Source organism: Chrysemys picta, chromosome 11 (assembly GCF_011386835.1).
Source record: "Chrysemys picta bellii isolate R12L10 chromosome 11, ASM1138683v2, whole genome shotgun sequence".
NCBI lineage: Eukaryota > Metazoa > Chordata > Testudines > Emydidae > Chrysemys > Chrysemys picta.
Window position 1 is genome coordinate 2,402,255 of NC_088801.1, and position 69,590 is coordinate 2,471,844.

The 69,590-nt window shown below is 58.8% G+C and overlaps 1 protein-coding gene across 1 annotated transcript; it reads right to left on the reverse strand.

Moving 5' to 3' along the window:
* Positions 1-8,111: 8,111 nt before the first annotated feature.
* Positions 8,112-54,435, reverse strand: WNT10A (Wnt family member 10A). The gene is made up of 4 exons (XM_008167744.4): positions 54,229-54,435; positions 43,231-43,493; positions 24,923-25,299; positions 8,112-9,307 (listed from the first exon to the last, which is right to left on the reverse strand). Exons 1-4 carry the CDS (start codon positions 54,288-54,290, stop codon positions 8,840-8,842), a joined length of 1,170 nt encoding a protein of 389 aa, XP_008165966.2. The 5' UTR covers positions 54,291-54,435; the 3' UTR covers positions 8,112-8,839.
* Between the last annotated feature and the right edge of the window lie 15,155 nt (positions 54,436-69,590).

Here is a 69,590-nt window from a genome sequence, read left to right on the forward strand (position 1 = left end):
TGCTAGCCCAGCCCTGCCCCTCGCTCCAGCTCTGCCGGTGCCCCTCACTCCCGACCCCCAGCCCCTGCTAGCCCAGCCCTGGGCTCCGCCCCCCCCCCTCCAGCTCTGCCGGTGCCCCTCACTCCCGACCCCCAGCCCCTGCTAGCCCAGCCCTGGGCTCCGCCCCCCCCCCTCCAGCTCTGCCAGTGCCCCTCACTCCCGCCCCGCAGCCGTCTCTCCTATTACCATCTTGGCTTCCTCTTGAGCCGGGCTGGTTGATCGTGCCAAAGCGCGTGGCTGTTCTTGATCAAAGCTCCCGCGGGCTCTGAGCCACCTGACCCTGCTCTCGCTTGTGGGCTCGCAGGGTAATTTAGCCCTGGCCGCCCTCAGCCCAGGCTCTTGCTGGCTTGAAGGCATGGGCCAGGCCCCTCCCTGCCTGCCTGCTGGCCAGTCAGGGGGCCGTGTGGGTGATGAGCCCTCACCCTGGCCCGGCTTCCTTTAACAGCCTCTTGCCACGGCAGGGCCGCACCGTCCCCGAGCAGCCCCTCCGCACGCCCCGATGGCAGGGAGCTGGCCGTGCGCTCAGCCTCGCAGGCTGTCATTATGTCATTCCTGTTCCCCCCGCTGGAAAGTCCCTGCACGTGGAGCCGTGGGGCTGAGGCCCACCGCATGCAGCTGCAGGCAACCACATGAGAGCAGGCAGCTCCCCCTAGATTACAGGGCTCCGGGCACCGCCCCAGCCCACTGATCCACTCCAGGAGAGCTCGCTCCCGGCCCCTTTCATCTGTCTCCTGCCTGGCTCTCCCTTCCATGGCTGCCCCTCCGCCGGCCCCGGCCCCCTCTCCTCTCCTGCCTTCCCGCTCGCTTGGCGGTGGGGGGCTCGGTTTCCTCACTGTCCCTGCCCGACCTGGGCTTCCCTGGGCCGCTGCCTCTGTGCCGCCAGCCCCCGGCCTGTGCTGCTGGGGCGCTTGCCTCTAATGGTGACCTCTAATGGTGCCTGCTGCTTCCTGAGGTTTCCCCCCCCCCCAGCAGCCCCTCTCCACCCCTGCCTGCTCGGGTGGGGGGAGACCCTTCCAGGGGGCCTCTGTCCCTACAGTTGTGCTCTCTCCTGTCACTGTGGGTGTGTGGTTCAGGATGAGCCCAGGCCTGGGAGGTGAGCGGGGAGAGACACAGGGACTGGCCCTCGACCAGCGGAGCCCCCCTGAGCCAGCATCTCCCCCTCGCCATGAGCGGAGTAAAATTCTCCCCTTCCCAACGTCCCGGCCGGCTGCGCGGGGAGCAGAAGCGATGCCCCGGGACGAGGATGAGCAGCATCACCCCGAGGGCCCCGGGCCCTCGCGAAATGCCAGAGCCCCCTCCCACTGGTGAGCCCCCCTAGGCTGAGTGCATGCCCGGGCATGTGGGCAGAAAGGGGGCGGATTCCAGCTGCGTGGTCTGGGTGCTGCTTCCCACCAGATGGTCCCCTAGTGCCCTGGCGCTGTGGCCTGGCTGATTCCCCACCGCCCGCCGAGCCCTGCTGTGGGTGAAGACCAAGCCGTGCCCGAGCAGTGGGGCACATGCTCCTCCCTGGTGCAATTGTGTGGGCCTCAGCAGGGCGATGCCAGCACGTGCTCGGTCCTGGAAGCCACACGGCAAAGGGTGGGGGGTGGATCCCAGGCGCTGCATTTTTGTCTAGGGCTCTGGCATGATTTGTAACACTCCAGTCACCCCAGGGCCTTGGTGTCTCATTCATTATAATCCTCCCCACAGTGCTGACAGCCTGGGCGTCCTCCCGGGCACAGGAATGGCTCTGCTGCGGCCCGATGGGCACCTGGACAGCGGGGCGACGTCTGAGGGATGGGGACAGGACAGTCTCAGCCAGACCCTTGCTCTGTGCCCGACAGATGCTGTGCGTGAGGAGATGGGGCTCTGGGAGAGACGCAGGTGCCCAATTAGCAGGGTAGGGGCGGGGGGACTCCCCAGAGGCGGAACAATGGTGGGGTGGGAGGGGAGGGTCTCTGCTGGGCCTGGCTCGCTCACCGGTGGGAGGGGGCTCTGGCATCTCGGGAGGGCCCAGTCTTGGGAGTAGCTCGGTGGATTTCGTGTTTGGGGGTCTGAGGCGATCCAGGGCCCTGCAGCATGGGCAGCTCCGGGAGTGGGCATGTGGTGAGCCCAGTGAAAGAAAGGCCTAGTGGTGAGAGGCCTTGGATAGCTAGCTACCTTTCCAGCCAGGGTCCCGGGATGGGGTGGGGGCCGGGAGCCGGGCACCAGGGGCTGAAGCCGTGTGCACCAGTTCTCCAACTCTCTAGAGAGGTTTTACCCTTCCCTACACTGCCTCCTTTGCTCAGTGCCCCCTCCTGCTGCCTGCTCCCTGTCCCCCTTCCATGGCCTCCCATAGTCCCTCCCGTCTCCTCTGCCTCGGAGGGGGTCTCCTGCCTTCCCCCATCTCTTAGCCCCAGCCCCACATCCATAAAACTCGGCTCAGCCCCACTTCTGCCTCCGAGGCCTGTGCCCAGTAACTCAGCAGCTGGGTCTCCACCCCGCCCGTCCGGCCAGGAAACCAACAGCTCCGGGCCACGTACTGAGCTGTACGAGGATGGCCTGCCCCATCGCCCTGCTAGGAATGTGGCCCGTCAGCCGGGAGGGCGGTTGGCTGGCGGAGCGGGTGGGAATCTGGGCAAGATGCTGGTTTTAAAAACACCTCCCGCCCTCGTCCTTGCAGACCCGGCCTACACCAGTAAAGGCAGGACATGGAGTCATTGACCAGGCCCCAAGCCTTGGCTGCAGCCTTCTCGCTGGCGTAGAAGACGGCTCCTTTCTCGGGGCTGCTGTTGGGCCTGTGTCCTGGGGTGTCACCATGACAGAGCAGGGGGGGAGGGGGAGGGGGAGTGTGGCACAGGACTCCTGGGTTCTTCTCCCAGCCCCGCTGCTGACGGGCTGTGTGACCTCAGGCAAGTCATTTGCAGGAGAAACTTCGTTAGCCCCCTGTGTGATCAGTGGATGCAAAGCACCAAATGCCATGGGTTGTCTCCCCATTAGGGACCAGGTCTGTACCGCCAGGTAAATCCCTCTCCCGATCCCAGCAGCTGGGAGCCGTTCCCTTGTGGGGACGTCTCGCTCTGCTTCACGCTGCGAGAGAATGGAATTGGGAGGGAGCTGGGTGTTCCCGGTGCGCTGCGAACCCCCAGGCGGAATCGGCCTCAGCCGAGTGTTTGGAGGAAGGAATAAATACCAAAGGAGTTACTCAGTGCTCGCCAGCTCCCCCTTCGCTCCCGGGAGCCGTTCTTCCCTTCTGATCTCCTGGTGGCTAGGGATTGGGGGGAGGTGTGATTGTCAGGCCCTGAAAATTATGGATTGGCTTAAAAATCATGAGATTTTTAAAAAAACCAATAATAAAACGCTGGGTTCTCTGTGTTTCCCTTCTGGTGTCTGAGCCTTCAGGGAGCACAAGGCTCCTGACTTTCAAGCTTTTCTCTGCTACCCGGGGGCGGCTAGACATTTCTTCTTAAAACATGCTAGCTGAGAGTCTCGTGGCATCCCATGACTCTGGGAGCTGGGGCTTTATGGAACGCACTAAATAGCAGCAGATTTGTGATAAAATCTTGAGAATTGGGAGGCACCCCCTCTCTTCCAGGGGAAACGTTACACCCCAATAAAGTAGAGGGGTTCTAGGGCCCCCATTGAAATTGGTGCACTTAAATGGAGGTAAAACCTCATCTCATTTTATCAGTTAAGAACTAGCTCCTGTTCTGGGCAGTTTTTCTTCTGCCATTTTCCTGTCGCTGGTTCACTTCTCTGGATTTGCTGGGGAGCCTCCCGCTTGCTTCTAGCGCACAAACGCTTTGTGCTGTGCTGGTGAGAAGGAGATCAACCGTCTCCGGGCAAAACCAGCTTCATCAACTGGTGTCAGTTGATGGCTCAAACCTTTTGCTTGTCTCTGGGGAAGAGCCTGGGATCTTTTAGTCTCCTGCCCTATGCAAAATCTTTCAGCCCAAGGAGAAAGACGGGGTACGTGCCCACTGGGTGGTGCTGTGTGTGTGTGACATTGTGACACTGGTGAAATGTTGGCCTGGTGGCGAAATGTTGGGCAAACGGGGGTCCTATGACTCATAATTCCCAGCGGGTTGCACCTACACAGGTTGGCTGGGTGTGACGAAGTGGGACTGTTCTTAATGTTTCCTCTGAATATTGTGTGGGTGCCTCAGTTTCCCCTATGCATTTCTTAAGTCTCCAGTGTGCATAAATCACCGACACTCTGTCTCCTGGCAACAAATGGCTGGGGCCCTTCCCCCCCTGCAAGGAGATGGCTAAAGGTGGACAAAGAGATCAGGTGACCTCCTGGCCCGGGAAAGAGACAAAGGCCATTAAGGAGGGGCTGGAGGGGGTTTCAGTTTGGAGCTGACTGGGGACAGGGAGTGAGGGCAGACGGGGGTGTCTGGCTCGCTGGGCCCCAGAATGGACCCGGCTGAGGGGTCCCGTTCTCGGTACCTACAAGCTCTGTTTTAGACGGTGTTCCTGTCATCTAATAAACCTCTGTGTTACTGGATGGCTGAGAGTCACATCTGACTGCAAAGTGGGGGTGCAGGACCCTCTGGCTTCCCCAGGACCCCGCCTGGGCGGACTCGCTGTGAGAAGCGCACGGAGGGGCATATGCTGAATGCTCCAAGGTCAGACCCAGGAGGTGAAGCCGTGTGAGCTTCTTGCCCTGAAGACAGTCTGCTCCGAGGGAGAGGAGGCTCCCCAAAGTCCTGACTGGCTTTGTGGGGAGCAGTCCCAGAGCATCGCCCGGGGACTCCGGGACACTGGGCAGTGTGCACTAAATGCCCCACACTTCCCCTAGCCCCTTTCCTGTCCCATTTCTCCTCCATATGCTCGGGGTATCTCTGCACCTGGGCAGAGCTGCTGCTCCCTTGTAGAAATGGAGCATTAACAAGGGGGCCAGAGATCCAGGCAGTGAAAGTGCTGGGCTCACAAATCAGAGGGGCTCAGGGGGTTAGTGTAGTCAGCAGGGGTTGTGGGTTCAAATCTCACTGGAGCCTGGTAGCAGTTTCGACCTTGGACTCTCCTTGTTGGTGGCTCATTGCTCCTCTCTGTTAACCTAGTGCCCAGGGCTACATTTCATTTAATCTAGCCTGAAACATTGTTCCGACAGGTGTCACCAGGAGGCGCTGTTACATGCCTTACAGGTTGCTATTGGATTCTTAGCGTGGGGGGACAGTGTCCTGTCTTTAATGAACGCCGAGCTGTTGCTCCTTTTGTGATGCACACCCATTCTGTGGGAGCTGTGGCAAATGGCAGGGGAATTTATTCGAACTAGAGTCAATTCTTGCAGCAGTGTTGCTGCTCCCTGGAAACCAGGTGGAGGCATTTGGCCAAGAACCCCGAGAGAGGGGATTGCCTGTGTGCTGTTTGTGACCCCCTCTGCTCCAGGACTGGTGTCTATAAACAAGCTAGGACAGGACCGTTGCTGCGGATGGGTGGCTCTAGTCCAGGATGTCCGGTGGCGGCTGAAGACCGAGGCAGAATGCCCTGGGCCCGTCACAGGACAGGGCTTTGACTGGCGAGTGGGGATTAAATGGCTGCCTTGAGGGGGCGTTTTAACGGTGGATTTGCCGACCTGTTTGACGCCGCCTGTGCACGGCTGCAAAGCAAGCCGTAAAGTGGCTGTGGGGCTTTATCATCCCGGCGGGGGGGGGCTCTGATTTTTAGGGTCACCGATCGACTGAAACGCTTGGGCCTGGGGAAAGCAGCGTGCGCCTCTGATTGCCCGAGGGTGTCGCTAATGCGCTAATGGAGCCGCGTGACGGCTGAACTTTTCAAAGCGGGGGGCGGCTGGGAAATGTCACCTGCGCTCAGAGCTCCCTGGGGCTGCTGTGTTGAACGGGGACAGGGCCTCGGGCCGCGGCGAGGTGCCTGCTCGCTTGGTGTCACCGTCGGAAATGCCCCAGACTCTCTGGCATTGTTTGGGGGGTGGGGGGCTGTGGGGATGCAGCCATGTCCCCGCTGCACCTCCCCTGAGACCACATCAAGCAGAGGCCAGGTGAGCCGCAGGCGGCAGGCGACCCAGCTGTTGTAGCGTGTAAATGCTGCTGGATTAGAAGCTGGGGCGTTAATGAGCCGGTGGAGGGGAGAGTAAATGACTATCTGAGGCAGCCCAGCGAGATCACACGCGCCGGCAAAGCAGCCCCTTGGAGTTTGGAAACAGACGCCGAGTACAAAGGGCCGAGGTGTGATTGATGTGCAGAGCCTGACCTCCCCGCCCGGAGACACAGGGGCTGGGGAGGGAGGAGGGGATCATTTCGGGAGCTGGACAAGGGAGCCGCCCTGCCACTGAAGGGTGGTCCAAGGGTCGAGGGATGGGGGGGGGCTGGGTTTCCATGCAGCGTTACATCGGGAAGAGGGGTTCCCAGTGTTGGGGGTCCCCGTTCAAGCTCTGAGGCTGAGACCCCCGGGGGGATTAGGAGGAGAGCCCCCCAGGGGAGGAAGTGGAGCTGGAGGGCGCAGGTGACTGTGGGCACGAGGGGACTGAGTCACCAGTGAGGGGCGGGGGCCAGTATCTGATGGGGGGAGCGGCACACACCCCTTCGTGCCCCGTGGAGCACTCCGGGGCCGTGCTCCTGGTGGAGGTGGCCCTGTTGGTTCTTTGAGATGTAGAAATTACAGCTCCCAGGGGGAGCAAATCTCTTTGCAGTGAAACAAACTTGGCCTGTGTGAAAACCCCTCCCTGTATGTGTCAGGGCGTGAACCCCGTAGTCCTGGCCAAAGTCCAAGCCAGGTCCTCCAATCCTGCCTCTCTGCTTCCTTCTTTCCTGCGGGACCCATGGCCACCGTTATTCTGAACTGAACCACAGCGGAAGAGCGGCTGCACGCTCCTAGCCAGCTGCTGTGTTACCCCCAGAGGTGGCTGCATTTCAGTGGTGGGGGAGTGGTCACTCTTACACAGCCCAGCGTGCAAGCTGGTACGGTGCTTTGGGAACCCGGGGGCGTTACAGACTATGTTTATGTACAATAACCCGTGATCGTAAGCTAGTCTCCGTAAGCGACCGGTCGCCTTCCTGGTCCTTCTGTCCCCCTCACTCGGTCCTGTTTGTTGTTGCTGGCTCTAAATGCCCCAGAGCAGGGACCACCCCTGGCATGGCAGAGCCCTGATCTCGAGTGAGGCCTCTGGGTGCTACGGCACATGTTAATCCTGGCACGCTCCTTCCGGCCTGGTCTCGTGTCTCCCATGAGGCCCAGAGGAAGGCGCGAGGACCCGCAGGAGCCAGGCAGCCTGTCTGCTCGGAGCCGTCTGTGACAGCTGGCGTTTCGGTAGCTATTCAGTGTTCTAATTCTCAGTAAGCCCGGGGTCGGCCGGGGAGATGCCAGCAGCAGGAATGAGCGTGCAGGGCGCTGGGGGCGAGCGTGCGGCTGCACCCCGGGGAGACAGGCACTCTCCTTGGGCTCTGCCAGCGGCTGAGACCCTGGAAACCGCTGCAGCTCGGTCCCCTGAGCTCTGTGGGATCCTGCCCGCGGGGTCTGGAGTCACTGCTGGTGCTGTGGGCCCAGCATGTGCCAGGCCACTCTTATGCTCTGCGGGGGCATTTGAAGGGGGTTGGGATATTCCAGGGCTCCCGACTCCCTCCTGCCCAGTCCCAGGGGATGCAGAACTGCCCCGTGGGTTGCCTGTCTTTCCCGAGTGACGTTTGTGCTGGTGGAAGATCCCAGCCCCCCCGCAACTCCAGGGCCTCTCCTGGGCTGGATCCGGTGCCCCACTGGACTCGGAGGGCTGAGGCCCTGTATCCCCAGAACACATATGGCGCAGCCGGCGGCAGGGGAGGAGGCTGCCTCCCGGACTGTGTTGGGTCCCTCCAGCCTGGGGCTTAGCTTCCCACCCGCTCCCACTGATCTGCGGGGGCCTGACCCCTCTGCTCCCAGGGGAGGATCATGTCTGGGGCCAGGAGGCTGAGGGGGACTGCAGAGGCAACGGGCGCAGGAGGGTAAAGTGGTCATAGAAGCACCCCAAGTTTCTAGGGGCTCTCTCCTGCCTTCCCGCAGCAGCGGCTAGGTGCATAAGCCCCCTTTAAAGCCACAGGGACTCTGCAGAGGGGCTGCCCCTCCATTAAAACCCTCTCCCGATTCCCTCCCCAGCCCATGCTCAGAACCGCTTCATGGTGCCGTCTCCAATCCACTTTTATTCACAATAATAAAATAACTTACCAGACCCCAGCAGCCGCGGGCGCGCGTGGCACCGCCCCAGGGCGCTGGGGACCCCCCTCCTCTTAGAAACACTGGAGTAGTGCCCTCAACAGTCTTGTTTTCATGTTTTTTTCATATGAAAATCCCTTTTCAGTGCGGTCCGGTGAGTCCCGAGCTGTCCCCTTCCATTGAGGGGTGACTGCCGGGGGATTTAGTCCTCTGCTCCCTGGAGATCTCTGCACGTGTCCACGCCGGGCGGGGACGGAGCTTTCGCCGGAGCTGGTCGCAGCCCGAATCCCATCCATGCTTGGCCGCCCGTGGGCTGCGGCTGATGCTGTCCCTGAACAGAAGGAACGGTACCTCGCTCGGAAACACTCCCCCATCCTTCCCATCCCACCCCCGCCCTGCTACCGAGTTGCCCTGCCGGGTCCCAGCATGGGGGGGTCTCCCCATCCGGGAGCGGGCGTGGGGTTTGCCTGGGCAGTCGTCTGAACGCTCCCCACGGCAGGAGCTGGTGCGGCCGGCGGGGCCAGATGCCAGGGTGCCGATAAAGGATGGAAGGTGTGCGGTGAATTAACCAGTGCTGGGCAGCCCCCCGGGAGCTGCTCCTCCTGCTCCGCCCCGAGGGCCCGGCTGGGGCAAAGGGAAGCTGCGCCCGGGACGCGTCTGGACCGTCCGTCCCGTGGCTGTCGCGCTCCGGCCCGCCTCACTTGCAGACGCTGACCCACTCGGTGCGGCGGCACTCCTCGCACGCCACGAAGCAGCACCAGTGGAACTTGCAGTTGCAGCGCTCGCTGCGCGTCTGGCGCAGGATGTTGTGGCCCCGCCCGCAGCACAGGCTCTCGCAGTTGTCCATGCCCGGGCTGGTCTTGTTGCACAGCCGGCCCTGGGTGCCCATGGAGTCCAGGGCCGGCTCCCGCTCGCAGAAGTCGGGCGATTTCTCGAAGTAGATGAGGTCGCCGATGCTGGCTCGGCGCCGGTGCCGCACGTGGCCTGGCTCCAGCTGCCCCGTGTTCCGGTTGTGGGGCCGGATCAGCGTGGCCCCGGAGAAGCGCTCCTTGAGCACCGAGCCCACCAGGCGGAACTCAGGGGTCACCTGCCAGCACGTCTTCAGCTGGCAGCTCCCGGAGGTGCCGTGGCACTTGCATTTCCTCCGCATGTTATCCAGCACCACCTGGGGGGGGACAAGGGGGTTCGTTAAGCCCAGCCTGACCCCAGCACAGCACCCCTGCTGGAAAAACGGTGCAGAGAGCAAACCAGCCCCTGGGTGCAATTGGCACCGAGCTGGGAGCTCGCTGCCCCAGACCAGCACCCGCCTGTGCTCCGACTCATTAACGAGCCGTGTTCATCGTTGAGGACGAAGGGGACTTCGAACATGGGGGATCGGTAACAGCAGCCACGTACGGCCTGGTCTCTAGGGAAGAGGGTTGATGGTACCTGAACGTGCCGGATAGCGAGAGAGCACAGGCCTGGGCCTAGAGACCAGGGCCGGCTCCAGGCACCAGCTTAACAAGCAGGTGCTTGGGGCGGCCAAGGGAGAGGGGCGGCACCTGCGGCAATTCGGGGGCGGCAGGTCCCTCTGTCACTCCCTCTAGGAGCGAAGGACCTGCCGCCGAACTGCCGCCGCCGATCGCGGCCTTTTTTTTTTTTTTTTTTCTTGGGGTGGCAGAAATGCTGGAGCCGGCCTTGCTAGAGACCCAGGCTGGATTCGTGGCGCAGTGACCGCGGCTGTTTGGGGATGTGCGCGGTGCACTCGGAGGTGTGACTGCTCACACGTAGACACACCAGGCTCGCTTTGATGCAGCACAGCCGGCGACACCCACCCAGACCCCGGCTACGCAGTGCAGCTACCGCGGCGTCGCTGCGACAGTGACTCATGCTGGCTCTGCTCTAGCTGGATCGCCGCTAGCTGCCATCACACCTCCCGCCTGCAGACCCTCCGTTTTCCCAGCAGTAAAATGAGGAAACTCCCTCCCTGCCTCCCAGGAGAGCTGTGAAGATAAAACTCCTCACTGAGTGTGAGGTGCTCGGATGCTCCGGTGAGGAAGGGCAGGTGAGTAGCTGGAGAAAGAAGCACCTGCCACAGACAAACGCTGGAGCCTAAAGGCCGTTTGCTACTCGATTGCACATGGGCTGCACACAGCTCTACCGGACACGCTCGTAAACCCCAGTGTGGACACAACGCGAACGGATGTTGCAGGGCAGCTTGCAGCTAAAGGGGGCTGGAGCAAACCTGCACATCCTGCGTGCGCTAAACGTCCCCTCGTGTTAAAACATCTCTGAAAACGCCAGCGTGACAGAGCCACTCGCTGCTTTTGCTGGGCAGCGGGCCCCAGCGCCCAGGCTTGGAAATCGAGCCGACTAGAACAGGCAGCTGCTGCCACATCGCCGCCCTCCTAGCACGGAAAGCAGCTGTTCGTGAGCACTAAACTCTGCGGCCCTCATCAGCAGGCCCTTCTCCCTTCCCTGCCCCCTTCCGGGATCTATCCACCTTCTCCTTCCATTAACGCAGCCAGCACGCACCACTACAGCCATGCAGCTGAGCCGGCTGGTTTCTGGGCACTGCAATCTCTCTCTCGGTCGATAATGCTTCTCACGAAGGCCGCTCCCTGCAGTCTCTTGATTGTTGCTTAAATCTGTTACTGCGAGTGAAGGCGTTTGCCGTTCCAAGGGAATTTCACACTGGACACCCCCAGTTAGGAGCCAGAAACTCAAGAGTAACTTGGAGCCTCCTACTCCAAAAGCAGAAGTGAACATACGAACATAAGAACGGCCAGACTGGGTCAGACCAAAGGTCCATCCAGCCCAGTGTCCTGTCTACCGACAGTGGCCAATGCCAGGTGCCCCAGAGGGAGTGAATCTAACCGGTAATGATCAAGTGATCTCTCTCCTGCCATCCATCTCCACCCTCTGACAGACAGAGGCTAGGGACACCATTCCTTACCCATCCTGACTAATAGCCATTAATGGACTTAACCTCCATGAATTTATCCAGTTCTCTTTTAAACGCTGTTATAGTTCTAGCCTTCACAACCTCCTCAGGCAAGGAGTTCCACAGGTTGACTGTGCGCTGTGTGAAGAAGAACTTCCTTTTATTTGTTTTAAACCTGCTGCCCATTAATTTCATTTGGTGGCCCCTAGTTCTTATATTATGGGAATAAATAAATAACTTTTCCTTATTCACTTTCTCCACATCATGCATGATTTTATATACGGTACCTCTATCATATCCCCCCTTAGTCTCCCCTTTTCCAAGCTGAAAAGTCCTAGCCTCTTTAATCTCTCCTCCCATGGGACCCGTTCCAAACCCTTAATCATTTTAGTTGCCCTTCTCTGAACTTTTTCTAATGCCAGTATAGCTTTTTTGAGATGAGGAGACCACATCTGTACGCAGTATTCAAGATGTGGATGTACCATGGATTTATATACGAGCAATAAGATATTCGCCGTCTTATTCTCTATCCCCTTTTTGAATGATTCCTAACATCCTGTTTGTTTTTTTGACTGCCGCTGCACACTGCGTAGACATCTTCAGAGAACTATCCACGACGACTCCAAGATCTCTTTCCTGATTAGTTGTAGCTAAATTAGCCCCCATCATATTGTATGTATAGTTGGGGTTATTTTTTCCAATGTGCATTACTTTACATTTATCCACATTACATTTCATTTGCTTTTTGTTGCCCAATCACTTAGTTTTGTGAGATCTTTTTGAAGTTCTTCATGGTCTGCTTTGGTCTTAACTATCTTGAGCAGTTTAGTATCATCTGCAAACTTTGCCACCTCACTGTTTACCCCTTTCTCCAGATCATTTAATAGGTGGCCCCTATTACGCTGAGCTAAAGGAAAATCTCCAGGAGCTGTTAGCAGTATAGGTCCTAGGACACACTATTGAGCAGTTCTGATTCCAGTCAGTAGAGGGCAGCAGTCTCTCTGACACAAACAGGGACGGAGCAAGAGAGATCCAGCCAACCACTACCTTACAATACCACACACACACAGACACAGGGTTGTACTTTTCACACACACACACGGTTGTACTTTGACGGATGTTTGAAACGAGGTTTTTAGGCAAAATAGAGCAAAAAATCAAATCCCCCCAGGTCTACCTCTTTCACCTGGGCTCTGGCAGACCTGGGGGGCTTTGACTGATTTTCTTGTCCTTTCTTATGACAAAACAAAAGTCTGCCCCTGGAGCCAGTCTGACCCCAGAGCTCCTCTCAGTTCTGTTTAAAATCCAGAAATCCTTAAGATTTTATAGAGCCGTATTGCAGTGTGTCCCCACCTCTCTACACCCCTACTCTGCCTGGGTCCCCTCCACCCTTCATCTAACCAGACTTTGGGTCAAAAATACCAGTGTCTGCCTTGCCCATGGCTCTCGGCACAGGGACTGTAGTTTTATTGTCTGTGACGTGGTGGTGTGGGGAGGGGCAATGGAGGGGTCCCTGTGATAGGATGTACATATGGTGTGTGTTTGAGGGTCATATCTGCCCTGTAAAAGACTGTATAACAATAGTGTTGCCAACTCGTGTGATATTTGGTTTATTTCTTAACGCCCCAGCTCCTGGAGTCCTGTGATTATGAGGGGACTCGGGTTTCATTTAAAAAGGAAAAAGGAGTAAGGCCCAATGGGAGTTAGGTTCCGAAACACCTTTGAGGATCTGGACCGAGGTTTCTAGCCCTCCTGGTTGCAGAGGAAAACCTGGCATGAACATGACCTAAAGGCTCAGGAACCAGCCAGCCTAGCCCAGGATAACCGCCCCACCCATGTGCTGCAGCCGTGAAAAAGGGGAACACAATAGGAGGTTGTGTGAGGCGGGGCGTTCCCCCTAGAGATAGGGACGCGTTCATGCCATCGGACAGCGCTGTGCACACGGTGAGTCACCCGCATTCAAGGAAGGAGCCGGTGCTGAGGCTGCCCGGGGGGCTGGAGGGCCGCTCTTACGAGAGCCGATTGCTGTCTCTAAATGCAGGGGGCAGGCAAACCCCAGGAAGGGGGGAGAGTTACGGGAGCCAAAGGGGATAAACTGGCCACGAACAGACACAGGCTGGGAAGGAGAAGCAGGTTTCTAAGCAGCGGAGGAGGAAGGAATGGGGTCTGTCTGCTCTGAAGATGGAACTTGATCCGTTTACGAAGGGGATGAGCTGTGGGGGCAGCCTGAGATGTGCTGACCCAGGACGTCCCTCCCCATCCAATGGGCCGAGTCCTAAGCAGAACCCCGTATTTATTATTCCTGAAGAGTGTGGGATCGTGGGCCGTGACTCGCACTGTGTGAATGCTGGGGGCCGGCAGCGCCGTGGTGCCCAGCTCCCCCCAGCAGCCGTGGGTTTGGCTGGCGTCGTGCTGGCTGCGGGTGGCGTGCTGATGCGGGCAGCTTTGGAGGTGGTTAGCCCAGGTCAGCAGGCAGGCCCCTGGGCTCCGCGTGGGGACGCAGCAGGCCTATGCTTAGGGTGGGGGCAATGCCGCGTGCGGTTGCTGCAGGGTGTGGGCGGACAGAGCAGGTGTTTGTGGTGCTGGCCAGGAGCCGGGAGTCGGTGGTTTGTGTGGACTCGGGGAGGGGGGTTGATTTGTTTGATGTGGGTGGGCACGGCCCGTGTGGGTGGAAGAACATTGGCCAAAGGTTGGCTGGGAAGCCAGCGCGTTCCCCTGGAACGGAGTCTGCTGCTGCTGAGAGCCGGGGTGCAAGGAAAGTGAGGTGCTGGGCGTGAGCAGGAACGGAGGCTGGAACTGAGACGGGAGGGGGCCTGCTCCTGGTCGCTGGCCTCCCCAGGCCACACACACACTCCCAGGGGCAGGGCAGGGTGATCCCACTAGATGCCCCCAGGTGTGCCAGCCTGGAACACGGTCAGAATCCTGCAATGCAGCCTATTGTACCAAGCCCCCCGCACCCAGCAGGGTCCCCGGCCCACCCAGCTGCTGCTCCGGACCCTCCGAACTGCCTTGCTAGCACGTCCCGGCGGGGAGAGCTCCGCACCTCCAGCCCGGGAAATCCCAGCTCTGGGAGGGGTGGGAAGGGGGTTTGCTGGGACTGAACGGGTAACCCCGGCTGGCTGGGCCCAGAGCCAGTGGGGCCAAGTGCAGCATCGGTACCTATCCCAAGATCTCAGGGCTCTGCCCTCCGCCTGTGGAACAGATGTGCCCCCTAGTACCACCAGTGCATCTGAGAGCAACCGGTCCGGCCTAGGCCTGTCTAGGTCTAGCTGGATCGGATGAGGATGTTCCTTGGAGACCCCAGGCACTGCTCTGGTGCCCTGCCCAGGTTGGCCTGTTGGGGGCACCAATCCCGCCTTGGCCCAGCACAGCCCTTGCTTCTAAAACCTCTGGAGCACAGATTAACTAGCCCCCACCACGCGGTAACCGTGTAATAAGGAAAATTAGCACCAAATTACAGAGCACGAAGAGCTGGGAGGCATTCACCACTTTGAAGCTCTTTGCACCGCGTTTCATGGTGGGACGGCAATTTCCTGTGCACAGTTCAGGGCGCCTGCCTCGTGCCAGTGCAGCCTGGCATGGGCACTGGTGGCAGAGCCCCTTCCCGCTGCAGAAGGTCCCACGGGTGCCGCCCTGGGCTGGCCGAGCCCCAAAAGGCTCCGAGGCCTTGGTTCAGCCAAACGCCTGGACGCTTCTCCGGACCCAATGTTCCGAGCATCCTGGTAGCTCCGTGGCACCACACCCGGGCCCCCTCCGGCGCCACCAGATGCCCAAATAGCTGTGGTCGCGAAAGCCCCTCTCCCAGATACAGCTGCCCATCTGTTTCCCATGTGTCTGCGGCAGCTCATGCTTCTGCGGCCACCCCCTGTGATCATTGCACTGTGGAATGAGAACTCCGGTCACGCAATGTCTCCGGAGCGCTGCGCCCCGCCTGCTTGGCCCCGTGGTCTCCGCTCTCCACGGGCCTGGCCCAAGCTACCTGAGACGCCCCCTCACCCTGCAGTCCCTGCCTGGCGGGGCTAAGCAACAGTCAGCCACTAGAGCGAGGCAGGGCCATCGGAGCACAGGGGCTCACCTGGAGGACCTGCTGCTGGGCCTTTGGGCTCGAACCCCCTTTGCCTTAGCTGTCCCTGGAGCGAGAGGAGGGGAAGGGGCGGATGCCCTCAGCCCTATGGCAGAGGGCAAGAACTGCAGCCTCATGGGAGCTGGAGCCGGTGGGGATAGCATACTGCTCAGTCGCAGCATGGGCAGGAGCCGGGCCGGCATGTAGAACGAGCTGGAGGGTTCAGAGCCGCCATCTTCTCCCTGGACGGAAGAATCCCAGGCACTGTTACAGACGAGGGACCGAGTGGCTAGGTAGCAGTTCTGCAGAAAAGGACCTAGGGGTCACAGTGGACGACAAGCTGGATATGAGTCGACAGTGTTGCCAAGAAGGCTAACGGCATTTTGGGCTGTATAAGTAGGGGCATTGCCAGCAGATCGAGGGACGTGATCGTTCCCCTTTATTCGACATTGGTGAGGCCTCATCTGGAGTACTGTGTCCAGTTTTGGGCCCCACACTACAAGAAGGATGTGGAAAAATTGGAAAGAGTCCAGCGGAGGGCAACAAAAATGATTAGGGGTCTGGAGCACATGACTTATGAGGAGAGGCTGAGGGAACTCGGATTGTTTAGTCTGCAGAAGAGAAGAATGAGGGGGGATTTGATAGCAGCCTTCAACTACCTGAAAGGGGGTTCCAAAGAGGATGGATCTAGACTGTTCTCAGTGGTACCAGATGACAGAACATTGAGTAATGGTCTCAAGTTGCAGTGGGGGAGGTCTAGGTTGGATATTAGGAAACACTATTTCACTAGGAGGGTGGTGAAGCACTGGAATGGGTTCCCTAGGGAGGTGGTGGAATCTCCTTCCTTGGAGGTGTTTAAGGCCCGGCTTGACAAAGCCCTGGCTGGGATGATTTAGTTGGGGATTGGTCCTGCTTTGGGCAGGAGGTTGGACTAGATACCTCCTGAGGTCCCTTCCAACCCTGATATTCTATGATTCTGTGATATTTCCATGTGGGCTAGAAATCCTGCGGGAAGGGCGAGCACCACCTCTCCCTGTTCTAGCCCTCCCCAGACGCGCGCACGCTGGCCGTGTTCCCCTTTGCTCCATCAGCATCGATTACTTCCCTGGACACAGAAGGGCTCAGCTGACGCCCGTGCCATGGTCCTAGTGGCTAGAAGGAATGTTACATTGTTGCAACTGAGGGTCTAGCATGCACCTGTCTTTAGGGTCCAGCTCTGCTCTCAGTGACACTGATGTAACCGCGGGGCTAATGTTAGGTGGGACACAGAGCTGTGCCCGAAAGTTTTGGAGTTTGGTGTGGAGGTAGCTGCTGTGATCTCTGGCTTTGTTCCCGGCCCGTGGCTTGCAAATCCCAGTGGGGGCCCTGGGTGTGTTATCATGGCCCAGGGAAACAGCCGATCTGTGTATCTGAGCTGCACCTGGCTGGGGGGACTCCCATCTCAGAGAGCACCTGCCCCGCACGCTGTAGGTCCCGTGCCTGCCCTGCTGAAAGGGTCCCTGCGGCTGCGAGGTCATGGAGGTCTGCTGGCGCTTGCACCAGCCCTGACCTGGGCGGCCACTGGCCTGGAAGGAGGATCTGGGCTTCTCAGCCACACACAGTCCTAGAATGTGAGAGCGAAGTAACTGAAAGGGCTGAGAAAAGGGGGGCGTCTGTGCCCCCCTGCCCCCACCCCCCAAGTTCTCAGCTCCAAAGGTGCCGCACAGATGCCGTGTGCCAGGCAAGAGCTCACAGTCCAAGAAGCCCAGACAGACAAAGGAAGGACTATTATCCCCATTGCACAGATGGGGAAACCGAGGCCCAAAGACACTAGGCTGCATCGCAGCCAATCCAGCGATGTTGAGCTCCGTAGGGCTGCCCGGGGTCTACGCTCAGAGACCGGCGAGGCCCTGCTAGCATGTGTTAGCAATGTGTGAGCTAAACTCAACCCCCCCTCCCGAGTTAAGCCCCACGGTCCCACAGGGCAGCTGGGCCAGGGCCCTCCCAAGTCCCATTAACCACGAGCTCATCCATTCTTCCGTGCCTGGACACACCTCTGCCCTTGTTCACTGACACACATGTCATTGCACATGCATGCTCGGGCTCCCCCTCCTCCCGTGCTTCCCACACACACCCAAAGCATTTTATTGCCATTCTTAACTCCGGGAAGCCTTTGTTGTGAGATTAATAGGCTCCTGCTCCCCTTTCATCTCGGCCCTCTGATCCTGAGCGCTCCATAAAATACAACCCTACAAGGGAGCTGGGCTCTGGGGTCCTGTCCCTAGCCCTCCCTCGGGCCCCATTCTCAGCTGTTCTGTTCCTGGGTTATGGCCCTGGGAGCCCCTCTCCAAGGGGATGGACCACTGCCGCCTAGCCAGGTGCCAGCGGTCACAGCATTCTGAGGCCGAGAAAAAACTCCATTTTGGGTCACGGTCCCAGGCTTCCCGTTTATCATCTGTGACCGTCCCAGGCCAGCTGGGAGCGAAGCCTGCCCAGGCGTGTAGGTGGAGGGATACGGAAAGTAGTACCAATAAAAATGCATCAAACTGTTCTCTAAACCATTGCTAAGAGCGCTGCGAAACTGGTGGCGCAACCCAGCCGCAGGGGGATGGGCAGAGGTTTATAGGCACCCATTTGGGGTGGCTTCCGCACTGCGTCCATCCCAAAGCCATGCCAATAAAACCTGTGCCCCAGCCCAGCCTGTTCGCCCAACAGAGCGAACATGGATTAGCCGGCAGTAACGGCACCTCACGGCCTCTCTCCCCCTTTCCAGCTCAAGCGGTCACCAAGCACTTTGCGGGGTGGGCTGAACCCTGCAGGATTATTGAAACCCCTCCGCACCCGGCGCAAAGATAGGAATAGCTACACCACCACTCAAATGCAGCCACCTCTGGGCTAGGACATGCAGGCAGCTGATTAACTGTTCATAGCAAAACTCCACAGCACTTTGCTATGGGAGTCTCTTCGTGTGTGTGTGTGTGTGTGTGTGTGTGTGTGTGTGTGTGTGTGTGTGTGTGTGTGTGTGTGTGTGTGTTACAAAATATAACTAAAAAATAAAATAAAAACTCAGCCTTGAAACCAGATAGTCATGCCCATCGTGTCACAGGGGTTCCTAGCCCTGATAGTGTCCTTCCCCTTCCCCAGTGGTTTTATACCCATTTGTCCGCTCTCATCTGGAATTAGAATATGAACTCTGTGCGGCAGCGCCCTCTGGGTTTATACACCTTCTAGCACAACGGGATGACAGCCCTGCTTCGGGGCTTCTAGGCCTGCTACACTGCAAGTACTAATCACATAGAAACATAGAATATCAGGGCTGGACGGGACCTCAGAAGGTATCTAGTCCAACCCCCTGCTCAAAGCAGGACCAACCCCAACTAAATCATCCCAGCCAGGTGTGACGAAGTGGGACTGTTCTTAATGTTTCCTCTGAATACTGTATGGGTGCCTCAGTTTCCCCTATGTATTTCTTAAGTCTCCAGTGTGCATAAATGGCCGACACTCTGTATCCTAGCAACAAATGGCCAGGGCCCTTCCCCCCTGTAAGGGGATGGCTAAAGGCGAACAAAGAGATCAGGTGACCTCCTGGCCCGGGAAAGAGACAAAGGCCAGAAAGGAGGGGCTGGAGGGGGTTTCAGTTTGGAGCTGGCTGGGTACGGGAAGTGAGGGCAGACGGGGGTGTTTGGCTCGCTGAGCCCCAGGATGGACCCAGCTGAGGGGTCCTGTTCTCGGTACCTACAAGCTCTGTTTTAGACCATGTTCCTGTCGTCTAATAAACCTCTGTGTTACTGGCTGGCTGAGAGTCACGTCTGACTGCGAAGTGGGGGTGCAGGACCCTCTGGCTTCCCCAGGACCCTGCCTGGGCGGACTCGCTGTGGGAAGCGCACGGAGGGGCATATGCTGAATGCTCCCAGGAGAGACCCAGGAGGTGAAGCCATGTGAGCGTCTTGCCCTAAAGACAGTCTGCTCCGAGGGAGAGGAGGCTCCCCAGAGTCCTGACTGGCTTTGTGGGGAGCAGTTCCAGAGCATCGCCCGGGGACTCCGGGACACCAGGGCTTTGTCAAGCCTGACTTTAAAAACCTCTAAGGAAGGAGATTCCACCACTTCCCTAGGGAACCCATTCCAGTGCTTCACCACCCTCCTAGTGAAACAGTTTTTCCTAATATCCAACCTAGACCTCCCCCCACTGCAACTTGAAACCATTTCTCCTTGTTCTGTCACCTGGCACCACTGAGAACAGTCTAGATCCATCCTCTTTGGAACCCCCCTTTCAGGTAGTTGAAAGCAGCTATCAAATCCCCCCCTCATTCTTCTCTTCTGCAGACTAAACAATCCCAGTTCCCTCAGCCTCTCCTCATAAGTCATGTGCTCCAGACCCCTAATCATTTTTGTTGCCCTCCGCTGGACTCTTTCCAATTTTTCCACATCCTTCTTGTAGTGTGGGGCCCAAAACTGGACACAGTACTCCAGATGAGGCCTCACCAATGTCGCATAGAAGGGAACGATCCCGTCCCTCGATCTGCTGGCAATGCCCCTACTTATACAGCCCAAAATGCCATTAGCCTTCTTGGCATCTCACTGACCCTGCAGGGAGAACTGGGAGAGGTGGATGATAAAGACCCTGCGTTAGTCTGCCCAGGAGTCCCCTTGGTAGATAGCCCCATTCTTGGGGGAAATGCCATGAGACAAGCTGGGACTGGATGACAGAGGATGGATCATGCGATAACTGCCCTGTTCTGTTCATTGCCTCTGAAGCATCCAGCACCGGCTGCGATCAGAGACCGGACACTGGGCTAGATGGACCCTTGGGCTGCCCCAGTGTGGCCGTTCTGGTGAGAGTTTAAGGCGCTGGGTAATTGTGGGCTGTCTCTACTCTCCACGCTGGCTGTGGTTTTCTAGGTCCATCACTCCGCAGCACTCTGGGACACGCGGCACCGTCCTCGTGCTGAGTGATCGCAGACTCAGGAGGCCGGGAAATCGCCTGGCCAGGCGGCAGCGTGCGTGCTGCACAGGGCAATCGCCAGCCGGCGCCACTCCCTCCAGCATCATCCGGGGCCACCGCTCGCTCCCACGGCCCCAGCCCCACGAGAGCTGTGCCCGCCTGAGGACTGGCTCCGGGAGTGGCAGCTGTGCGGGGGTGATGAAATCTGAAGCCGCTGGAAAGCAGTGTGTGAGCAGGGAGGACACATGCCAAAGAGGTCAGACATTGGGGGTGGGGGGGAAGGAGATGAAGAATCAAGGGGCTACTGGATAGAAAACAAGATGTGGCGGCACAGAGCCCGCTTAGCACCTCAGCTGCTTCTAAAACTGTGTCACACCCACCACCACACGCCCTCCCTGGCCAGATCATGCCCTGGGACAACCAGCCACTGGCAGATTTCAGGTGCTTTTCACCCAGGCGGGCAGAGTTGCAGTTTCTACGTAGGCAGCAGGGACCATGGCCTGTTTTTTGCCTCCAGTCTCAACTCTGGGTTCACTCAGGAAAATTCCCATGGGCAGGGGTCAGGAATGAGAGAGGACGTGAGATAATCCAGGCAGGAATCTGTCCCCTACACACTTTTGATGACTGACTTGAACAAAATTGTCGTAATCGCCTGTGTGATTCCTTACGGCGCCCTGCTGGACAGAAATGTTCAACCGTGTGTCCTTGGCTGTGTACCGCAGCTAGCTAGTGGAGATTTCCCTGCAGCGTGTGATCAGGGCTTTGGCCCAGGAGGCCCTGAATTCGATCCTAGCTCTGGCTATGGCATTTCAAGTGACCACCGCATGCCACGGACCATGGTGCCTGTGTTCTGTAATGGCAGCTGGCACGTCCTAGGTGGCCACCGGTTTGTCACAATATCATGTTCTCTTCTTGTCACTGAGACCAGCCCTGTCGCCCCACTAGGCTCGAGTTAGATAAAATGCTTCCACGCCTGCTAGCCCCAGAGAAGCCACGAGCAGGGTCCATGTCTGGCTCAGAGAACTCTGTGTGCCATTTGCCCCTTGTTACTACAGTAACCTCATGGTGCAATGCCCCCAACACCGGTGTTAGACAGGAGGCCACACTAGCTAACCACGGTCGTCCCTTCCGCCCTTAACATCTATGAAACCCATCGTGACCGTTCTGTACAGAAAGGGGCGTTGCATGGACCCGCCCGGTGCGCTCCAGACATCCCCCACCATGTGTGCCGCCTGCCGCCATTTCTGATGAACCTTTCCAGGAAAATTCAGCCTGAGGTGGATGCCCAGCTTTGGAAATGTCAGCTCGGACGGTTGAAGTTTGGCAAAGTTAAAAGCAACTGAAAATAGGGCCTTATAATGGGAAGTGTTAGAGAACCTTAACTTTGGGCAGGACTACCAGCAGGCTAGGAGAGCCCGTGTGAAACAGCAAGCAAGGGCCTGATTCTCCCATGCCCTTCATTATAAATGGTGTGTGTGTGTGTGTGTGTGTGTGTGTGTGTTTTACACACATACTGCCTGTTCATAATGAAGCACATGGGAGAATCAAGCCTTTACTTGCTACTCTACACTGCCCTGTATCGGATGGAATCAGAACTCCTCAGCTGTGTGTCACATTAACAGGTGTGTTGTGAGCAAGACACAAGAAGTCATTCTTCTGCTCTACTCTGCGCTGGTTAGGCCTCAACTGGAGTATTGTGTCCAGTTCTGGGCACCACATTTCACGAAAATGTGGAGAAATTGGAGAGGGTCCAGAGAAGAGCAACAAGAATGATTAAAGGTCTTGAGAACATGACCTATGAAGGAAGGCTGAAAGAATTGGGTTTGTTTAGTTTGGAAAAGAGAAGACTGAGAGGGGACATGATAGCAGTTTTCAGGTATTTAAAAGGGTGTCATAAGGAGGAGGGAGAAAACTTGTTCACCTTAGCCTCTAAGGATAGAACAAGAAGCAATGGGTTTAAACTGCAGCAAGAGAGGTCTAGGTTGGACATTAGGAAAAAGTTCCTAACTGTCAGGGTGGTTAAACACTGGAATAAATTGCCTAGGGAGGTTGTGGAATCTCCATCTCTGGAGATATTTAAGAGTAGGTTAGATAAATGTCTAGACAGTATTTGGTCCTGCCGTGAGTGTAGGGGACTGGACTCGATGACCTCTTGAGGTCCCTTCCAGCCCTAGAATCTATGAATAAGATCTATACTGTTAAGAGTGAATTGGGATTCTCCTTTAGCTTAGGGGCTTGTGGACTTGAAGCAAAAGACTCTGAGGATATGTCTACACAGCAGCTAGACACCTGCAGCTTGTGCCAGCTACTCGGGGTCTAGGACCCTGCAGGGTGGGAGGGCCCCAGAGCTCGGGCTTCAGCCCAAGCGTCTACACAGCAAAGAAACGGCCCCACAGCCTGACCCCGTGAGCCCGCGTCGGCTGGCACTGGGCTTGCGATCCCCTCTAGCCCCGTGGGTCTGTGATTCTGTCTGCGTGATGTAGGAGCGTGTATGTCCCGGCCGTCTCAGACTGCTCTCTCTGGGGCGTGTCCATGGGATACACGGGAGGGGTTTATCATCCATCCCTGCAGACATGTGGTTGTAAAACTGCAGTGTATCACATGTGTGTGATCGCTTGCACGTACGTGGAGTGTGTGTGCAGTATATGTGCTAGTGTGTTTGCTCTCTCAGCACACACGCGCTCTTGCTGCAGATACAAGGGGTACTTAGGGCTCCCTGTTCTCAATGGAGACCAGCCTGATTCGCCCCTTGCCCTGAACCGTGTGGAGCCGTTTCCTCCGGCACAGGGAGGGGTAAAGGGCTAAGATCCTGCCCTGGGAGCTCTTGGCACTGGTGAAATGACGACACGAGGTGCCAGGCAGAGAGCACAGTGCACGGTTCAGACGAGAAGTATCACCCGGCTGTGCGGGGAGGAGAGATCGCGCGAGGGGGGGTATTGAGGGAGCAGGTGAAAGGAGTGTGTGTGTGTTGGGGGCATGAGCCTGTGGTGTGTCTCTGGAGACAGGGCGACCACCCAGGGCTGGCGGGTGTGGGCTGCTAGAGCAGCGCTGAGTGCGGGGAGCCCGGGGCTGGAGCCCCTGGCCAGCCAGGTCGGGGGTGGTCGATGCCGCCCGGAGCTGCCAGCCTGGTGTGGAGGCACGAGCAACAGGGCTTGCCCCTGCAGAGCCAGCAGGCCGGCCCCTGGGTCCCCCCGTCCCGCGGGCAATTTGCCCAGGGTGCTAGTTTCCCTACGGCCGGCCCGCGTGAAGGAGCCCGTGGCTGCACGCTGGGGATCTCTGCCTGCACTGGTACAACGGCTGTGCTGGGGGGTGGGGGGCCTGCACGGCGCGTGCGGGGAGCCGCGCTGGGGCAAGGAAGGGCGGCTCTCTCCCCTCTCCACCTTCTGTGACGTCTCCACTCTCAAGCTGCTTTTGGACGGCTTGTGCCAGGCAACGAGAGCCACTAATTAGCGCCTTTCGCAAGGTGACGTTGTGCGAACTGGAGGTGAGTAGGCAGCCGGTCCGCCTTGCGACCCCCTCCCCCCCACTGCAGCCTCCTCCTTCCCGCCACTCCCTCCTGCACCAGATGGGCCTTTGCCTCCCAGAGGCTCTGACGCGTCCAACCCTCCCGTGTGCGCCAGGCCCATCCTGGCTTTGCTGACCCCTCTGGTGTGCATGGACACACCCACACATGCACACCCGCCCACGTGTGCACACAGCTCCCGGGCCCCCAAGGGCTGCGGCTCCCTTGAAGCCATTCCGACAAAACCTGGCCAAATTCCAGATGGGGCGATTCCATTCTGCCCCCAAAGTCCCCCCCTGCAGCTCCCGTGCTCCACTTCCCATCCTCCCCTGCTGAGCGCTGTGAACCAGCTGCCACGTCGCCCCCCGAGGGGGCTGCCGCTCAGTGGTGGGTGCTGGGACATCCCTTCCCACCAACACCCACACATGGGACAAACGTCCCGTCGGCATTCGTAGAACGGCCACCTTCAGCTCCCTCCTTAAAACCCACCTCGAATGCGGCGCCAGCCAATCCCTCCCACCTCGCCTTGGCCCAGCAAGTGCTGACCTGGGGCTGCCGCTCTCGGCTTATTGTTCCCTCTACTGATCGCGTCCTGTCCAACGTGCGGCCTGGCAGCTGTCTGGGGCGGGGCCCGTCCTGATCCGTCTGCACAACACCCAGCACAATGCGGCCCGGACTGGGGCTAATGCAGTCTGAGTACTAGCAACTGTTTGTTCCTAAGGGGCTTGGAATGGAAGTGCCAAGAGTTACGGATAGCGCGATGCCCTCCGGGGGCTCACCCCGTGCAGACGTGTGACCGTGCAAGGAGAAAGCCCCACGTTACAGACCGGTTCTCTCTAGCACAGATGCCACGACTCCAGGCAAGAGGAAGATGTTTGCAAGGTGGGGGAATCCCAGGGTCTCTTTTCCAGCCTGGTCCGGCTGAGGGGCTCCGAACCAAACCCCAGTTCCTGTCTCTGTCAGACAACCCAGAACCCAACCAAAATATCCCGACTCTGCTTCGTTCTGAAACTTTTCAAACGATTCGAGGTGGGGAAAGAGAGCGGGGGATTTAAACCCAAAGGGGGGATTCTCCCCACCGAAACGAAACGCGGGGAAATGCTTCCAAAAGCCGCCAAGGAAAGCGGGGGTTTTCTGGCAGAAACGCCAGCGTGGTGGAAAGGCCGGTTCCGGTCAAAATTTTCGTTCAACAACAACATTTCAAGCAGCTGTGGGTGTGAGCAGCTTCCCCGGCCCCCCAGACCCCTGGCTGCCCCTCGCGGAGGCGTCGAGAGGGGGGAATATCCTCTTGTGCTGCAGCGCCTGCCTCCGCTCCCCCTGCGCACCACGGCGCCCCCAGGGGGGAGCCGTCTGCCGCGCGCACGGACTCACCTGCCGGCCGACGCGGTTGTTGTGCAGCCTCATGCGGGAGTGGATGTCCCTGTAGGTTTCCCGGGAGTCTAGGAAATCCTTGGAAAACTTCTCCCCATAGTCCACATCGGGGCTGCAGCCCCCCCACTCCCAGGAGTCCTGGAGCCCTGGGGCCTCGGCAGGCATGTGCTCCAGCCGGACCCCGTGCACCATCCCTTTGCCCCGGTTCATGGCCTCCAGCTGGAGCCGGTGCAGCTTCATGCGGAAGGCTTCCTCGTCCCCCCGGCGCTTCTGGTCGCAGCCGCAGGCCTGCAGCTTGCCGAGGGCGCAGGCGTTGGAGACGGCGTGCACCACCCCGGCGGCCGCGATGGCGTAGGCGAAGGCGCTCTCCCGGAAGCCTGCAAGGATGCGAAGGGCAGGGGGTCAGTCAGAGAATGGGAAAGCAGGGGGTCTGGCCGGGTGACAGGATGGGGCTCCCTGCAGACTGACGGGCCAGCCCGGGCGGTGACAAGGCCTGGTTCGGCCTCCAGAACGCCCTCAGCCCTGGGCCTCTGCTGAGGTCTCCAGCAGGGAGGCCGGTTAGCACCAGTGGGGCTGGGAGCTGCTGGGATGTGGTGACGCCTGCCCTGAGGCCCCTCATCCTGGCCCCAGGGAAGTGCTGATGGGGGCGACCTTCAAAGAGCCTCCCCCCCAGGAGCCAGGCAGCCCCCCCCACTAGGAAGCACACCTGGCGCCCCACAATGTGCCCATCACCAGGGCCGCCCAGAGGGGGGGGCAAGTGGGGCAATTTGCCCCGGGCTCCACAGGGGCCCCCACGAGAATATAGTATTCTATAGTATTGCAACTTTTTTTATGGAAGGGCCCCCGAAATTGCTTTGCCCCGGGCCCCCTGAATCCTCTGGGCAGCCCTGCCTGTCACCCACGGGGGAGGGGGCAGGGGTTCGCCTGCCGGGGGCGGATTCTGAGGACAGCACAGGCCCACAGGCACCCGCGGAGGGTCCAATCCGCAGGGGTTGAAGGTGTCTCTGCTTCTTTCTATGCTGTGCCTCCGAGGACCCCTCCAGCGCCCTGCCCAGCACCCACACAGCCTGGGGCTCCTCTCTCACTCCCTTCATTCCTGCCCCTCCCACCCCAGCTCCCAGCGCCTCACCCCTTTCACCCCACCCTGTTCGCCGAGCCTAGGCAGGCCTCTCTCCTGCTGCAACCTTCTGCTGTCTGGCCTGCCCAGCCCATGGCCGTCTGCTGCCCTCCCAGCATCACCACAGCCCTTCCCTCCACAGAGCACAAAGCTTGTTGCAAAGCTCGGTCGGTATCATCACTGCCACTTCGCAGCGGGGGGAAACTGAGGCAGGGCCAGGACAAGAGACTCCCCCCAGCTCTCCCAGTGAGGCAGTGGCAGAGAAGGGAGCAAAACCAAGATCTCCTGATTCCTGGTCTGGTGCCCCTTCCGCAGGCCCCCCTGCAGCCCCTCGCCTGCTGCCTTAGGTCCCACGCTGCTTCTGCACCACAGCTCAAGCCAGCTCTCCTGCCCGTCCAAGCTCTCCATATCTCCGGCCCTGCCTCGATCCACCCCTCCCCTCCCCTGCTTCCTGCCCCCTGCGTCCCCTCACGCGGCTGGAATGTGCCCAGCGCTGCGAGAGCCCTGCCTTGCTCTGGGAGTCCCTCCCTGCTCTGTGTTCGCTCTTGTCTTGTCTCCTTCTGTTGCCTTTCCACTGTAAGCCCTGGGGGGCAGAGAGCTGGTAGAGCCTTGGCACCGCCCTCCCACCACGCTGCGGGCATGATTCAGGGGCCCCTTCCTCCACTGGGTCAGGGGGCCCCTTTCAGAGGGGCAGGGAGGGCAGGCTCCCACAGTACCAATGAGCTGCTCCGGAAGGGACCCCCTTTGCAGGCTGGAGTAGCTCCTCGTCGTGTGTCTGCCAAGGTGGCTCTCCCATTCCGCGCAGGGCCTTTCACCCTGCCCCCGACTGGCTCGCCGGCAGCAGGGGAGATGGCCTGGCATGTTCGAGTGGCGAGAGAAAAGTCCGGCTGTGACGGCACTGGCGCTCCAGCATGGAGGCTGTGTGTGATGTAGAAGCTCCAGCCCAGCCATGGTTCTGGGCCCTGTTGTGCAAGGCGCTGTACAAACCCAGAATCAAAGGACAGTCTGTGTCCCAGGTTAAGGATAAGACATGAGACAAGAGGTGGAGACTGAGAGGAGTACAAGGAGAGCGCACAGCATAGCAGTGTCCGGTGGCAAAGGAGAGAGTTAAGGAGGACGCAGCTTTGCGGATGTTTGCTTTCTGCATCACAACCCCCCATGGCACCGATGGGAAACTGAGGCCAGATTATGTGACTTGCCCAAGAGGTCACACAAGAAATCTGTGGCAGAAGGGGACCTGACCCAGAATCTCCAAGTCCCAGGCTACAGCTCTGACCACTGGGTTACCCTTCCCCTCCCTCTCGCTGCTTTGTGCATCACCCTGTCTGGGAGCCTGGGAGCAGAGTGATGGGTTTGATCTAACCCAGGGCTGGAGTCTCTGCTCCGTGGGGCGCAGGGGGTGTCAAACTGCTGGAGATCCCGGCAGGGAACTCCCTGTGCAGTGGACTCACCTATGGAGCTGGCAGAGGAGGACCTGCTGACCTCCATCCTGGGCTGCTTGAAAAACGCTGATTATTCTGCCTGGGAAATTTGGAGGGGGAAATCTTTTTTTTCCCTTCAAAATTCCCCATTCCGATTTTTTGGTGATTTCCAATGGAAAGCCGAAAATCTGTCGGCTTTGGTGAGCTGAAGATTTTCCGTCAGGCCAAAAGCTTCCTGCCGAAACGATGGTGCGGGTTGAAAGGCCGCGGGCGGCCGACAAAATGTTTAGATTGTTTAGTATCAGAGGGGGAGCCGTGTTAGTCTGGATCTGTAAAAAGCAACAGAGGGTCCTGTGGCACCTTTGAGACTAACAGAAGTACTGGGAGCATAAGCTTTCGTGGGTAAGAACCTCACTTCTTCAGATGCAAGAAGAACCTCACTTCTTCACCCACGAAAGCTTATGCTCCCAATACTTCTGTTAGTCTCAAAGGTGCCACAGGACCCTCTGTTGCTTTTTAGATTGTTTAATTATTCATTCCAATTCAATTAACCATTTAAAATGTGTAAACGCCAGCTGAAGGAGAGGGAGGGGCTGGGGCCGAGCAGAGCTCCCCCGTGATCCCCACGGTGCTAATTCACACCGGGTCAGGCCACCCGGGCTCTAGGAACTGCAACTCCTGAGTCCCACCCACTGTGCCCACCAGGGCTAAGGTGGGGTGAGGAATCCGGCTTATCCACTGGTGTTTCTCTCCAGGGCTGGGCTCTGGCCCCTTCCTTTGGAAAGCTGCTTCCTGGGGGCATGGATCAGTGTTCGCATCACGCACTGCCTGAGCGCGAGCCCTCAGAAGAAGCCTGCAGCGTCCTGTGAGTCTCCTTGGACAGACGGGAAAACTGCAGCCTGGAGCAGGGAGGCGCCTTCCCCCAGGTCACGCAAGGTCAGTGAGCAGCGGAGTAGGCCCCAGAGCCCAGGAGTCCTGCCCAAGCCCTTGTCCCCCGGTCCCCGCTGCTCAGGTACCTCGAGGGGAAGCGAGAGCTGGAAGGGGGCAAAGAGCCCCTCCCCGGCTGAGGTCCGGGTGAGGAAGGTGCGAGGGCGGCGGGGAAGCCCGGGAAGGGGCAACTGCTCTGCTGGGCAGGCTCCCGCTTGGAGCGCAGAGGACGGGATGCGATCAGGGTCCCCGGAACAGCCGCCCGGTGTGGATACTGCGTTCCCTGCCCCTCGGACTGGGCCTCCCTGGCTCAATCCCCATGCCAGCCTTCTGCCCCCTGCAGCTCACCCTGGGGGGGTGGAGGGGGGAAGTGGAAGGCAGCCTTGGTCTTAACCAGCAACTCCCAACTCGATGCCTTGCTCCATGCCCCCCAGGGTGTCATAGAATCATAGAATATCAGGGTTGGAAGGGACCTCAGGAGGTATCTAGTCCAACCCCCGGCTCAAAGCAGGACCAACCCCAACTAAATCATCCCAGCCAGGGCTTTGTCAAGCCGGGCCTTAAACACCTCTAAGGATGGAGATTCCACCACCTCCCTAGGGAACCCATTCCAGTGCTTCACCACCCTCCTAGTGAAATAGTGTTTCCTAATATCCAACCTAAACCTCCCCCACTGCAACTTGAGACCATTGCTCCTTGTTCTGTCATCTGCCACCACTGAGAACAGTCTAGATCCATCCTCTTTGGAACCCCCTTCAGGTAGTTGAAAGCAGCTATCAAATCCCCCCTCATTCTTCTCTTCTGCAGACTAAACAATCCGAGTTCCCTCAGCCTCTCCTCATAAGTCATGTGCTCCAGCCCCCTAATCATTTTCATTGCCCTCCACTGGACTCTCCCCAATTTATCCAGATCCCTTCTGTACTGGGGGGGACCAAAATTGGACACAATACTCCAGATGTGGCCTCACTAGTGCCGAATAGAGGGGAATGATCACGTCCCTCAATCTGCTGGCAATGCTCCTACTAATGCAGCCCAATATGCCGTTAGCCTTCTTGGCAATGAGGGCACACTGCTGACTCATATCCAGCTTCTCCTCCACTGTGACCCTCTAGGTCCTTTTCTGCAGAACTGCTGCCTAGCCACTCAGTCCCCAGCCTGTAGCAGTGCCTGGGATCAGGGCCGGCTCCAGGCACCAGCTCAGCAAGCAGGGGAAGGGGAAGGGGCGGCACTTCGGGCTCTTCAGCGGCAATTCAGCAGCGGGTCCCTCAATCCCTCTCGGAGGGAAGGCCCTGCCGTCAAAGAAGAAAGCGGCGCAGTGGAGCTGCCGCTGAAGTGCCGCCGTCGCGATCACGGCTTTTTTTTTTTTCCGGCCGCTTGGGGTGGCAAAAACCCTGGAGCTGGCCCTGCATGGGATTCTTCCGTCCTAAGTGCAGGACTCTGCACTTGTCCTTGTTGAACCTCATCAGATTTCTTTTGGCCCAATCCTCTAATTTGTCTAAGTCACTCTGTATCCTGTCCCTACCCTCTAGCGTATCTACCACTCCTCCCAGTTTAGTGTCAGCTGCAAACTTGCTGAGAGTGCAGTCCACGCCATCCTCCAGATCATTAATGAAGATATTGAACAAAACCGGCCCCAGGACCGACCCTTGGGGCACTCCGCTTGAAACCGGCTGCCAACTAGACATGGAGCCATTGATCACTACCCGCTGAGCCTGACGATCTAGCCAGCTTTCTATCTACCTTATAGTCCATTCATCCAGCCCATACTTCTTTAACTTGCTGGCAAGAATACTGTGGGAGACTGTATCAAAAGCTTTGCTAAAGTCAAGGAATAACACATCCACTGCTTTCCCCTCATCCACAGAGCCAGTTATCTCCTCATAGAAGGCAATTAGGTTAGTCAGGCATGACTTGCCCTTGGTGAATCCATGCCGACAGTTCCTGATCACTTTCCTCTCCTCCAAGTGCTTCAAAATGTTTTTTTCCAGGGACTGAGGTGAGGCTGACAGGTCTGTGGTTCCCCGGATTCTCCTCCTTCCCTTTTTAAAAGATGGGCACTACATTGCCCTTTTTCCAGTCATCCGGGACCTCCCCCGATCGCCATGAGTTTTCAAAGATAATGGCCAATGGCTCTGCAATCACATCCACCAACTCCTTTACACCTCGGATGCAGCGCATCCGGCCCCATGGACTTGAGCTCGTCCAGCTTTTCTAAATAGTCCTTAACCTGTTCTTTCTCCACAGAGGGCTGGTCACCTCCTCCCCAAGCTCTGTTGCCCAGTGCAGTAGTCTGGGAGCTGACTTTGTTCGTGAAGACAGGGGCAAAAAAATCATTGAGTACATTAGCTTTTTCCACATCCTCGGTCACTAGGTTGCCTCCCTCATTCAGTAAGGGGCCCACACTTTCCTTGACTTTCTTCTTGTTGCTAACATACCTGAAGAAACCCTTCTTGTTACTCTTAACATCTCTTGCTAGCTGCAACTCCAAGTGTGATTTGGCCTTCCTGATTCACTCCTGCATGCTCCAGCAATATTTTTATACTCCTCCCTAGTCATCTGTCCAAGTTTCCACTTCTTGTAAGCTTCATTTTTGAGTTTAAGCTCACCGAAGATTTCTCTGTTAAGCCAAGCTGGTCGCCGGCCATATTTACTATTCTTTCTACACATCGGGATGGTTTGTTCCTGCAACCGCAATAAGGCTTCTTTAAAATACAGCCAGCTCTCCTGGACCCCTTTGCCCCTCATATTATTCTCCCAGGGGATCCTGCCCATCTGTTCCCTGAGGGAGTCAGTCTGCTTTTCTGAAGTCCAGGGTCCGTATTCTGCTGCTCTCCTTTCTTCCTTGTGTCAGGATCCTGAACTCGACCATCTCATGGTCACTGCTGCCCTGGTTGCCACCCACTTCTACTTCCCCTACCAATTCTTCCCTGTCTGCCCAGGGCAGCCCCAGAGCCCCCCTGACCAGTCACCCTGCTCTGCCTGAGAGCTGGGGCAAGAGCTCCCAGCGAGTGTGTGAATCCAGCGGTGCCCCCGGGCTGCTTCCACTGGCAGGGAAAGAACCACCCCGTGGATGTGCCATACACCATGGGCGCACGGCGAGAGCTGGGGCAGGAGGGGCCAGTGCGTGATGTGTCTCCGTCCTTTGGCCTCCAGCAGCATCTTTCCCATTGGCCTGGGGGCCGGGGGCTGTACAGAGCCGGGGGCTGTACGGGGCCGGGGACTGTACGGGGGCTGGGGCTGTATGGAGCCGGGGGCTGTACAGAGCCGGGGGCTGTACGGGGTCGGGGGCTGTACGGGGCCAGGGACTGTATGGGGGACAGGGGCTGTACAGGAGCTGGGGGCTGTACGGGGGCCAGGGGCTGTACGGGGGCCGGGGGCTGTATGGAGCTGGGGGCTGTGCGGGGCCAGGGGCTGTACGGGGTCGGGGGCTGTACGGGGCCGGGGGCTGTACGGGGCTGGGGGCTGTGCGGGGCCAGGGGCTGTACGGGGGCCGGGGGCTGTATGGAGCTGGGGGCTGTGTGGGGCCAGGGGCTGTACGGGGCCGGGGGCTGTACGGGGCCGGGGGCTGTACGGGGCTGGGGGCTGTACGGTGGCCAGGGGCTGTACGGGGGCCGGGGGCTGTGCGGGGCCAGGGGCTGTACGGGGCCGGGGGCTGTACGGGGCCGGGGGCTGTACGGTGGCCAGGGGCTGTATGGAGCTGGGGGCTGTACGGTGGCTGGGGACTGTACGGGGGCCGGGGGCTGTATGGAGCTGGGGGCTGTACGGTGGCCGGGGGCTGTATGGGGCCGGGGGCTGTACGGGGCCGGGGGCTGTACGGTGGCCAGGGGCTGTATGGGGCCGGGGGCTGTACAGGGCCGGGGGCTGTACGGTGGCTGGGGACTGTACCGGGGCTGGGGGCTGTATGGGGCCAGGGGCTGTACGGTGGCCAGGGGCTGTACGGTGGCCAGGGGCTGTATGGGGGACAGGGGCTGTATGGAGCTGGGGGCTGTATGGAGCTGGGGGCTGTACGGCTGGGGACTGTACCGGGGCTGGGGGCTGTATGGGGGCCGGGGGCTGTACGGGGCCGGGGGCTGTATGGAGCTGGGGACTGTACGGGGCTGGGGGCTGTATGGGGCCAGGGGCTGTACGGGGGCCGGGGCTTTGTTGGGGATTCCGACGGGGCCGCAGACGTAATCCGTCTGGAGCCAGAGTCAAAACAGAGCATGGAGCCCAGGATCAGGCCCCTTCGCACTCACTGCCAGGAGAATGTCGACCGAGTGAAGGGAGCTCTGGGGAGGGGGGGCTGGTATCAGAGCAGCGGGCGGGAGCGGGGACAGGGCTGGCTTCTAAACAGAGGCTAAAAGAGAAACAGGGGCAGGACCGTCTAAGGGCTCCGTCTTGCAGCCCCAGGAATCCCGGTTCCCAGAGGGCTGCTGTGCGAGGACAAGGGTCCAGGATCGGCCCCTCGTGCCGGGTCAGCTCCCAAGGAGCCAGCGCTCCCATGCTAACCCCCCCCCCCATCTTCTCCCCTTCCAAGGGGTCTGGCGAGGGCCAAGACGTGGGGAGAACCTGAGAGCAAACAGCATGTTCCTGCAGCCCCCCCAGCTGAGCCAGCTCCCACAAGGCCCCGAAACGGCCTGTCAAAGCGATGCCCAGCTGGAAAGCTCGCCCCGCGCCAGCCCCAGCCTGCAGCGAGCACACGGCTGCTGGCGGAGCCGCTCCAGCTGGATGTCAAAGAGCTCCGTGAACGGAGAACTCCGGCAACAGCGTCATCAGACTGCCCCCCCCCGCCCCCAGCAGCACGGGCTGGGCATCTCTGCAGGCAGCAGATCTGGGGTGCAGAGTGGGGACCGTTAATAAAAGCTGCTTCAGATCGGGGGCTGGAACCATTTGTATAGTGGGGGTGCTGTGAGCCATTGAACCAAATTGTAAACCCTGGGCATGATGGAAATCGCTTCAAGCCGGGGGTGCGGCGGCCCCCCAGCACCCCGAGTGCCAGCACCTCTGCTTCAGAGGCAAAAGCTACTGGGCAGAAGCAGGAGGGTCCTGTTGACTTTTCTCATCGAGTCTCCTCAGCCTGGAGCCGAGCCACCTGGGAAAAGATTTCTTCCCCCCGTGAGAAATGTTGTGACACAAATGGATATTCTTCATTTTTGCTGCAATATTTCAGGTTCTTGTTGAAAAACCTAAAACCTTTTTTGTTGTTGCTTTTTTTGCTTTTTGGGCTTTGGGTTTTTCAACCACCACACTGACCATTGTTGATCCAAACGAGGTTGGGACGGGGGTGTCCAAAACGTCCAGGGTTTTTGTCGGAAAATGTTTTTCGGTGAAAAGTGTTGCAGCAGCTCTGGCCTGAGCCTGGGACCAGGGTAGCTGGCACGAGCGTCTTTCCACCTGGCCAGAGACTTGCTCTCTCTGTTTGCAGACATGACAGGCCCTATCTCGGCCCTGGCCACGTCTGTGGCTGCAAAATACATGGTGGGGCACCGATCTGCGGAGCTGCAACTCGGCCCATCTGATTTGCCAGTCACGGTTGTGCCATTCGAGGTGAAGCTGCTTTGATTGCCGCCCGCGGTTTGATTGCCAGCGCGCGAGTGAAAATGTTCCCTGGTGTATTTCTCGGGTACTTAGCAAGCTTCCCAAAGCCTGGTGGCTTTTCAATGATTCATTGCCGTCTGCTTAGCAAGCCACTATGATCTTATGAGATGGAAACAAACTGCAGCTGTGAACCCTTCACAGAACGCCACGCTGCCGATTTGTGCGTTCATTTTTAAAATTCGCTGGTGTCAAATTAACGAAGCGCTGCTGCTTAAAAGCAATCAGAATCCACTCCCTGCCTCTCCACTAAGGTCTGACAAACTCGCGCCCTGGGGCCCTCCCTCTTTCAGTGCCCAAGCTTAACAGTGGGAAGTTTTTCACTTCGCAGCCACGCAGGTGCCTGCTGTGAAGTTCTCCTTGCAGAGAACACTGTAACAGTTGTTACAAAGCAAAGCACCATCACTGTTCTTAGCAAATGAACTCCAGTGCATCTGCAAACAATGATTTATTTTTAACCCTTTCAAGCCAGCCTAATCAAGGACGATATTCACCAGCACATCATGTACTTCTCCTCCCTCAGGCCTAGTTCTCTTCCAAACCCTCCTTTTCTAGCTCCACTGGCTTCAGAGGAAGAGCCGTTCAAAACGGTGGTGATATCGGCCATTTACAAGCAGGCCACGTCTCTCCCTCCCCACCTGTTCTCAGTAACGACGGGCCTAGTTTTGCTCAAACTTTCCAAAAAGATTCACGCTTGGATGGAGCCCAAACCTGAAAAAATTGCAGGCCAAAAGGGGAAAGTTTGGGGCAACTGAAAAAAGGGGGTGTGAGCATGGGAACTCTTGGGCACCCTCGGTCTGGTCGTCGCTAAGCACTGCAGTTCTGATGAGAGCACGGGACTGTTTTAAGCGTTGTCTGACATTCGAACCCACCAGGGGTCAGAAACAGGGAGCGGTACAGTTGCAGGCAACGGCCACAGTCACTTCCTGTCTCTTAGCAGAGGCACTTCCCAGAAGCCCATCCGTGGCTGGCGCAGGAGAGCACGAATAAACCTGCCCCAGGGACACGCTGCAACGCGGCGGCACAGCCTGGGTCACCAGAGCCCTCCTGGGACGACAGAGGATGTTACAGCGCTAGCCTACACAGACTCTGGCGCTATTAGAGAGGCCATGGGAAAGTCAACTTCCCCAGGCCACTGCAACAGAACACAACAGCTCTGACCCAGCCAGGCCCATCGACTTCCATGTGCACAGGCGCAAAGACCTTGCTGAACCAGGCGCTATCTGACAGCAATTCTGAAAACACCAGCCCCAGCTGCAGCTCAGATTCCAGTGTGGCTTTTCACGCTTGGGAGAATTCATCTGTGCAGGCTTCATGTACACTAGGGGCTGCCCAAACTGGACCCAACCATGAGAGTGTTGACAGTTTACCAGGAGAACGTAAGAACGGCCAGACTGGGTCAGACCAATGGTCCATCCAGCCCAGTGTCCTGTCTGCCAACAGTGGCCAATGCCAGGTGCCTCAGAGGGAACAATGAGAACAGGGCAATTATCGACCAATCCATCCCCTATTGGCCAGTCCCAGCTCCTGGCAGTCAGAGGTTTAGGGACACCCAGAGCAGGGGGTTGCATCCCTGACCAGCCGGCTAACAACATTGATGGACTTCTATGAACTTATCTAATTATTTTGAATCCAGTTATACTCCACAACATCTCCTGGCAAGGAGTTCCACAGATTGACTGTGCATTGTTTGAAGAAATACTTCCTTCAGTTGGTTTTAAACCTGCTGCCTATTAATTTCATTGGGTGACCCCTGGTTCTTGTGTTATGTGAAGGGGTAAATTAAACTTCCTATTCACTTTCTCCACACCAGTGATGGTTTTATAGACCTCTATCAGATCCCCTCTTAGTCGTCTCTTTTCCAAGCTGAACAGTTCCAGTCTTTTTAATCTCTCCTCATATAGAAGCTGTTCCAAACCTTTAATCATGTTTGCGGCCCCTCTCTGCACCTTTTCCAATTCTAATTTCTTTTTTAGATGATGCAACCAGAAGTCAAGGTGTGGATGTACCACGGATTTCTATAGTGGCAGTATGATATTTTCTCTTATTATCTATCCTTTTCCTAATGGTTTCTAACATTCTGTTCGCTTTTCTGACAGCCGCTACACATGGAGTGGATGTTTTCAGAGAACTATCCACACGGACTCCAAGATCTCTCTCTTGAGTGGTAACAGCTAATTTAGACCCCAGCATTTTGTATGTATAGTTGGGATTATGTTTTCCAATGTCCATTGCTTTGCATTTATCAACATTGAATTTCATCTGCCATTTTGTTGCTCAGTCACCCAGTTTTGTGAGATCCTTTTGTAACTCTTTGCAGTCAGTTTTGAACTTAACTATCCTGAGTACTTCTGTATCATCTGCAAACTGCCACCTCACTGTTTACCCCCTTTTCCAGATCATTTATGAGTATGTTGAATAGCACAGGACCCCATACAGATCCCTGGGAGACCTCGCTATTTACCACTTTCAATTGTGAAAACTGACCATTTATTCCTACTTTTTGTTTCTTGTTTTTTAACCAGTTCCTGACCCATGAGAGGACCTTCCCTCTTATCCCATGACAGTTTACTTTGTTTCAGAGCCTTTGGTGAGGGACCACCTCAAAGGCTTTCTGAAAGTCCAGGTATATAATATTAACTGGATCACCCCTGTCCACATGCTTGTTGACACCCTCAAAGAATTCTAATAGATTGGTGAGGCGTGATTTCCCTTGACACAGACCATGTTGACTCTTCCCCAACATATTGTGTTCATCTACGTGTCTGATAATTCTGTTCTTTACTATAGTTTCAACCAGTTTGCCTGGTATTGAAATCAGGCTTACCGGCCTGTAATTGCTGGGATCGCCTCTGGAGCCTTTTTAAAAAATTGGTGTCACATTAGCGATCCTCCAATCATCCGGTGCAGAGGCTGATTTAAGCAATAGGTTCCACACCACAGTTACTAGTTCTGCAATTTCATATCTGAGTTTCTTCAGAACTCTTGGGTGATACCATCTGGTCCTGGTCACTTATTGCTGTTTAATTTATTGATTTGTTCAAAAACCTTCTCCACTGACACCCCAATGTGGGACAGTGCCTCAGATTTGTCCCTAACAAGAATGGCTCAAAATCTTCCTCACAAAGTTGGCAGTGAAGACTGATGCAAATAATGCATTTAGCTTCTTCACAATGGCCTTGTCTTCCTTGAGTGCTCCGTTAGCCCCTCGATTGTCCAGTGACCCCACTGATTGTTTGGCTGGCTTCCTGCGTCTGATGTACTTATAAAAAGGTCACACTAATTAATTTGCATTAAACTGAGCCAATTACTGCTGCCTTCCTCTTTAATGTGGAAGCAGACTCTGTAGAGACTACAATCCCAGCATGCAATGTGGCCTGTTTGGGTCAAACTAGAGTGTTGCATGATGGGACCTAGACCTCCTGCTGGTGTCGACACCATCATGGTGTGGGCCAAGTGGAGTTGGATGGAGAGCTGAAGTCATGCAGTCACCTCTCCCCATTAACAGGCTGTGGTTCTTTCTAGGCCACCATCAGAACCAACCAGAACCTGCCATTGAACCCCGGCCAGTTTTTTGAGTTTGGAGCAATTTCCGCTGAGGTTTTCCCATCACCTTTCCTGGTACCAGCTCGCCATGCTCCTGGGACCTGGCTGGGAACGGCTGATCGGTGCCGTTCCCAGCCTGACACAGCAAACACTGGACCTCTCCCAAATCGCCTGGGATTTCTGGTCTGGTTTGACTGGTTCAGGAGGCTCCTGGAAGTTCCTAGGAATTGGGGCGCTCAGCCAAACCTCCAGACCCTGCCCATCGCATGGTGTCAGCAGGGCCGCGCCAATGGCCTTCCAAAAACTACCCCGCTCCAGGAGTTCTGCCCACGCAAAGGGGCAGAGCGGGTGCCGGGCTCCTCTGAGGACCGGGGATGCTGCCAGTTGCAACATGTTTCCTGTTCTCTCTCCTCTTCCCTTCCCCTCCCTCTTTTCCTAATTAAACTGCAGGTGAACCTACCAGGCCGTGGCAACACGCCAGACACAAAATTCCTCCATGCAGATTGGAACTTGCCTCCATGCAGCTTCCGAACGCGCCGCTCTGAGAATGCGGCCGCTCTCCACTGCCAGTCCAGTCGCAGTGACGGGAATGACAGCCCGGGGCGGCTTGCTTGTTTTCAGGGTGGTCAGGCCCAGATCCACAATGACCCCTAGGCACCTTTCAGTGGAAAGGAGGAGCCTAAATACCTCTGTGGAGCCAGGCCCAAGTGGCTAGGGGGCTGCAGCGGGGCTCAGGAGACCACCGAGCGCACCCTCTCTGTGCTGCCCTTTCCCTGTGTCCTGCCTAGTTGGATTTTAAGTTCTTTAGGGTGAGCATTAAGGGACAAGGGATTGAGGTGCCCAGAGAGGCAGATAGGTGGGATTTGGAAAAGGGCCTACAGGCATTTTTTAAATCTATGGGAATTAGGCACCAAACTTGCCTTGACCCTCTGAACATCCTCCCAGGTGCCAGTCAGCATCTTTAGGCACCTAAATCCTCTGGGATCCTCTGCAGCACACAGCCCCACGGGGCCCCGATCTCAGCTGGGGCCTCCCGTGCCCCTGTCTCATAGACTCATAGACTTTAAGATCAGAAGGGACCAACATGATCATCTAGTCTGACCTCCTGCATGACGCAGGCCACAAAGCCGTCCCTACCCTTTCCCTTGACTCTGCTGTTGAAGTCCCCAAATCCTGTGGTTTAGAGACTTCAATTAGCAGAGAATGTCATGCCTGCGCTGTCTCCTGCATGGGGCGGAGAATGGCCGTGCGCACCCGACTCCAGCCCAGCTACCCGTAAAGAAATGGAGGGTGGCTGCTCTACCTAGACACCCGCAACAACCGGTGGCGACGCGCCTGTCGAGGGGGCGAGCGTTGCCTGGCACGAGGCTGACGGACCAGGTCTGTCCCGCGTAGGCCCATGAGCAGGGCCGCGCTCTGCAGGCAGAGCACCCTGTGCCGATGGAGAAGCTATCTGCAGTCATCGTTACAGTGTATAGCCGATATTGCCCCCGCCTGCCTGGCTCTGGCACCCCCGAGCCCCCGGCCTGCCTCACAAAACCCCCTCTGTATCAGGCCTGGTGAGACGTGCCTTCCCTGAAATAACCCCTTGGCTGGAACGTGCCCTGCGGGAGGAGACCACTCCCGGACCTGCTGGCTGTACCCTAGAAATGCCACTGGTATGGCTGGGTGAGAACGGCTGGGCCAGGGGTTGACTGGGAGAAACCTGTCCCAAGAAGCCAGCAGACCCCACTAGCTCCTCACCTGTATCTCAAACAACGTTCTTCCCAGCAGCTCTCCTGGCACCCGCACGAGTCTCAGTGGGCCCGGCCGACTGCTCGGTGCTGCCTGGTGCCCCGGAGAGGGCGTCTCTCCCAGCCCAGGAAGCCCTGGTGTGGCTGGGGTTTGAGGAATGGGCAGGCCAAGGCCCAGCGGACACAGGGCCAGAGCTGCTAAGACCCAGCCGTGGGGAGATTCAGCAAGGGGCGGAGGCCTGGACGGGAGCTGGGGAGGAGCGTGCCTGGTGCCGGGGGCTGGCTGAGGTTAGAAAGAGGGAGACGGGAGGCGGGCGAGCCCGGACGGGAGGCCCTGGACGTTTGCTAGCCACTCACTCGCCTCAGGCTGTGATCTCGCAGCTTCTGCAGAGCTGAGTCTGGCCAGCCCTCGGACGGGAGATCTCCCCAGGAAAACCCCTTGTGCATCCCGGCCAGGCCCCCGGAGGTGCTAAGGGTGCCATGCCAGTGGAGGTGCCATCTCCTTGGGGAGACGTAAAACCCCAGGTGCTGCCCACGTGGGGTCACTCGAGAGCCCAGGATTCCCTTGGTAAGACGCCAGGTGCAGCTGCCAGTGCCCGCCTCAGGTGCCAAGTATCGGGGGGCAGCCGGGTTAGTCTGTAGCCACAAAAACAAGGAGGAGTCCGGTGGCACCTTCAAGACGAACAGATTGATTTGGGTATAAGCTTTCGTGGGTAAAAACCCTCTTCTTCAGATGCGTGGAGAAGTGGGTTTGATACCCAGGAAAACTTATGCCCAAATAAATCTGTTCGTCTTGAAGGTGCCACCGGACTCCTTGGTTTTTCGGCTCAGGTGGTTTATTCCTCTCCCTAAAACCCCAGTGTCTACTGAACACAGCCCGGAGCGTCACTTCCTGTCCTAAACTGTTGTGTGGCGCTGCTGGGCGCGGCAGCGTCCCACCCCGGAGGGGGCTGCATTCCCATGGACAGAGGCGTTGGATGCCGGGTGCAATAGAGAGACCCCATCGGCGCCTGTGGCCAGGAGGACCGGGCCGCGGCTGTTCACCTGGCGCTTGTGCCCAAACCCCGCGTTTGAGCCGAGCGAGGGGGGGGTTTAGGGCCAGGGGGGTCGTTCGCAGCTGTTCGTTGGCGAGGCTCTTCCGCCGATCCACTTCCCTGACTCCCCCCGGGCGGCCGGACTCGGAGCGAGCGAGGCGCCGGAGCGGCCCCCACAAATAATTCAGAGGGAGGGAGGGAGGCGCACGCTCGGAGCTGATGGCGGCAGCGGGAACGCGATGAAAGATTCAAGGGCTCTGTCACTTCGGGTTACGAGCAACCAGCCCGCGGGCGCCTGGAGATCCCGGGGGCAGCGCGTGGAGCGGGAGCCGGGCCCCGGGGAGCCGCGCGCATTAGCGCCAGCGGCACAGAGCCCGCGGGCCGCTCTGCGGGGGCCCGGGGGAGGCCATTAGCGCCCCTGCTCTCACGGCCGGTTGGTTTGTTTGCAAAGCGGAGTTCGGAGCCGCTTGGAAACCCGCCAGGCCAGCGAGCCCACCTGGCAGGGCCGGCTACCGTGCGCCCTGGCTCTTAGCTCCCGGCCGTGGTTTGCGTGCCCGCCCTCTGCCCCAGCGCGCACTCCCCGCACTGGGAGACCCGTGGCCATTCCCGCCCTGGCTTGTAGAGGACGCTCCTGCGCTGTCCTGCCCGCTCAGGTCCCCGGGGCGGGTCCGCCGGGTTGGGAGAAGTCTGAAGTCAGAGGCCGCAGCAGAAAGTTGCGGAGACCAGAGCGTGGGTCTGGCCCGCCCCGCGCACAGCCCCTGGCCAGGTGGGGCGTGTGGCCAAGTCAGTGGGCTGAGAGCCAGGACTTGGGGCAGGATGGTTTCCTGGCGTCTTTCTCCGGTGATTGGGCTCCCGCTGCCCCGATTATCAGCGGGCAGGTCCAGGGCCCCCCAAGGGGGTCTCCGGTTGGGCACCCCAAAGAACTGGTCACTTCTGAGGCGCTTGGCCAGGTTCCCTCCCGATCCAATGACTCCCACGGGAGCCAGTGGGCGCAACAGATTCTCCGTCTATTTCCCAAGTCCCAGCCCCCTCCGAGCAGGGCAGGATTCGGGGCTCGTTGGGACGCTGAGAACCGCCCGTTTAGGCCCCACCCCAAACCCGACAATAACATGCCCCAGCGTCAATGCTACAAGTGGGCCGAGGTCAAAGTCATTGCAAATCCGCAGCTAGGAATTGCCCTCCTGGGCAGGGCCGCCCAGAGGATTCAGGGGGCCTGGGACAAACCAATTTCGGGGGCCCTTACATAAAAAAAGTTACAATACTATAGTCTCGTGGGGCCCCTACAGGGCGGGGGCCTGGGGCAAATTGCCCCACTTGCCTCCCCCCTCCTGGGTTAGAGCCAGGGCCCACAACTTGCCGGCTCGCCCCGGGCCAGCTCCGTTCCTGTCACTCTGAACCGCTGCCCAAGAGAGCCGCAAACAGGCCGGCGGGTGTTACTGACGGGTCTGGGGATGCCCGAGGAGGCTGCGAACGAAGCACTAAGCAGCCAGTGTTTGGCACGACACTGCCTCGTCTCAGCGGGAACATCCCCCGTCCTGCCAGGGCGCTCCACCCCGCAGCACGGGTCCTTTGGTCGGAGGAAACCGCCCTGGCTGCCCTGTGGGGAGTGAGCCGCCCACAATGGGGGGTTGGGCCCTCAGGTTAGCTACAGATCTGTGATGACATTTGGGTTCCTCAGCGTTGCGTTGTGAATAAACCGGATCTAATCCGGATTCCTCCCACCCGGGCTCAGTCTCCCCGTGGAGACAGCGAACCTACTGGCGCGAGTGAGCGCTGCTCGCGCCAGGGGGGTTTTCAGCGCTCCGGCTCTACATTCATTAGCCGAGTCTTTCCCGCTCTCCCGGCCTCGAGAGCCCCTGTAGTCCCGGGCCTGGGGTAGTTCCCACTAATGCAACCGTGCCCGCGCGTCGTTTTCTGGGGGCTTTGCACATCAGAGTCTCTCCCGTGGGTGGGAATCGGGCTCCGCCGCGGCCCAGCGCGCCCCAGCCGGGGGTGTGTCTGACGGAGCAGGAGCCGTGCGCCGCTGGGGGCGGGGGGGGCTCTGACCCCCTGAGGCTACTGGGCTGGGCCGGCTTCGGCGATGCAGGGGCCTCGGACCTGGAGAGAGCTGTCTGGAGGCCGGGCAAGGCGGGGGCATTGCCCGTGAGCGAGCCCAGCACCCTGCCCTGAAACCAGGGAGAGCTGAGCGGGCCGAGCGCCACAGGGGCTCTCCCGGAGCGGGTCTGGGCCCGGACTTCCACAGCCCGGGTCTGGCTCCCCCCACGGGACAAGGGACTGTTCCCGCGGGACGGCTGGCTGTGGTGGGGGTCGGGTCACAGAGGGAGGCGTCTGTCCCGGAGCTGGGACCGATTCATGGGGGGCGATCCCAGAGCAGGGAGTCGGATGCCGGGGGGATCCCTGAGACCTGCTAGGTACAGACTTGCAGGAACCGAACCTGGACGTGAGGAGTTGGGGTGGTCACCCCACTGCCGGGGAGGATCACATCCGGTCCCCCCAAATCCCCTCCTTTCCTCGTTCACATCCTGTCCTGCGGCGCTGCTGCTGGCCGCCTGCCACCTCCCACCCCAGAGCTGGCTGCATTTCTGAGGCGAGCGAGGCGCTTCCTGAGACAAAGCCCGCTGGCCCCGGGGCCCGAGAGAGCTCTGCCGGAGTGAGGGGCGCACAAATGGGGCTGGGGCTCGGAGAGACGCTTGGGGCAGGCGCGGGGCGGGCATGGGGCTCGGGAGAGGGGTTTTGAGAAGAAACAAGCCTCGGCTGTCGGAATATAAAAGGGATTCCGAAGTGGGGCTGCAGTACCCAGCCACCCCCCTGCGGTTCCCACTGGCTCTGTAGCTCCCGGCCTGGGCAGCTCACTCCGAGGCCGCAGGGTGCCCGGCGCAGGACCTGCCCCGGGCGTAGCGGCGGGGAGGGCGCAGCGTGCCCAGGGGGCGGAGGGGGCGGGCGCCCCGGCCCTTACCTCGGCTGAAGATGAGGCTCTCGTAGGGGATCTTGTTCTTGGTCTCCAGGCTGGAGCAGTTCCAGCGCTGGTCCCGGAACTGGTGCTGGCACTCGTGGATAGCGATCTGCATGCCCTGGATGGCGGAGGCCGTCACATCGGGGTGGCGGACACACACCTCCAGCTGGCGCCGCGTCAGGCCGGGCAGCGTCAGGCACACGGTGTTGGCGTTCAGCACCGGCTCCGACGGCAACTTCAGGCCCAGGATTTCGTTGGCGCAGGAGCTGGAAGGGAAGGGAGAGCCAGGCTCAGCGCCCTGCCCTGCCGTCTCGCCCGCCCAGGGCGCCAGGGGAAAGCCCCGCAGAGACCCAGTCACTGGGAGGCCCCCGCCGCGCAGTGCAAAGTCCCCACAGGGAGGGGGCAGCCGGGCCGGCCGGTGGAGCCAGGCCCCGGAGAGACCCGCCCACCAGCCCAGCGATTCTGAGCCGGGTGGGGAGTCGGGGCAGGGGATGGGTAGGCAGCCAGAAATCCCCAGCCGCAGCCTCTTTTCCACGGGCTCTCCAGCTCTGCCTCGGGCTGGGAGAGGATTCGACAGGCCTCTTCCCTACCAGCTCTTGTCCCAGCCCATCACCGCGGTATCTGGGCACCTTCTAGTCATGCACCAAGTCACCTGACCGACACCTGTCATGTGTGGAACCGGGCGGCGAAGAGAACCAAGATCAGAACCTAGGCAGACAGACAGACGGAAAGTGTGGGCCCCTTACTGAATGAGGGAGGCAACCTAGTGACCGAGGATGTGGAAAAAGCTAATGTACTCAATGCTTTTTTTGCCTCGGTCTTCCCAGACAAGGTCAGCTCCCAGACTGCTGCACTGGGCAGCACAATATGGGGAGAAGGTGACCAGCCCCCTGTGGAGAAAGAAGTGGTTCAGGACTATTTAGAAAAACTGGACGTGCACAAGTCCATGGGGCCGGATGCGCTGCATCCGAGGGTGCTAAGGGAATTGGCGGATGTGATTGCAGAGCCATTAGCCATTATCTTTGAAAACTCCTGGCGATCGGGGGAGATCCCGGACGATTGGAAAAAGGCTAATGTAGTGCCCATCTTTAAAAAGGGGAAGAAAGAGAACCCGGGGAACTACAGACCTGTCAGCTTTACTTCAGTCCCCGACAAAATCATGGAGCAGGTCCTCAAGGAATCCATTTTGAAGCACTTGGAGGAGAGGAAAGTGATCAGGAACCAGGGCCGGCTCCAGGGTTTTGTCCGCCCCAAGCAGCCAAAAAAAAAAAGCCGCGATCGCGATCTGCGGCTGCACTTTGGCGGGAGGTCCTTCGCTCCGAGCGGGAGTGAGGGACCGTCCGCCGAATTGCCGCCGAATAGCTGGACCTGCCGCCCCTCTCCGGAGCGGCCGCCCCAAGCACCTGCTTGCCAAGCTGGTGCCTGGAGCCGGCCCTGTCAGGAACAGTCAACATGGATTCACCAAGGGCAAGTCCTGCCTGACCAACCTGATTGCCTTCTATGAGGAGATAACTGGCTCTGTGGATGAGGGGAAAGCAGTGGACGTGTTATTTCTTGACTTTAGCAAAGCTTTTGATACGGTCTCCCACAGTATTCTTGCCAGCAAGTTAAAGTAAGGCTTGGATGAATGGACTGTAAGGTGGATAGAAAGCTGGCTAGATCGTCAGGCTCAGCGGGTAGTGATCAATGGCTCCATGTCTAGTTGGCAGCTGGTTTCAAGTGGAGTGCCCCAAGGGTCGGTCCTGGGGCCGGTTTTGTTCAGTATCTTCATTAATGATCTGGAGGATGGTGTGGACTGCACCTTCAGCAAGTTTGCAGATGACACTAAACTAGGAGGCGTGGTAGATACACTGGAGGATAGGGACAGGATACAGAGTGACCTAGACAAACTGGAGGATTGAGCCAAAAAAAACCTGATGAGGTTCAACAAGGACAAGTGCAGAGTCCTGCACTTAGGAAGGAAGAATCCCATTCACTGCTACAGACTGGGGACCGACTTGCTAAGTGGCAGTTCTGCAGAAAAGGACCTAGGGGGTCACAGTGGATGAGAAGCTGGATATGAGTCAGCAGTGTGCCCTCATTGCCAAGAAGGCCAATGACATATTGGGCTGTCTTAGCAGGAGCATTGCCAGCAGATCGAGGGAAGTGATTATTCCCCTCAGGGCCGGTTCCAGGCACCAGCTTCTTAAGCAGGTGCTTGGGGCGGCCGCTCCGGAGAGGGGCGGTGGGTCCAGGTATTCGGTGGCAATTCGGCGGAGGGTCCCTCACTCCGCCTGGGAGTGAAGGACATCCCGCCGAATTGCCGCCGCAGATCGCGATCGCGGCTTTTTGTTTCGTTTTGTTTTGGCTGCTTGGGGCGGCCAAAACCCTGGAGCCGGCCCTGATTCCCCTCTATTTGGCACTGGAGAGTATTGCATCCAGTTTTGGTCGTCCCCCCCCTACAAAAGGGATGTGGATAAATTGGAGAGAGTCCAGTGGAGAGCAACAAAAATGATTAGGGGGCTGGGGCAAGGTTGAGGGAACTGGGGTTATTTAGTCTGAGAGACGAGAAGGGTAAGGGGGGATTGGACAGCAGCCTTCAACTACCTGAAAGGGGGTTCCAAAGAGGATGGATCTAGACTGTTCTCAGCGGTAGCAGACGACAGAACAAGGAGCAATGGTCTCAAGTTGCAGTGGGGGAGGTCTAGGTTGGATATTAGGAAACACTATTTCACTAGGAGGGTGGTGAAGCACTGGAATGGGTTACCTAGGGAGGTGGTGGAATCTCCTTCCCTAGAGGTTTTTAAGGTCAGGCTTGATTTAGTTGGGAATTGGTCCTGCTTTGAGCAGGGGGTTGGACTAGTTACCTCCTGAGGTCTCTTCTAACCCTGATCTTCTATGATTCTAGGGGTGTATATGGAGACAGACAGCAGAGAGGGTGTCTGGGGATGAATGGGTGGATGGCTAGACAGAGGGCGTGTGTAGAGATAAGAGTGGAGGGTATGAGAGATTAGATAGGTAGAGGAGGTGTATGAGGATGGGTGGAAGGATGGATGGTGGGAGGACATGTGGGAACGCAGGGACAGCAGCCCCAGAGACCCAGGCCCGGTTTGGGTGACTGTCACGGAGTATTGGGGGACTCAGGGCCCTGCACCCCCGGCTTCCTGCGGTTCACCATGACTCTCAGCCAGCCAGTAAAGCAGAAGGTTTATTTGGATGACAGGAATACAGTCCAAGACAGGTCTTGCAGGCACAGACAACAGGGCCCCCCTCAGTTAGGTCCAGCTTGGGGTCCCAGGGCATGCCAGCCCACCCCCCTTGGGGGGTCAGAGCCATCTCTGCCTCCCAGCCATCTCTCCAGCCTGCTTCCAGCACTCTGCCTTCAGCGACCCCTCCCACAGCCTTTGTTCAGTTTCCCGGGCCCCGGAGTCACCTGGCCTTCAACCCCCTCCTGGGTTCTCATGTTACAAGCTCAGGTATGTTCCCTTGGGCCGGCTCCCATCCCCCGATGCAGACCATCCTAGTCACACTCCCCTGTCAGCATTCCCACACCCCAGCAAGAACAGTCCCAGTTCGTCACATCTCTCCCCCCTTCGAGACCGAACTGAGCGGGGTCACTTTAGCCAGTGACCTGGGGAAGTTCGAACCTACCCCCGTTCCCATGGATGCCCCCGCATCCCTCCAGTTCCTTGGTGGGAGTTACACCAGGCCCCTTCCGTTCCACGCCCCCCCTTAGGTCGGGGGTGCTTGATGGCACTCGCAGTTCGCATGTGGGAAGGTTTATGCGGCCTGTGCCCTTTTCCCACCCCCATACCTCTGGGGCTCCAACTGGGCTGTGGTCTTCTCCCAGCGCTCCAGTCTGGAGGTCTGTGCTTTGGGCTCTCTTGGTTTAGAGCCGCCCTTTTAACCTTGGCCTCCCTCCGGAAAGGATCCTTTATGCTGGGCAAGGGTCCTAAAGCTGTTTTCCCCTTGTCCCAGGCCTTCCTCCCCCTCTGACAGGGGTCACAGGATCCGCAGTACTGTCGGACAGTAACAAAGACCCCAGGCCAGTAAAAGCTCCGTAGCAGCCTCTGCTGGGTACGCCAGGTTCCCTGGTGCCCTGCGAGGGGAATGTCATGGGCCCGGCACAGCAGCTGGCGGCGATACTTCTGGGGTACCACCAGCTGCCTCCTGATCCCCCCTGACTCCATTTTCCCTGGGGGAGCCCATTCTCGGTACAGGAACCCCTTCTCCCACAGGAATCTTTTCCGGCCACCTCGTCCCATGGTCTGTACCGCATTGAGGTCGGCCAGGTCCCTTATCTTCCGCAAGGAGGGATCTCTCTGTAACTCGGCCTGGAACTCAGCAGCTGGGACGGGGATGGCCACCTGCTCTTTCTCGCCCGCTGGGTCCGAAGCTGCAGCCTCCCTGAGCCGCGTCCCTGGGCGTTCCCTCCCCACCAGGTTAGGGTCCTGCGCCTCAGGCAAGGCACCCCCCCCAAGGCCAGGGCGCAGGGCCCCTCGCCGGCTCTGACTGCGGGTCACAACCAGTGCCTTTTGGGGGTTGCTTGGCCAGTTCTCCAGGTCCCCCCCCATCAATACCTCAGTGGGCAAATATGGGTGTACCCCCACATCCTTGGGGCCCTCCTTGGCCCCCCACTTCAGGTGTACCCTTGCCACGGGCACTTTGACTGGTGTTCCGCCCACCCCCGTCAGGGTCAGGTAGGAGTTGGGCACCACCTGATCTGGGGCCACCACCTCGGGCCGGGCCAGCGTCACCTCTGCGCCCGTATCCCAGTATCCATTGACCTTCCTCCCATCCACCTCCAGGGGAACAAGGTACTCTCTCCGGAGGGACAGCCCCGCGCCCACCGTATAAACCAAAAACCCTGAGTCTGGGGCATCCAGCCCCCTAGAGGAGCTGGCCTGGGGCCCTTCTCTCTCTTGAGCAGTTGATAAGCTGCCAGCCCCTCTTGCGTGAGAAGCCTGCCCCTCGTCCGTCTGGGCCTCTACCAAGTTAACCCTATGCGGGTTCGGTCTGCTCAGTCTGTCCTTGAGCTTGGGGCACTGGGCCCGAACGTGGCCTCTTCGGCCGCAGTAATAGCAGCTCATGTCCTGTGGGTCCCCTCGAGCCGGTCGGTTGTCCCTGATGCTGGGCCTTCCCCGTGGGAGGGGATTCCCCATATTCCCCCTTTGGGAGGTCCCAGGGTGACTCTCTCTCTGCATCGCGGCGGGCCTGTTCCTTTGGGGCTCCTCCCTGCCACCCCCTGACCGGCTCTTTACAAACTCATCAGCCAGCTGCCCGGCGTGTCGCGGGTTCTCTGGCTTTCTGTCCACCAACCACAGCCTCAGGTCGGATGGGCACCGCCCATACAGTTACTCCAGTACCAGCAGTTTAATCAGGTCCTCCTTCGTCTGGGCCCCACCAGCCCACTTGCTGGCGTATCTTTCCATGCGGACGGCTAGTTGCAAATAGGAGATTTCAGGGGTTTTATCTTGACTCCGGAACCTTTCCCGGTACATCTCAGGAGTCAGCCCAAACTCTCGTAGCAGGGCCTTTTTGAATAGTTCGTAGTCCCCTTTCTCTGCCTCTCCCAGTTGGCGGTACAATGCCACGGATTTGGGGTCCAGTAAGGGGGTAAGGGCCCGGAGTCTGTCCGCGGGGTCCACCCGGTGCAGCTCGCAGGCCGTCTCAAAGGCCTCCAGGAAGTCATCCATGTCCTCCCCCTCCTTGTATGGGGCCATGATGCACTTATCAAAGCCCCGTGCAGTCCTGGGTCCCCCCTCACTCACCGCCGCCGGGGGTTCGCTGCCCTTCAATCTCGCCAGTTCCAGTTCATGCTGACGCTGTCTCTCTTTCTCCTCCCGTTCACGCTGATGCTGTCTCTCATTCTCCTCCCGTTCATGCTGTCTCTGTCTCTCTTCACGCTGATGCTGTCTCTCTTTCTCCTCCCGTTCACGCTGATGCTGTCTCTCTTTCTCCTCCCGTTCATGCTGTCTCTGTCGTTCACGATCCTCCAGCTCTCTCAGTTTTAGCTCTTTCTCCCATTCCAGCCAATTCCGCTCCCCGGATGCCGAACGTCGCCGGGAGGATCCTCTGCTGGCCGGCGGGCTTCGCCGGGGGGACCCCCTGCTGGCCGGGGGGGTCACGGCGCCTTCGGTATTTGCTGGGCTCCTCCCCACCCTTCCCCTAGGCATAGGAAGGAGGGGTCTCGGGAAGCCCTCAGCAGCCGGCTGACCACTCCCAGCTGGGACAGACACTGGTGCCTGCGCTGCATTTGCCAGGCTGCTTCCCTGAGACACAGGGATCAGTTCATTCGCGCGATCTTCCGCCTCCAGCTGGGCAATGAGCTGTTCTTTGGTGAGCCTCCCAACGTGCAGCTGCCTCTGCTTGCACAGCTCCACCAGGTCGCTCTTAAGCCGCTTGGCATACATCTTCCTGCTGGCCACTCACCGGCCTGTGTGCTCACAGCTCCCCACAGTTCCCAGGGGGCCCCCTAGTGTGCCAGCCCTTCTCGAGGTCACCGCCTCTCAGCCAGGGTCGAGCTGCAGACTCCTCCGCCCCTGGGACCACTCGCTGCGATCCCCCCGGGGGACCCTGTTACTGCAAAAGTCCTTCTCGCTGGTCACACACTCCCAGGGGTAATAACCGTCTCTCTCTCACTCTTCAGTACGCCTGGTCCCCGTCAATCCCCCTTCGTTTTACTGCTCCCCAGTCACTTACTGCAGGAAGCGCCGTCCACGGGGTGCAGTAGATCCCACCGCTGCCACCAGTTGTCACGGAGTATTGGGGAACTCAGGGCCCTGCACCCCCGGCTTCCTGCGGTTCACCATGACTCTCAGCCAGCCAGTAAAGCAGAAGGTTTATTTGGATGACAGGAATACAGTCCAAGACAGGTCTTGCAGGCACAGACAACAGGGCCCCCCTCAGTTAGGTCCAGCTTGGGGTCCCAGGGCATGCCAGCCCACCCCCCTTGGGGGGTCAGAGCCATCTCTGCCTCCCAGCCATCTCTCCAGCCTGCTTCCAGCACTCTGCCTTCAGCGACCCCTCCCACAGCCTTTGTTCAGTTTCCCGGGCCCCGGAGTCACCTGGCCTTCAACCCCCTCCTGGGTTCTCATGTTACAAGCTCAGGTATGTTCCCTTGGGCCGGCTCCCATCCCCCGATGCAGACCATCCTAGTCACACTCCCCTGTCAGCATTCCCACACCCCAGCAAGAACAGTCCCAGTTCGTCACAGTGACCACCTAAGCTTTTGGCTCATTAACCAAGCCGAGGGCCAGTCAGTGATGGGGCTCACCCCCTGCAGTGCAGTCCCCCCAGATTTGCACCTTTCACTGAGATCAGACTCCCTGAGTCCCTGTGTCTCCTGTGGGATGGGCGTGGACCGAGCATGCAGAGCTCAGCATCAGCCCTGCTGCCATGTTGAAATTCTATTGCTGGTCTATCCAGGTTCGTGTCCCACCCCTATCACCCTGGTATCTGGGCACTTGCCAGTGTGCATTAAACAACAGGACTGCCATCTGTGCCAGGGGGTTCGCTCTCTCTCACCCTCTCCCAGATGGGGAGCTGTGCGTCCGGGGCAGGACTGAGTTTTCTAACATCTCCGGTGCTCTGTATCTCTGTCAGCGGAGGTCAGTCAGAGAAATGCCCCTGGCACAGGGAGCAGGGGCTGGGAGGTTTGGGATGGTCCTTCCTCCCTCAGTCAGCGTCCAGCCCTAAGCATGCTCTGTCCCCTGCCTGGACAAGTTTTCCCCCGATCGCAGAATGCCCCGTGGGGCCTGAAGAGCAGAACTCTGCCCGGGTCTCCAGCCCGGACCCCTGGAGCACTAGAAGACAGGGACTGAGCCCTGGGCTGTGGGGCGCCGGTGTGGGGCGTGGGGACAGGTGCCCATGTTGCAGCCCAGCCAGGTAACGTTGTTCTGTGCTAGCTTCAGGAAAGGTGACCATGAAGCCCGGCCCTTCGTCTCCTGTCTCTCTCCCCACCGGCAGGACCTCATGTTCCACTCCGCGGCGGCGTCTGTGCCCGAGACCCTCTTGCCAGGGATCTGAAAGTCAAGCTGGGCTCTGCCAGGCGACTCTCCGCCTCTCTCTCTGGCACCCGCTGGGAAGTCTCAGGCCTGGCCCAGGCCGGCTTGTCCCTCTTAGGTCACGTTCCGCGCCGTGCTCCCAGGCTGTGTCCATGTTCAGCGTGGGGCTCCCAGGTCGGCTGTGCTAGGGCCACCCCAGTGGGCCCGGGCCTGTCGCTGGCACCAGGGGCCAGGCCGCCCTCCCTGTCCTGGCCTCGTTGAATCTCAGGAGCCAGTGGAGGCCTGAAAGCATGTGGGGGGAGGGCTGAGGGTCACCCAGCGGCAGAGTCCTGGTCCCGGAGGGGCATCATCAGAAAGCCTGGTGGGGACAGCACAGGTTCGCCCCTTCATACCAGGGCCCAGCTCCCAAGCTCCTCGTCTGGGCCCAGCTCCCGGGGTCTGTCCAAGTCAGGCCTGGAACAGGCCTCTTCGCTCCTTCTTCGGGGGGTCCCTCTGCACCCGCTCTGCCGCTTGACTCGGGCCTTTCTTTGGGATTCACCAAAGCCAGAGAAGAGCCCCACAGCGCCGGCGCCTTCGAAGGCCGAGCCCCCCGCAGCCAGGGCCGGACGCCAGCCAGGTGACGGGACTCGCTTGGGGAGGCGCTGGGCTCGGTCTGACTCCAAAGACAGACTGCTGAACTTGAATTAATATGCAAATTCGATACAATTAACTTAGGTTTGAACAGAGACTGGAAATGGTTGGGTCATTACTCATCGAGGGGCTCCCATCAGGTCTGGCAGTCAGGCCAGGCGTGTTCCCCTGGACGCCGTTTTACACCCAGGAGACTAAACCCGTTCTCCCTTTCAGTGCCGCGGGGCCAGGCTCGGAGCTCAGCTCGCTCCGGCGCCAATCCGAAGTCGCTAGGGGAGCGGGCGCAACCTTAATACCCGGTGCAGGGAGCTCCCCAAGTCCTGACCCCGATTCGGAGTCACTCCTGGTTTGCCCCCGCCTGTCAGATCAGGATCAGTCCCGCTGTGCATGTCCCAAGCCAAGAGACTTTCAGCCCCACACGTCTCTGACTTGCGGGTGGTTTGCTCTGTTCTCCTGCCTCTCTTCCTTCGCTCCATCCTCTCCCGCCAGCCCCCACTCCAATCCAATGGGGGGGGGGGGCGTGCCAGGGCGGCTGGAAATCATGTGCGGCCGCTGTCATCTTCTTCTCTGATCCCCCGGCGCTGCCGCATCGCCCCCCCGCCCCCCCGGACTAAGTGGGTTTAAACACGATTTCACGGTGAAAGGCCCGCGGGTCACAGGCTGCGGCTGTTTTAATTAATACACGTTCCAGCGTCAACACATTCTGTGCGAACCGGGGGGGGGGCAGCCCAGAACCAGGAGCTGGAGCGAGCCGGGGGGGGGGGGGGGGGTTAACCCTTCCCTGCCCGCCGCCCGGAAGTTTGGCAGCTGGTGGGGGAGCCGGGGAGATCGAAGGAAGACGGCTGGAGTGGCCTGTGATGGGGGGGGGGTCATGGCCAGCGAAGGGGGGAACGTCGGGGTCCCCCGGGTACTGGGCGTGGGGCACAAGCCGGCCGGCTCCCCACCCCCAGCCCCTGTTTCCCTCGGATTTGGGATGAAAGGGACCTACCGACCAAAAGAGCTCGGTTCTCCTGGCCCCGCCCTTCGGGAGCGCCCCGGCATCCCAGCTCGGGTGGCCACAGGGGCGCCCCGTCGCCCTCCAGGGTCCCTGCCCGGACAGACCCCAAGTTGCCTGGAGTAAGGACACCCCCGGCTGGAGGGCCCAGCGCCAGGCTCCGGCGGCGTTTCCCGAACCCCGCCCTGCACGGGGGCTGGTCGGGGAGCGCCCTGCGCCTCCCCCGGCACAGGTGGGTCAAACCTCCCTTTGTGCAGCCCGGGAAAGGCAAACAAACTCCCAGGGGACTGTCCTGACATGCGAATCTTCGTGTGAATTAACCCCAGCGATACACCGGCCTGGCAGCCACATGGCCCGGCGGCTACGTGTGAAGCCCAGATTGTCCAGGGCTCGAACTAGCCGCTCGACTCCTTGTTTTTTAAATAGGGGCAGCGAAATCCCCCAAATACCCACCCCACCCCCATCATGGGACCCTAGAACCGACCCCGGGACACAACTTGGCCCACCTCAGCCAGCAAGGCAATGGGGAAAGAACCCAAGAGTCCTGGGCCTCTGTCTAGACAAAACTCGCTCCTTAGCCCTGAATTGTGAGCCATTGGCAGGTGGGCAGCGCAGCCCATTAGACAGCCCGGCCTGGTCGTGTGGGAGCGGAGCTGGGGGCGTGTGGCGGGACAGCTGGTTCTGAACTTCTTTGCTCCACATGCTCCAGCAGGAGAGGACCCGATTCGGAGCGGGCCAGGAGCCGCGGCGAGCCCTGCCCGAGCAGACGGACAATTCCCCCTTGCAGGGGTTGCTCTGCGGTCCGGGTGGGCCCGGCCGAGGCTGGGGTCTGACCTCGCGTAGCCGGGGTGCCACACGGGGCCACTCGAGGGACGCTGCTCCCGGTTTTCGCCGCGGGAGGCGAGCCGGAGTCAGGCTTCGCCCGGCTGCTCGGCCAATCGGCGCCTGACCCAGAAAGCAATGCCGAGCAGAGGCGGCTTCCATGGCACTTGCGAGGAAAAGCAAATTCCCCTCCGGGGAGAATTTCCACACGGCGGAGGAGATCTCTAGGAAGGGAAGCGGATTATCGGGAGGGGACGGGAGGGGGGTGGTTAGCACACGGGGGAAATAATCCTCCCGAATCCGTCACAGAACATTGACAATCCGGTTCAACGTCGCGTTCCGGAGAGGCAGAGCGCGCTGCGATTCCCAAAGGGCTCCGAAGTGACATCGCCTCTCCTGGGGCCCGTGGGTGGCTGCGCGACTCAGCTCCCGGGAGCACGGGGCAGCTGGCGAGGGACCATGGGCCGGGACACAAGCCTGGGTCCTGGGGGGCCCACCACGGCTAAAACCAGGCGAGTTTAGGAAGTGGGAGCGGAGCCCGAGCGCGGCGGGGGGGGGGGGGTCTCTTACCTTCGCAGCCAGAGGCCGAGGAGAAGCAGGGAGCAGAACCCGGGCAGCAGGGCCAGACCCATCTTGTGTCCCGCTGGCTTGGTGGGGGGCTTGGCAGCCGCGCCGGGCTCGGGTTTGCGGGGGGAAGGGAGGGCGTTGGGTTTCCCGTGGTGGTTTCCCCGGCTGCTGCTGGTTCTTGTCTCTTCTCGCTGCTTCTCGCACTTCCCTCCGCTCCTCAGGACCTCAGGGATCCCCCGCCTGGATTGGTGGGTTGACAGTCCCAGCAGGACGGGGCCATCCTCGCCGCGGGCAGCCCCCAGCCCCCCACCCCCCAGCACAACCCCAACTACATGGACCAGGCAGGGCGGCTCCCCCCTCTACAAGGACATCAAAGTTCCGAGGAGCCGCCGGCTGTTTGCGGGGGAAGAGCTGCTCTCATTCCAGGCTCCATGTGGACAGGTCCTGCCCCTCCGCCCCCCAGCCAAGCCTCCAGCCGGGGGAGGGGGGCCTAGCTGCAGGGGGCTGGCAGAGGCAGAACGAGGGGGCAGGCTGCCCCCCTACCCAGCCCCCCCTTGGCTTCTCTCTTTGCCACTCGGCCTCGCTTTGCTCAGAGCTGCCTGTCCTGTGCGCCCCGGGCGGGGCGCTCCGGTGCCTGGGGCGGGGCGCGTGCGGGGGTGTGTGTGTCTCTCCTTGTGGGGGGGGGACAAGCTCCCCTGGATCTTGTAGGCGCACGTGGAGCCCCAGCTGCTCCCCCTCCCCGCCGCTTTCTCCTGCTGCCTCCGGCTCAGCGCCTCCCTGCGCCCCGCCGCCGCCTGGAACCGTCTTCTGGCGAAGAGCGCAGCGGGCAGGGTCCCGGCCCGGCTCGCACCGGGGCTGCGGCGGCTGCTCTGCCTGGGATCGCGCTGCGTTCCTCAGCGCCCGGAGCCCGAGTCCCGACACGTCTGGGCAGGAGCCCGCAGGGGAAGGACGGGGGCAGAGGGTGGCAGCGGCAGCGGGGCAGGCGGGGCGAGGAGGGAGCGTGCCACACACGGCCTGCCGGGGAGGGGGCGTGCGGGCGGGGCGGGGATGGAGGTGTTGGTGCATGGATCTCTGGGGTGTGCATGATGTATAGGGGTGTGCATGGATGTGTGTGTGTTCGTGCGCGCATGGATACATAGGGGTGTGCATGGAGGTGTGTGTGCATGGGTCTCTGGTGTGTGCATGGATATATAGGGGTGTGTGTGGATACATAAGGGTGTGGATGGAGGTGTGTGTGCATGATATATAGGGCTTTGCATGGATATGTGTGTGTGTGCGCGCGCGTGGGGGTGTGGATAGAGGTGTGTGTGCATGGATATATAGGGGTGTACCTCGCTGTGTATCACGCATGTGGATGTGACAGCGTGCATGGATATAGGGGTATGGATGTGTGTGTATGGGTGTGCACGGATGTGTGTGCATAGGTATATGTGGATGTGCATGTGTGGCTGGCTGGCTGAGTGCATGGATGTGGTGTGTGTTTATGGGGATGGGTGGGTGTGCATTGGTATATAGGGGGTGTGCATGGATGTGCGTGGGGATATCGCGGGGGATGTGTGAGTGTGCGTGGCTGTGGGGGTGTGCATGGTTGTAGCTGGATGAGGGGTGTGGGCCTGAGATCATGGTTGTGAAGGTGTGTCCATGGATGTGGTCTGGGAACATGACTGGGGTGTGCCTGGATTTGAGAGGGCGGGGCCTGCCCGTGTGAGTGTGCAGATGTGTGAGTGCATGGAAGTGAGGGTATGTGAATGGAGGGGGAGGCGTGTGTGTGTAAATCCCCTAGGCGCGTGGCTGTGCTGATGAAGATGGCGTGTGGGTGTGTAAATCCCCTAGGCATATGGCTGTGCTGATGGAGATGGCCTGTGGGAGGTGTGTGTAAATCACGTAGGCCCCTAGCGTGTCGGGGCTGTGGTTGCGTGTCCGTGTGTTGGCCTTGTACCTTACTCACACCCCTAAAGTCTGCGCCCCGGAGCCCCCTGGCCGCGGTGGAAAGGTGCAGCCGCGGGGAGCAGCGGGGGGGGGGGGGGCGGAGGGGGCTCCGGCCCGCGGGGGGGCTGTGATGGGCGGGGGGAGCAGCAGGGCTCCTGGTCCCTTATTCCCCGCGTGCCGGTAGCCCTGGGCTTTGCACACCCAGCGCAGCCGCGGGTGTGAGGCCGGCGGTTTGCACGGAGCTGGCTGGGACCACCCGGCCCTGTTCCTGCCCCAGCGAGCCGGCCTGCCAGGGACGCGGCGTTCAGGCCAAGTCGCTGTGGACCTGGCGGGACCTTTCCCCGGCTCCTGCCCCGCGGCTCTCCGGGCTCTGCCACCGGCTCCTCCGCAGGGGTGCGGGGTCCAGGGCGGGCCGGGCCATAGCACGTGCAAACCGCCCTGCCGCCCTACCCCGGTTACCCCCCGCGCGCCCCTGGCTAGCTCCAGCCTCTACTCCTCCCTCGGGACCCTGCCGCGCCCTCGCCCCCAGCCGCGAAAGCCCAGAGCAGCCGGCAGCCCCCGCCCCGAGCCGGGCTCGGCGAACTCCCGGCTCCAGCCCCTTGTCTCTGGCCCTCTGGCGACCCCAGTGCCGGCGGCATGGGCGCTTATCGCCCCCCGACAATGGCTCCGTGCCGGGGGGGGGTAGCCCCAGAGATCGCTGGGGGTCCCTCACTTGGTGGGGAGGGGCCGGGCGGATCCGCCCCCTGGGGATGGGTCGGAGAGGAGGGGCCCAGGGAACGCGAACCCCCCTCGGCTCCTGGCCCTGCCCGGTCGGGGTTTGCCTGTAAACGGGGCGGCCAGCAGCCGGCTCCGCTTAGGGCTCGGTTCCTGTGTCGGCGGGGAAGGGGCCCCAGGAGACGCTGCAGGAGGGGCCGGGGCGGAATTCACCTGTCACCGGTAGGACCTGGGCAGCTCTGCCCAGTTCTCCTGGAGCCAGGCCGCCCCCAGGCTCGCCCGCTGAGGGGGCTCCGCGGGATCCCCCAGCCCGGAGGGGCCACGGAGGAGCCGGTGTAGCCTAGAGGGGCCTTAGCTCCCTGCGGACTTTTCGGCCAGCGCAGAGCGCGTCCCATGGCTCCTCCCTGGGCAGCCCTGGTCCTTCTTCAGTGGGGTTCAGGGCAGGGAGGGAGGGGGGCTACAGAGGCAACTGACCCCCCCAGGCTCCCGCCGCACTTTCGGGGGGGGGGGGTAATGCTCCCCTGCAGCTGGGGGCCCCCGCCGGGCTTTGGGAACTCAGACGTGTTGGGGGGGGGGGGTCATGCCCGCTTTCACCCCCCTCCAATCGCCTCCAAGTGCCGGAACCGAGCCAGGGGGCCGCTTTAGTCCAGCCCTGGGCGAGCGGGGCATCCTGGTTCCCGGAGGCACCGCTCGGCCAAGCCCTGCAGCACCCGGGGAACTGCAAACACGTGAGTCGAGCCAGGGGTCCCTGTGGGACCAGCCCCATTGCCCGGGAAAGCGGGGGAGCCCTGCAGCCACCCCCGACCCCGCCCGAGTTCCTGCAGCGCCCAGCGCAGGCCTGGGGGGAGCCCGCAGCCGAGCCGCGCCCGCTTACACCCGGGCTGACGTTACCCTGCCGCGTGGGGCCCTCTGCTCCTCGCTTTCCCGGCCCGGGTTGGCTGCCCGCCGAAAGCCAAACCCCGCACCCCGGCCCTGGGAGCGGGGCGTTTAAGGATGAGCCGAGTTCCCCGGGAAACCTCTGACCAGCCCCTGAGAAAATTCTCTCCTGGTCCGGGACCGGGGCCCTTGAGCGTTACCCCCACGTGCTAGTTCAAAGCGTGGGGCTCCGGCTGTACCCAGAGCCCCGAGACAGAGCTGGCCGGGGCCGGGGCCGGGGGTCCCGGCCATGGGAATTGGCCCGGGCAGTTTGCTGCATTTGGGGCAGATGCAGAGGGCGAAGGGCGTTGATGAGGGGCCTGGATCTCCGGCTGCCGTTTTGCCCCCGGGGGACTTTTGCCCCGTGCAAAGGGCACCCCAAAAACTGCCAGCAGGAAATAAAGAGCAACCGCGCTTTTCTGCAAATGCGATTTTCAAAACCTTCTGCACTGCACATTCCCCTGCGCGTCCAAAGATGTTCTGGCTCAGGGAGGATTTATGCGACAGACCCGGGGCTCTGTTTCCAAACAGATTCATTGAGCAAATACATGTGTCCTACCTGGGCAAGAGTGCATGTTGCGCCCCCTACTGGCGGCTGCGCCACTGGAGGATAACAACTTATTACTGCTGCTGGCTACCGGAGTTACTCCTTCAGCTCAAGTGGGCGAGGTCTGCGCTGCAGCACTGACGGCGCAGACAACCCAGGCTGGGGAGAAGTCTCATCTGGCTGTTCAATCCCCACAGCTGGATATGCCCACACTGGGGCATTGCTCGTGTGTGCGGCGCGTTCTGGGGGGTTGCACTTACCGCTGGCTCCCTCACTGAATGATGCCGGTGAAATTAGCCCTGGGGTGTGAGTGTGCAATGGTGAATCGAGCCGGCTCCTGCCCGGGCCCCTTTCGGAGTGCAGGGATGTGGTGGGCACTGTGTCGTCTGGGCCGCCAGGCCGGGGAAGGGAGCGATTCCTAGCAGGGGGGTGCACGGGAAAGGACACAGGCTCCTGCCCTGTGGGCGACGTGTTGAATGCATGTGAGCGCCAGTGATGCTGGGTGGGACTGTTCTTAATGGTTCCTCTGAATACTGTGTGGTGCCTCAGTTTCCCCTATGCATTTCTTAAGTCTCCAGTGTGCATAAATGGCTGACACTCTGTCTCCTGGCAACAAATGGCTGGGGCCCTTCCCCCCTTGCAAGGGGATGGCTAAAGGTGGACAAAGAGATCAGGTGACCTCCTGGCCCGGGGAAAGAGACAAAGGCCAGAAAGGAGGGGCTGGAGGGGGTTTCAGTTTGGAGCTGGCTGGGGACAAGAAGTGAGGGCAGACGGGGTTGTCTGGCTCGCTGGGCCCCAGAATGGACCCGGCGGAGGGATCCCGTTCGCTGTACCTACAAACTCTGTTTTAGACCGTGTTCCTGTCATCGAATAAACCTCTGTGTTACTGGCTGGCTGACAGTCACGTCTGACTGCGAAGTGGGGGTGCAGGACCCTGTGGCTTCCCCAGGACCCCGCCTGGGTGGACTCGCTGTGGGAAGCGCACGGAGGGGCATATGCTGAATGCTCCCAGGAGAGACCCAGGAAGGTGAAGCCGCGTGAGCGTCTTGCCCTGAAGACAGTCTGCTCCGAGGGAGAGGAGGCTCCCCAGAGTCCTGACTGGCTTTGTGGGGAGCAGTTCCAGAGCATCGCCGGGGACACGCCTGGGGAAGCCAAAGGGTTCTGCACCCCCCACTTCGCAGTCAGACGTGACTCTCAGCCAGCCAGTAACACAGAGGTTTATTAGATGACAGGAACATGGTCTAAAACAGAGCTTGTAGGTCCAGTGAACGGGACCCCTCCGCCGGGTCCATTCTGGGGCCCAACGAGGCAGAACCCCGTCTGCCCTCCCTTCCAGTCCCCAGCTAGCTCCAAACTCCCACCCCCATCCAGCCCCTCCTTCTCTGGGCTTTGTCTCCCCTCCCCCCCCCCCCCCCCCCCCCCCCCCGGGCCAGGAGGTCACCTGATCCCTTTGTCTCCAACACCTTCAGTTGGCACCTTTGCCGAGGAGGGGCCCAGACCATCAGTTGCTAGGAGACAGAGTGTCGGGCATTTATGTACCCTGGCCTTTTGCTCTGCAGCAACCATACACCCTCATCCCACCACCTAGATACTTAAGAACTGCATAGGGGAAACTGAGGAAAACATTAAGAACAGTCCCACTTCGTCACAGACGTGACCCCGGGTCACTCCAAAGGCTCCGCGCCCCTGCTCCCAAGCTGTTCCCTGCCCCACAAGCCACTCAGAAAGCCGTGGCCATAAATTGCAGCAAGGGAGGTTTAGGTTGGACATTAGGAAATACTTCCTGACTGTCGGGGTGGTTAAGCACTGGAATAAATTGCCTAGGGAGGTTGTGGAATCTCCGTCATTGGGGATTTTTAAGAGCAGGTTAGACACACACCTGTCAGGGATGGTCTAGATCAGGGGTCGGCAGCCTTTCAGAAGTGGTGTGCCGAGTCTTCATTTATTCACTCTAATTTAAGGTTTTGCGTGCCAGTAATACATTTTAACGTTTTTAGAAGGTCTCTTTCTAGAAGTCTATAATATATAACGAAACTATTGTTGTATGTAAAGTAAATAAGGTTTTTAAAATGTTTACGAAGCATCATTTAGAATTAAATTAAAATGCAGAGCCCTCCGGACCGGTGGCCAGGACCCAGGCAGTGTGAGTGCCGCTGAAAATCAGCTCGAGTGCCGTCTTCGGCATACGTGCCATAGGTTGCCTACCCCTGGTCTAGATAATACTTAGTCCGGCTGTAAGTGGAGGGGACAGGACTAGATGACCTCCCGAGGTCCCTTCCAGTCCTGTGATTCTGTGATTACAAAGCGTAACTGAGAAACCACAAACCAGGGAGGGACACTGAACTCCCCGAGGGCCGGGCGATAACCGATAACCCACGGCTGACAACCAATGGCTGATCATTGATGGCGGACAGCTGGCAATCAACATGTGCCAACAGTTAACTGAGACCTACTTCTCTTTCCTTTAACCCCGTTGCTCTCCCGCCCCGACCAAATCAAGCCGCCCGAGGCCGCGGCTCATGCTGGGTTGTTGTTTGTTGAGTGTCGTCAGGTGGCTGGTGAAGTGGCTGGAGAGCAGGCAATGATTCTCGGCTGGGAGGGATCTCCCATGCTGCAGAACAGCCTCCGCCCCGAGGGGCGAGCCATTCGCATCTTAGATCCTCAGCGACGGCCTACTGCAGGGACGGGTCACCAGCCACATGCCAGCTGGTCATTCATAGACGCCATGGCCAGAAGGGACCAGTGGGATCCTCTAGTCTGACCTCCTGCCAGAGGCGCTCCCGCGAGGCGCCTGCACCCAGCCCATAGCTTGTGGTTGAGCTAGAGCAGATCTTTCAGGGGGCGTCCAGTTGTGACTGAAAGACGCCAAAGGATGGGTTGCAAGGAAGGCAATGGGTGGGCACGCCATCGCTTGGGACGTGTGCGACTGGACAAGGCCAAGCATAGCGTGGAGAGTCTAGTTGGGTGCTGTGGGAGCCACAGGGGGGTGAGAAGAAGCTCCCACGTGAACGGGGGCCTCTTCCCAACCCCCATGGCCCCCCAGGGAGGAGCATTTCAGATTCTCAGCCTGCTCCGTCCCCTCTGGGGTGGCCAATGGCTCCCGCGCCCCACAGACCCTTGCTCCCACGGCTTTGAGGGGAAGAGCTGTCCGACTCATCCCCACTGGGTGGGGCTGTGGTGGCCTGGCCTTTGACTGCGACATTAGTCACCGGTCATCTCACTGCGTCACAGCCCCCCGCTGACTCAGGCAAACTCATCACCTCCTATGACTCGGCCCACATTTGCTCCCCGTCCCTTCCTGATCGGCCAGAGCTGGGGGCAACCCGCTCCCTTCACCCTCAGCCTGGCTCCCCCCAGGACATCGCCAGCCCGTGCTCATGGCGTCCTGAGGCTGCGGCGCTTTCAGAGCCCCCCAAAGGCCCCTTTAACCACGAGCACAGACCGCAGCGCTCGCCCCCCGCCAGCCCCGCAACTCCTGCCATAGGCAATGGCTGTTGATCAGCTGGCTGGCAGATACAGCCCATAATGACTCAGGGTCTCCCCGGAAAGTCCTGACCATGCAACATTTCATTGGTAATTTGAAGGGAAACAGGCCAGTTTGAGTTCAGGTGTTGCCGTCAGAGGCAGGTGAGCACAGGACTCCTGGGTTCTTTTCCACGTTCTGTTGCTGACTCCTCCTGCTGCCACGGCCAGTCTCCTCCTGGCATCCACAAACTGAACCCAGGATCTAGGAGTAACTCCCCTAACTGGCAGCAGTAGTAGACTCTTGTTCTCATAAGGTGACCAGCCATTAAAGGGGGACAAAGATCTATGCTCCCCAATGTAGGTAACATGAACATCCAGAAGGGAGAGGAATTATTTAGGGTGGCACACGCTGGGTTAATCAGGACAGCAGAATTGTATCTGGGAAACTTCCAGGCAGGAAGATGTGTTGGGCCAGGGAATCACACCCAGGGGGAGGCTGGGGGCCCATTGTTCTCTGACAGCGGGATGGATCGAGCTGGGAACTCATCCCCCAGGGAAAGGCCGGGAGCCACGTCACTCAGGACATTTAAAACTAGACTGCACAGAGCCCTAGATGATGCGCGCTGGAGCGTAACCCTGCCCTGGTCCCTGGGGATGGACTGCAGGACCTAACAGGTCAGTGTCATCTCCAGCTTCTGTGCTGCCGATCCCCTGTTGACTCACCCACGCCGGACTTGTCAGCAGCCTGGACTCTCCTTGAAGGCTGCTCGCCCAGCACGGTTTGAGAGCTCTGGTGGCCACATCAGCGAGCTTCTTCTCCGATTCTCCCGCCCCGCCGCTCTCCATCGCACCCACATTCCTCGGGAGGTTTCTCACCACTTCCCAGCGGCACTCCCTCCTTAGCTTTCCTGGGTGGGGGGCTGGCTGGCTGCTAATGATGGCCAGCACTTCAAACGCTTTGGCTGGGTTTGGGCAAGTGCCTGGAGCCGCTGCTGCTCCCCGGGGCCCTGCACCAAACTCAACCGATGCTTTGGAGCCAGCAGGGCCAGGGCTCAGAGCAGAATAGCATCCTACAGGAGAAGCGTCGCTCCAGAGAAGCTTGGGCCTACAGAGAGAGCAGGGAGGAGCGGACGCCTCCCCAAACCTCCAGGAGGACTCTGGTGGATTCTCATTCCCCGGCACTGGCTCATCCCCTCCTCACCCACGGGGACCATCTCCTGGCAGGACCAGCGCTGGCCCAAAGTTTCAGAAGTGGCTATAAAAGCCAAGGCACGCGTCCCAGCCCCCTCTTCCACAAGGTCATTACAGATATTAGCCAGCAACTGGACCAGCCTTCCTTGAGAGTGATACCAGACACCGGGGCTAACAGCTGGGGGGAGACGCTCTCTGCTAGAATCCCCCGTGCTCCGGGACCCATGGCTGGGTCACAGGCTGTGGGGCGGCCTGGGCTGGCTAGGGATCATGGGGCTGGCCAGGAGAGAAGTTCCCTGCCTTGGCCTTTTTGAGCCCCCTTCCTCATCCTGCTCCCTCATCAGTAGGACACACCGTGAGATGCCTCGGTCCCCCTGGCCACCCAGTGACACAACCCTACATCTCTTTGACAGGGCTACCGGCCTAGTGGCTGGGGGGAGCATGGACGGGATGTATCTGGATGTCAGTAGGGCTTTTGGCACAGTCCCACGTGACAGTTTCATAAACGAGCTGGGGAAATGTGGTCTAGATCGGGGTTCTCAACCTTTCCCCCCCCCCAACATGCAATAAAAACTCCACGGCCCACCAGTGCCACAACAAAAGGGCACAGAAAGCCAGGGCCGGCATTGGGGGGTAGCAACCAGGGCAGTTGCCTGGGGCCCCACGCCACAGGGGGCCCCACAGAGCTCCATGGCTCAGGCTTCAGCTTCAGCCCCAGGTGGCGGGGCTCAGGGCCCCGGGCTTCAGCCCCGGGTTTCAGCCCCAGGCAGTGGGGCTTTGGCTTTCTGCCCTGGGCCCCAGCAAGTCTAATTCTGGCCCTGGTTGGCGGCCCTCCTGAAACCTGCTCAAGGCCCCCTGGTTGAGAACCACTGGTCTAGATAAAATCACTAGATGGTGGGTGCACACCTGGCTGAAAGACCGTACTCAGGTAATATGTAGCAGGGTGGTCAGCCCACTCCAGCCCTGACGGGGGGGGGGGAAAGCTAGGCTGAGGGGGAAAGCAGACACAGCTGTGGCCAGTTTAATCAGGGCCCAGCTGGCCCGTATAAGAGGGCAATGAGCTAGAAGCTAGGACAGACACACTCTCTCTCTCGCTTCTGAGAGAGAAGGACCTGGCTGCCTGGGAGCTGAGCAGGGTACCTGAGGTGGAGCAGAGCTGGGGAAGGGCAGAGGGAGCTGGGGAGCTCCAGCCTAGCAAAGCCCCAGGCTGCAGGCCGAGTTAAAGGCCTACAAAAGGTACTGGGGCTGCAGGAGGGCAGCCCAGAGATAGGCAAAGGCAGCAGGTTCTAACCCCCTTGCCGATGATGAGCGGTTTACAGACTGCGTCTGCCCCAGGGAGTGGGGGCTAGAGGGTGACTGGCAGTAGCCACTGAGGCAGGGTGGGGATAGAGGGTTGGGGGACCCCTGGGAGGGGAGAGCCAGACAGAGGGGGTACTGCTGGGGGCAGAACCCTGACGTAGGGGGGCACTGGGGTCTGGGACGGACCCGGGGGCCAGCAGCAGGCGAGACACCAGCCTGCAGAGGGCGCTCCGGGCTGGGAGAGCTAATTCCCAGGACGACCAGCAGGAGGCGCCACACCAGTGAGTCGTCGCCCCGACACATAGTAGTTATCCAGGATTCATTGTCCAACTGGGAGTGTGCATCTAGTGAGGCCCTGCAGGGGTCAGTCCTGGGTCAGGCACTAGTCAATATTTTCAGTCATGACGTGGATAATGGAGTGGAGAGGATGCTTATGAAATGTGCAGATGACCCCAAAGTGGGAGAGGTCACAAGCACTTTGGAGGCAGGATTAGAATCCAAAACCACCTTGACTAATTGGACAACTGGCCTGAAATCAACAAGGTGAAATTCAAGGTAAGGGCGAAGTACAGCACAGCGGGAGGAAAACTCAAATGCGCGGCTACCAACAGGACTAGCTGGCTGGTGGCGGCACTGCTGAAAGGGATCTGGGGGGATCTAGTGGATCACAGATCAAATACGAGTCAACAACGTGATGCAGCTGCAAAAAGGCTAATCTCGTTCTGGGTGTATGTAAGACACAGGAGGTCACCGCCCGCTCTGCTTGGCGCTGGTGAGCCCTGTGTCCAGTTCTGGGCGCTGCACTTCAGGAAAGATGTGGACAAATTGGAGCAAGTCTGGAGGGGAGCAACAAACCGGATCCAAGCTTTAGAAAAGCTGAGCGGTGAGGAAAGGTTAAAAACCTGGGTGTGGTCAGTCTGAAAGAAGAGAAGCCTGGAAGGGGGAACTTGAGAACACCCTTCAAACGTGGGAGGCTGGAGTCACGGGGCCAGTGATTGATTGTTCCCCAGCTCTGCTGAATACTGCTTGTCCTGTCATGAGCTTAATCTACACCAAGGGAGATTTAAATTAGATATTAGGTAAAACTTTCTAATTCTCAGGGCCATTCAGCTCTGGACCCGGCTTCCCAGGGCGGTTGTGGGATCCCCGTCACTGGAGATTTTTAAGCTCAGGCTGGACAAACCCCAGCCAAGGCTGGTCTAGGTTCACATGGACCTGTCTCAGTTCAGGGGGCTGTGATGACCTCTCCAGGTCCCTTACAGCCCTACTGCCCAGTCACTCCAGCCACACCTGGAGCCAGCTAACCCCTGTGATGCTGGGTGAGTGGGATGCTTCCAAGCACTGGCTGATCCCACGAGGGGGTCCTGGACTTGCTGGTGGGCGGGGGGGGTGCAGCCCCGCCTGAGCCATAGGGCTGGCCCTAGCAATGCTTGCATTCGTCACCTCCCGGTTCAGTGACTGATGTCACCTTTGCCCAGGAGCCAGGGCACCTGCTAAGCAATACAGGCCAAGCCAGGCCACGTGGCCCTGGGGCACCTCTCCCTCACCCCGACGGGACTGAATCCGAGACCCTTGTCCCCAGCTGAGCCCGGCCTGGGCCCCGTCAAGGACCCGCTCTCTCTGTGGGGATGGTGATGGGTAAGGCTGGATGCATCCCCCATGTGGGCAAGCTCTGGGAGAGGGGGCACGGCTTTCTTGACAGCAGCTCCGCTGTCACGGCACTCCCTGGACATGTATCACTACCTGCTGCCGGGCATAATGCAGAGCTAATGGGAGTGGGGCATTGTTATCCTCATTAAACAGATGGCTGAATTAGGCACCAGGAGGGGAAGGGACTTGACTAAAGCCACACAGGGAATCAGTAGCAAAGGCAAAAATAGAACCCCAGTACCCTGACTCCCCAACCCCCCCCCCCCCCGCTCTAAACACTAGACCCCACTCCCTTCTCAAAGCTGGTGTTGACCTGAATTTATGGGCTCGTTTATTTTGGCTCGCCACTGATCTGATCAGAAGATATTTTAGGTTCTTGTCCCAATTCAGGCTACAGGGACAGAGAACACAGAGTTTAGTATCGTGGGAGGACTCTCAGGGTGTGTCGCAAGGACACTTATACTGAGGACAATACCAACTCGTTAAGATCTTTATTAAAATAAAAGAAAGAAGCATAAACGCTACAAAACACAGAGTTACAATGAAGTGATACAGTTCTATGACCCCTGGTGGTAACATCTCTATTCTAAAAGACTACTTAAGATAGCACACGCACACCCTTCCCTGGAGAGCTGGTAGTGAGAGACCGAGGACCAGCCTCATCTCTGGCCTGTCTGAGGAACTGATGGTCCAGGCTCCCCGGTTGGTAGGGATTCGGTGTGAGCGTTGAGAAGCTAGGCTGTATAGAAAAACTGAGCTGGTAGCTTGATAGAAGATAGGAAAATGCAACCATCTTGCATGTTTTTTTGCCCTCTTACAGGGTCCCGGTACTGCCCACTGCTAGAATCTAGGACCAACCTACCATGCCTGTGACGAAGTGGGGGGGGGGGGGGTTCTTGTGGGTTTTTTCCAATGGTTTGCATGCAGAGGGGGTGGCACTCAGTTTCCCTGAGTGTTACCGGTTTAACGAGGTGATGGGTGAGGGAGGCTGTTGTTACAGAGGACCTGTGACACCCCCCCCCCCCCAGCCAATGGCCTGGAGGATGGAGACCCCAGCGACTGGTGACCTGGTTACCTGGAGACCCAGCTTGGGAGTCACAGCCGGTTCTGGCCAGTGGGAGGACAATGGGCTGGGGAGAAAGGACCCCAGTTACCTAACCAGCCAGTTCCAGCCAGAGGGGGATAGAGGATGGCTGAGAGGAGAGGTGGCCCAGGCGACCCTGTTTACCTGGAGAGAAGACAGTGGACAGAGGTGGGACTTTAAACCCTCCTGTTTTACACTGGCTGAGAGTCGCTCCAGTCTAGAGAACAGGGTTGCGTTATTCCCTCTGAGGGTGGAGGCCCCGGGGGTCCAGAGCGAGTGGATTCCCTGAGGAGGCCCACGGCAGAGACAGGCGTGCTAAGGCTCCGAGAGGTGGAGAGCCTGCCCCTGGGGGAGAGTGGACACCCAAGAAGGGCTGTTTCACTGAAGGGGGTTCCCCCCAGGGCCTGTACGTGCCAAGAGTGGACACAACCTGTGAGTCTGTGACAATGCTCAATTCTTATTTCCTCACCCACATAAATCTTTGGGTGCACTTACTCTATAGGTTAACATATTATGACATATACTCATACGTACTAGTATTGATTATCTCATTCCCCAAACTGTTACCCTTGGCCTAACTCATGACTTCCATGTTCTGCGGTGTGCCCTGCGGTTACCTGTCTGCTCCAGACTCAAGGTAAACCGATTCAGTTCTTTGTTCGGTTCCCCGTTCAGTTCCGCAAAGTTAAGGGGGTCGAGCAGGAGGCCATTTATCTGTGCCAAAGGTTACACACACTCATACTAACGTGCTCTAGCTAATCATACAGGATACAGCCTGTGGGTTACTTGCATTACAGCCAACGATTATGAATAACCATGAATAACTCTTACAAATACCATAAACTGGAATTGCACATCAACAAAACCCCAGAAAATACTATGATTCATTAATATGATAGGATAACAAAATAATATGAATCAAACCAAAAGAAAACATATTATGCAATATAGCAAGCTGACCTTATGGGCTACAAATTCGCCCCCTTTGATGGGGTGATTGCATAGAAGAGGGGGTGGATAGTGGATGTGTGGAAACAGGTTCCATATTACTTCCCACCTCGCGGGGTGGAAGCAGGAATTCCTAATGATCTACCGCCTGATAGAGCTCTGCCATAGGCATCATGGATACGTGTTCACCATCAATATCTATCGGCTGTATGGGCAAGTGCTCTTTTTCCTTTAACGCGTGTGTCGGTGCTGCCCGTGGGAGCCCGCTGAGGTCACTCAATCAGGGTGAACTGCAAACAGAACGGGGCAGACAAACCCCAACCGCTGGTGGTTATTCCAATACTTAGATTTACCAACCAGCACAGAACAGCTCCTGTATCACCTCACTGGTTACTCAGAGTCCAAACAACGCAGTTCCCTTAAAGTGCCCAGCCTCAGGCCTCCCTCCAGACACACCTGTCAGATATGATGATGATTACTGAAAATCTTCTCTCATCATATAAAAGAAAAGGTTCTCCCAGTCCCAAAGGGTCAGCCACACACCCAGGTCCAATTATAACTTATCTTACCCAAAATACACACTATAGCCAATTCTTATTAACTAAACTAACATTTATTAGAAAAGAAAAGAGAGAGAGTGCTGGTTAAAAGATCAATTTACAGACAGACTTGAATTCAATTCTTGAGGTTCAGATACATAGCAGAGGTGAGCCTGTAGTTGCCAAAATTCCTTTTAGAAATAGTCCAGAGGTTATAGTCCAATGTCCATGTTCAGGGTGGCTCCAGTCAGTGACTGGGGATCTCAATCCTTGTGGCTTAAGGTTTCCCCCTCTTGAAACCCAAAGCAGATCTGAGATGAAGCAGGATCGTGTCCCAGGGTTCTTATACATTTCCAGCAGCCTTTTGGCCTGAGAAAACAATAGGCTTAACTCTCCTTCTCCCAAACATCCTGGCAATTAGCACAGGGTAATCTATCCATTAAACAGTTCAGATACAGGTTACCACAACCTTCAAAGAGACATAGAGACAATAATACTATTTCACTCAAGTATCATCATAAATGTTAATATTCCTCTTTTGATCTTTGAATTTAAAACTATAGCAATAGACAAGACTTGTTTGCTGACATCACAAGCCCTGAGCAAACATCTCCCCTTCTACCTCTAACAATGCCGGCTGCATTTCAAAGCTCTGTTCATTTACAGATCTTCCTAACCAGTCCTTAAGGTTCACCCATGGGTCAGGTCAGTCTGAGAATTAATGAACTCTTTCTGGCCCTGTCATCTTCCAACGAAATCCTGTATTATACTCATAATGTCACAATTCGTTGATCTTACACTGCATGTATCCTAAAGTGATGAAAATAATCCCTGCTGCAAAGCCTTGGACAATAATCCATCCCTTTAACCCAATTTCTTCCCAGGGAGCATCTATTGCCTGATCTCCCCCATCTAATAATTGGACAATAGCTTGTTTAGCCTTATCCATGTCATTCGTAATTTGAATGAGGTGGGTTTCCTTTCAAATTAACAATTGTTTTAATTGTAGTCCCAGAGGGGGAATATAAACCAAAAACGCTGGAGTGTTTTGGATAGTCAAGTCCCGATAAAAGGGATCGGATAA

Bases quoted from the DNA above. Each gene is read 5' to 3' on its own strand.
- WNT10A (XM_008167744.4), bottom strand. From the start codon at position 54,290: ATGGGTCTGGCCCTGCTGCCCGGGTTCTGCTCCCTGCTTCTCCTCGGC. The intron at 43,494-54,228 runs GTAAGAGACCCC...CTTCCCTTCCAG, and splicing joins CTCGGCCTCTGGCTGCGAAG to CTCCTGCGCCAACGAAATCC. The intron at 25,300-43,230 runs GTAAGGGCCGGG...GCATCCTTGCAG, and splicing joins GAGCCTCATCTTCAGCCGAG to GCTTCCGGGAGAGCGCCTTC.